Here is a 72,089-nt window from a genome sequence, read left to right as displayed (position 1 = left end):
AAATGTTATTTATGTTTTCTTAACCCTGTTACCCCCCTTTTACAGAAAAATAAAACCGGTGTAGGACGGCAGCCCGCGGACGGTCTGCATTTTGCTAAAGGGGAATGTGTCGCCCTGGGCAAGCCAGGGGACACGGGTCACACCACCACTACACCCCACACTCCAGGTAGGCACATCAAAGCTAACCAGAAATCCTTGTTGCCTTCCTCCAGGAGTCTGATGATGCACACCAGGGGGTGGGCCAGGCGGTTGGCTCCGCCCACCAAGGAGCTCACAGCTCTGGAGGCAGGAAGAAACCAGGCAGTTGAGTCCAGGAGGAGGAAGTGGAGGGAGTAACAACGGAGAGTTGAGCCCAGGCAGGGCAAGAGTGAAGTTGAGTTAAGTAGAGGAGTTAAGAAAGTGAAAGTGAAAGTAGAGAAGTGGAAAAAGGAGAAAAGCAAATAAAGTGAAAGAAAGCCTGAAGGGTCCAGCTTTGTGGAGGGCCTGATCAGCAAGGTCAGCGACGGCGGTGACTGTCTGGAGGGGGACCGTTTGGAAGTTCCTGGAAGGACCCCGTTGGCTGTGTGCCCGGTGGTCTGGAGCAGTGTTCCGAAGGACAGTCAGCACCAGGGCAGGGGCCTCTCGGATCCCGGCAAGGCTAGGAGTCGCCAGATTTGCCAAATCCGTCAGTGACGGGGACGCAGATCCCCAAACAACCAAGTCCCGATTGAAGGCAACAGCCCAACCCGTATTGGAGAGACACCGCCACCGCCACGGCACCAGTTTCTCAGGGCCAGCGCCTGCGGGCAAAGTGTAGAGCTCCTCCGGCCCAGATTGCAGCCGGGGAGCGGGTAACCGGAGGGAATCCACCGCTACCACAAGTCAAACAAAGGTGCAAGGAAGAGGGACATCACCGTCACCTACCGGGAGTGCAGGTGCAGCCGTCTGTGGGACCGTCCTACCAGCCGTTTGGTTTACCGTACAAACTGTGTCCGTGTCTCAGGCTGAGTGAGTACCACAGTGCCGCAAGGCACAGCGCTGCCCCCGCGTCCCTGCGCCCACCGGGCCCTACACTTTACATCTCATCACCGGGCCCCGGGATCACCAACCCCTACCCACGGAGGGGCAACACAATACCTGGCTGCTCCGCATCACCATCCCCAGGACCCCCATACTGAGCAGCGGTGGTGCAATCACCACAACCGTGGGTGGCGTCACGAACTATAACAATCCCCACACCCAACAAACACCCCCTTTCACTCACGGGCGAGGAGTGTCGCTCGAGAAACCCCGGGATCCGGCCCACAGCTCGAGCCACCACTGAGCAGCTGCCGGACCCGAGCAGAAGGGGTGAGCGTGGTGTGCTGACACCCTCCTCCCCGCCCGCGACATGTGTATGTATGTGTACGCGTGTGTGTGTATATGTGTACATGCCGCGGGCAGGAGGGGGCGGAGTGAGCTGAGCGGGGAAGTGTGGGCTTCCTGCACGTAACTAAGATAAACATCGGGTTACTAACCAAAGCGCTTTGCTTGGATTCCCGATGTTTATCTTGGTTACCAGCTTGTGGCAGGCTGCCAGCGATGGCTCCTGCACACTGTAGCTGTAAAAAGCCCTGCTTTTTGCTGCTAGAACCGTTCTCGAACGTATCTAGAACTATCGAGCTTTTGCAAAAAGCTCGAGTTCTAGTTCGATCTCGAACAGCCCCAAAAATCACTCGAGCTTAGAACTGGAGAACCTCGAACCACGAACCGCGCTCAACTCTAGTCACTACGGTCGCTGTATCGTTGCTGCATCGTTGGGAAGATCTGACTGTTTGACATCTCACCAGGGACCACGTAGTGATTTACCAGTGATCCTTATCAGGTCGTATAATTGTGGGGATTGCTGGAAATCCGTTAAATGTGACGGGGGGGGGGGGGGGGGATCGGGGGGCTTTACTGTACATTCACCTTGAAAAGATAAGAACTAAAACAAATCTGCCAATACTTCAAAACACTGGTCTTGTTTCTGGCAAATGCCCCCTTGGAAATGTGCGTATGCACATTTAAAACACAGTTTTGGCTAACAAAGCACTGGCCCAAGTAAATGATGTAATTTTGTGCTGGCAAGACACTCTTTAATGATGCGATTCCAGCTCCCTAAACATAGCTCTAAACAGCCATTCCTACAATGACAAGGCTGAAGTAGGGTACACTCTGCCTCGAATGTGATCGATCTACTGGGACCAATTTGTAATCCATTTCATATATTGAGTGTGAGAAATAAAAGATATCCTTGGATTTTTTATATTAAATTAACATCTTTCTTTTTCTTTGTTCCCATAAGAGAATGGATTAAGCCGGTATTTAGAGTTGAACCAAAACATTTGTGGGATCCTGGTTCACTGGCCATGTCAATAGTCTGTGGCAGCCGGACCGGAGCACTGTGAGCCTACTACTATATTCAACATAACTTGTGCCTCTTCTGATTAGTAGTCCCCACAACATCATTGCGTTACATGCTGAACATGGAGGAGGCCTATTAATCACTAAAGGGGGCTTTACACGCTGCGACATCGCTAATGCGGAGTCGTTGGGGTCACGGAATTTGTGACACACATCCGGCCGCATTAGCGATGTTGCTGCGTGTGACACCGATGAGCGATTTTGCTTCGTTGCAAAAACGTGCAAAAACGCTCATCGGTGACATGGGTGTCCATTCTCAATTATCGTTACTGCAGCAGTAACGATGTAGTTCGTCGCTCCTGCGGCAGCACACATCGCTATGTGTGACGCCGCAGGAACGAGGAACCTCTCCTTACCTGCGTCCCGGCTGCTATGAGGAAGGAAGGAGGTGGGCGGAATGTTCCGGCCACTCATCTCTGCCCCTCCGCTTCTATTGGGCGGCCGCTCAGTGACGTTGCTGTGACGCTGAACGAACCGCCGCCTTAGAAAGGAGGCGGTTTGCCGGTCACAGCAACGTCGCCGGGCAGGTAAGTATGTGTGACGGGTCTGCGCGATGTTGTGCGGCACGGGCAGCAATTTGCCCGTGTCGCACAACAGATGGGGGCGGGTACCCACGCTAGCGATATCGGGACCGATATCGCAGCGTGTAAAGTAGCCTTTAGGGCACCAGGGACACTGCAGAAAGTAGAAGGTTTGCAGTTATCTGGTCCAGCAGCCATGGACTAACCAAATCTCACTTAAGACTTGACTTTACGTTCACACATAAAAGTATTAAAAATAAGACTCGGCTACTTAATAGAGAGTTTAAAAAATGTGAAGTTTATTAAATGTTTTCTATTTGATGGTTACCTCCCATCACTCACGAAGAGCGTATAGCAACACTCAGGACAGGACAAACCCCCAGTGGAGGAAACCTGTAGGGAAACCATGGCCGCTGTGTTGCCCTTCCTCCGGGCATACTAATGGAGGCTACCTCTATAAAATATGACAACAGTGAAAAAATAACAAGTATGTGTGTGTACAGTACTGTATATAGTGTGTGTGTGTGTGTGTGTACAGCATTTACTGTGCAGTATATATTGTGTATAGTATATAGTGTGTGTGCAGTATATATAATTTGTATGTATGTGTACAGTATATAGTGTGTGTGTACAATATGTATTGTGTGTACAGTATATAGTGTGTACAGTATATATAATTTGTATGTACAATATATGTGTACAGTATATAGTGTGTTTGTGTACAGTATATATTGTGTGTACAGTATAAAGTGTGTACAATATATATAATTTGTATGTATGTGTGTATAGTATATAGTGATGAGCGAGCATGCTTGTAACTACTCGGTACTCGCACGAGTATCGCTGTACTCGGGCTGCTCGGCGGGGACCGAGTAATCTCGCGATACTCGTGCTGTACTCGTGGTCTTCATTTCTGCATGTTGGCGCTCTTTTGAGAGCCAGCCCTCATGCAGGGATTGGCTGGCAGACCACTGCAATGCCACAGCCCTGTTAGTTGTGGAATTGCAGTGATTGGCCGGCCTGCACAGCGTGACCGAGCCTTTATACCGGCCGGCGCGCTGTGCTCTGCTCACAGCTATCCAGACAGTCAGTGCAGGGAGAGTGTCGCTGATTCAGGGAAAGCTTTGCGGCCCTTTATAGCTTTTTCAGTTGCAGGGCTGAAAACAGTGTGACCAAAAGTCCTTCTCAGGACTATTCTAGTTGTATACAGGCAGGCAGGGTATAGCCAGGTCGGAGTACAGTAGCAGAGTCCTTCTCAGGACTATTGTTGCTATATACAGGCAGGGTATAGCCAGGTCGGAATACAGGCTAGTGACCAGAAGAGTCCTTGTCAGGACTATTGTAGCAGTATACAGGCAGGCAGGCAGGCAGGCAGGGTATATAGCCATTCCTAGTGGTGACCGTATACCAGCCTTCATCATATCTGGGGCTGGTGTACACAGTCTAAAACAGTCCAGATAGTGTCAGACTTCTCAGTAATTGTCGCTCCTAAAAACCAGTTAGGTTCTTATTGCGTCCGTGCTTGCATTTAAAAACAGCACGTGTGTGGCAGTCGGTGGCAGGGTACAGGTGCGCGTTTTGCACAAACTATTATATAACGCACAAGTCTAGTGTATAATACACGTCAGTCAGCAGTGTCTGATAGTGTCAGACTTCTCAGTAATTGTCGCTCCTAAAAACCAGTTAGGTTCTTATTGCGTCCGTGCTTGCATTTAAAAACAGCACGTGTGTGTCTGTCGGTGGCAGCGTACAGGTGCGCGTTTTGCACAAACTATTATATAACGCACAAGTCTAGTGTATAATACACGTCAGTCAGCAGTGTCTGATAGTGTCAGACTTCTCAGTAATTGTCGCTCCTAAAAACCAGTTAGGTTCTTATTGCGTCCGTGCTTGCATTTAAAAACAGCACGTGTGTGTCTGTCGGTGGCAGCGTACAGGTGCGCGTTTTGCACAAACTATTATATAACGCACAAGTCTAGTGTATAATACACGTCAGTCAGCAGTGTCTGATAGTGTCAGACTTCTCAGTAATTGTCGCTCCTAAAAACCAGTTAGGTTCTTATTGCGTCCGTGCTTGCATTTAAAAACAGCACGTGTGTGGCAGTCGGTGGCAGCGTACAGGTGCGCGTTTTGCACAAACTATTATATAACGCACAAGTCTAGTGTATAATACACGTCAGTCAGCAGTGTCTGATAGTGTCAGACTTCTCAGTAATTGTCGCTCCTAAAAACCAGTTAGGTTCTTATTGCGTCCGTGCTTGCATTTAAAAACAGCACGTGTGTGTCTGTCGGTGGCAGCGTACAGGTGCGCGTTTTGCACAAACTATTATATAACGCACAAGTCTAGTGTATAATACACGTCAGTCAGCAGTGTCTGATAGTCTCAGACTTCTCAGTAATTGTCGCTCCTAAAAACCAGTTAGGTTCTTATTGCGTCCGTGCTTGCATTTAAAAACAGCACGTGTGTGTCTGTCAGTGGCAACGTACAGGTGCGCGTTTTGCACAAACTATTATATAACGCACAAGTCTAGTGTATAATACACGTCAGTCAGCAGTGTCTGATAGTGTCAGACTTCTCAGTAATTGTCGCTCCTAAAAACCAGTTAGGTTCTTATTGCGTCCGTGCTTGCATTTAAAAACAGCACGTGTGTGTCTGTCGGTGGCAGCGTACAGGTGCGCGTTTTGCACAAACTATTATATAACGCACAAGTCTAGTGTATAATACACGTCAGTCAGCAGTGTCTGATAGTGTCAGACTTCTCAGTAATTGTCGCTCCTAAAAACCAGTTAGGTTCTTATTGCGTCCGTGCTTGCATTTAAAAACAGCACGTGTGTGTCTGTCGGTGGCAGCGTACAGGTGCGCGTTTTGCACAAACTATTATATAACGCACAAGTCTAGTGTATAATACACGTCAGTCAGCAGTGTCTGATAGTGTCAGACTTCTCAGTAATTGTCGCTCCTAAAAACCAGTTAGGTTCTTATTGCGTCCGTGCTTGCATTTAAAAACAGCACGTGTGTGTCTGTCGGTGGCAGCGTACAGGTGCGCGTTTTGCACAAACTATTATATAACGCACAAGCCTAGTGTATAATACACGTCAGTCAGCAGTGTCTGATAGTGTCAGACTTCTCAGTAATTGTCGCTCCTAAAAACCAGTTAGGTTCTTATTGCGTCCGTGCTTGCATTTAAAAACAGCACGTGTGTGTCTGTCGGTGGCAGCGTACAGGTGCGCGTTTTGCACAAACTATTATATAATGCACAAGTCTAGTGTATAATACACGTCAGTCAGCAGTGTCTGATAGTGTCAGACTTCTCAGTAATTGTCGCTCCTAAAAACCAGTTAGGTTCTTATTGCGTCCGTGCTTGCATTTAAAAACAGCACGTGTGTGTCTGTCGGTGGCAGCGTACAGGTGCGCGTTTTGCACAAACTATTATATAACGCACAAGTCTAGTGTATAATACACGTCAGTCAGCAGTGTCTGATAGTGTCAGACTTCTCAGTAATTGTCGCTCCTAAAAACCAGTTAGGTTCTTATTGCGTCCGTGCTTGCATTTAAAAACAGCATGTGTGTGGCAGTCGGTGGCAGCGTCAGGCTCCATATTGTCCCTGGATAGAGACGTGCATGATGGCCTGTAAACATGAAGTGCCCATTGTAAGGAAGTGGGTCTATTGTAGTATAGCCCTTAGGCAGGGCAGCCAAAAATTTGGAGGCTCCACATTGTCCCTGGATAGAGATGTGCATGAGGGCCTCAAAAGATTGTTCCCATTGCAAAGGAGCGGGTCTCCTGTCGTTGTAATGCCCATTCAGAAAGAATGGGCGAAAAAATTTACCACTGGGGGTATACCTGAAACAACGGCTTAACTATTGTAACGGTCACCATGATGGCGCATGAGGAGAAGGAGGAGCAGTCCAGCGATTAGCCAAAGTCCAGAAGTGTGTTACCATGGGTGAGTGGAGGTACATGGCAAATTCCCGTTACAAACTTTAAATTCCGCTGTAATTTGCTGTTGGTGTGTGTGGTGAAGTCTGGCCAAATCCAACCCTTGTTCATCTTGATCAGAGTCAGCCTGTCAGCATTTACAGTTGACAGGCGGGTGCGTTTATCTGTAATGATTCCACCTGCGGCACTAAAAACACGCTCTGACAAAACGCTAGCGGCAGGGCAGGCCAGGACTTCCAAGGCGTAGAGAGCCAATTCATGCCACGTGTCCAGCTTGGATACACATTAATTGTAAGGCACAGAGGAATGTCGGAGTACAGTTGTTTGATCTGCAAGGTACTCCTTGAGCATCTGGCCAAACTTAGGATTTCTTGTGGCACTACCCCTCACCTCAGGGGCTGTGGTATGTGAGGGGCTGAGAAAACTGTCCCACATCTTAAAGACTGTTCCCCTACCTCTGGCGGATTGGACTTGTGCCCCTCTCGGCTGTACGCCTTGGTTGTCCACTGATTCCTGACCTATGCCGCTAGCGTTTTGTGAGGGGAATGCTTTGCCTACTTCCGTGACTATGGCCTTCTGGAACTGCTGCATTTTGCCTGACCTCTCCGCCTCGGGAATAAGAGACATAAAGTTCTCCTTTTAGCGTGGGTCTAACAGTGTTACCAACCAGTAATGATTGTCGGCCAAGATGTTCTTAACGCGAGGGTCACGAGACAGGCAGCTTACCATAAAATCAGCCATGTGTGCCAGACTCTTAACAGCCATCACTTCAGTATCCTGACCAACACGATGACTGAACATGCTGTCCTCCTCCTCTCCTCCTCATCATCTACCCTGTCCTCTGGCCAGCCACGCTGAACCGAGGATATGACTGCATGTCATATCCTCAATTTGGCCAGAGAGTTGCTCCATGTCTTCATCCTCCTCCTCGTCATAGTCCTCCACTGCACGTTGTGATGAGACGAGGCTGGGCTGTGTGTTATCATCACCCACACCCACTACTGTTTCTTGCTCAAACTCATCGCGCTCCGCCTGCAATGCATCATGGTTGTTTTTTGAGCAGAGACCATTTTAGAAGGCAGAGAAGCGGTATGGTGACGCTAATAATGTCGTCATCGCCGCTCACCATCTTGGTGGAGTCCTCAAAGTTTTGGCGGATGGTGCATAGGTCGGACATCCATCTCCACTCCTCAGGTGTTATGTGTGGAGTTTGACCCATTTCCCGACGGCTTAGGTGATGCAGGTACTCAACAACTGCCCTCTTCTGCTCACATATCCTGACCAACTTGTGCAGAGTTGAATTCCAACGCGTGGGGACATCACACACCAGTCTGTGTGGCGGAAGATGCAAACGGCGTCTTAAGCCGGCAAGGCCGGCTGAAGCAGTAGGTGACTTTCGAAAATGTGCAGACAGGCGGCGAACTTTTACCAGCAGATCAGACAGCTCTGAGTATGACTTTAGAAAACGCTGAACCACGAGGTTGAGCACATGGGCCACGCATGGAACATGTGTCAGCTGGCCTCGCCTCAAAGCCGCCACCAGGTTCCGGCCATTGTCACACACGACCTTTCCTGGCTTTAGGTTCAGAGTTGTGAGCCAGTGATCTGCCTGCTGTTTCAGAGCTGTCCACACCTCTTCTGCATTGTGGGGTTTGTCACCTATGCAGATTAGCTTCAGCACTGCCTGTTGCCGCTTCGCCGAGGCAGTGCTGCAGTGCTTCTGTGTCGCCCTGGACAAGCCAGGGGCCACAGAGCACAACACTTAAACACCCCACACTCCCTGCAGGCATATCATAGTCAAAACACAAAATCCTTGTTGCCTTCCCCAGGGGCTGTTGTCCACACCAGGGTGTGGAGCCAGGCGGTTGGTCTCCACCCACCGAGGAGGAGGGAAAACACAGGCAGTGAGAGTTAAGCTAAGGAAGTGGAAGGAGGAAAGTAGTAGAGAGGAGAAAAGTGACAGCAAAGAGCCTGAAGTTGGTCCGGGTGTGTGGCCCGGACAGGACAGCAAGGTTGGCAGGATGTGGTGACCGTCTGCAGTGGAGGCCGATTGGAGTCTGCCGTAAGGACCGTGGACGGGTGGTGACCCGGCCGTACCGGACCGGTATACAAAGAGAAGCCAGCACCATTGGCAGAGGACTTTCGGATCCCGGCAAGGCTTGGTGTCGCCGTGAATTTGCCAAATCCGTTAGTGAAGGGAACCTCAGGGTTTCCAAACAGCCAAGTCCAGATAGAAGGCAACCGTACAACCGTGAAGGGGAGACACCGCCACCGCCAAGGGCAACCGTCTCCCAGGGCCAGCGCCTGTGGGCAAAAGGGGCTCCTCCGGCCCATATCCAGGTCGGGGAGCGGGTTACCGTTGGGAAACCATCACTACCAACACTTAACTTAGGTGCAGGGAGAGACACTCATCACTAACCTGCAGGGAGGAACAACCGCAGCCGACGGAGTGACCCGTCCATCCAGCCACTTGTTTTACCGTGAACTGTGTCATCATCATTGGGCTGAGTGAGTACCTCCGTGCCGTGCGGCACAGCGCTGCCCCTGCGACCCTGCACCTCATCAGGCCCCGCAACCCGCCTGTCATCCATCTCTACCCCATCACCAGGCCCCGGGACAACCAACCCCCCTACCCACGGAGGGGAGAAATAACAACAAAGCTGCTCCCTGTCACAGGCTCCCGGGATCCCCGTCCAGAGCAGCGGTGGTGTCCACACAATCACCACAACCGTGGGTGGCGTCACGGACAATATCCCCAAAACCCAAACCACCCCTTTTCACTCACGGGCGAGTAGCGCCGCTCGAGTCCCCGGGATCCGGCCATCGCTCGAGCCAACGAGCAGCAGCAGCCGTAGAGCAGCGTCAGCCGGACCCGAGCAGTGGGAGAGCGCACCGTCCCCTCCTCCGCCCGCGACACTTCCAGCTTGGGACTGGTGTGGAGGGTAAAGTGGATCAGGATGCGCAGGAGGAGGAGGAGGCTGAAGAGCATGACATTCCGGAGCTGTAGAGTGTGTGTGAAACCCTGACTGAGGTAGGGCCTGCAAAACTTGGTGTGTGAAGGACGTGTTCCGTCCCTCGCTCAGACTGGGTCCCAGCTTGCACAATATTAACCCAGTGTGACGTCAACGAGATGTAGCGGCCTTGCCCACATGCACTTGTCCACGTGTCTGTGGTTAGGTGGACTTTGGCTGAAACAGCGTTGTTCAGGGCACGTGTGATGTTTTGTGACACGTGGTTATGCAATGCGGGGACGGCACACCGGGAGAAATAGTGGCGGCTGTGGACCGAGTAACGTGGGACAGCTGCCACCATCAGGTCGCGGAATGCTTCTGTCTCAACCAGCCTAAAAGGCAACATTTCCAGCGCAAGCAGTCGCGAAATGTTAGCATTTAGAACTGTGGCATGTGGGGTGTTGGCAGTGTATTTGCGCCTGCGTTCAAAGGTTTGCTGAATGGATAACTGAACGCTGCGCTGGGACAAGGACGTGCTTGATGATGGTGTTCTTTCTGCGTAGGCAACTGCAGGTGCAGGAGTGGAGGAGGCTTGTTCGCAGGCAGCATGGACAGGGGATTGGCTCGCATGCACAACCAGCGAAGACGTAGCAGTGACATCAGCAAGCACTGCTCCTCGACTCTGTTGTACTTCCCACAAAGTCGGGTGCTTGGCTGACATGTGCCTGATCATGCTGGTGGTGGTCAGGCTGCTAGTTTTGGTACCCCTGCTGATGCTGGCATGGCAGGTGTTGCAAATGGCCTTTTTAGAATCATCTGGAGCCAACTTAAAAAACTGCCAGTGTCAGAGTTCCGGGTTTTCCAGTTTTCTTTTGAAAGAGCTTGCACTTTGTTAACATGGAGTTTTCTGTTCTGTTGCCCTACTTCCTGTCCATCTGTTTAAAAGCCGCCCCTAAAGCTTAGTCCAGTGCCTGAGTATACTGCTTCCTGTGTGCTCCTGCCCTGCTGCTTTTGGTTCCTGATTGTTATTCGGATCCTCTTGGAAAACAACCGACACCGACTCTGGACTTCATCTGGTATCATCTAGCTGTGCCCGGACTCCGTTTGCCGTCTTTGGTCGGCACTTCTGCCCGGTTCCTTCCGTTTAATACCACTCTGGACTCACATCACGTACGGACATTTTTGGACTTACCTATTGCCCTTTTGTGTCCCGGCTGCTGCGCATTTAGGGCTTCTGGGGTGATTGCCAGACAGTCCCTGTATAGAGGTTCGCTCTTGGTGGTCTCCCTGGGGGAGTCCGGTGCGCGGTCCCGGGAATTCCCTTTCGCTCCGTCCCTGGAAGGTATTTCCTGTATTTATGTTCTACTGTGTTTTTGTTCCGTTTATGTACATATTTGCTGGTTGCATATTATAAATGTCTTGCACCAAGAACTCGTCTCTGGTTGTCATTGCCCTAACGCAATCGAAATCCTCAATACATACAATAGTATTACAGCCAGACTCGGGAAGACCTAACATTTGTACAGGCACCTTGTGTCGTGTTGTTCCGGGGAACAGTTGCCTGACGTCTGCCTGTGGCCACCACTCTGCTTCTTACTGCCTGTTGGGATGCTATGCCTCCCTCCCCCTGTGCACTGCTGTCCTCGCTCTGCATATCCTCCTGCCAGGTTGGGTCAGTTACTGGATCATCCACCACGTCGTCTTCCTCTTCCGCACCCTGCTCCTCCTCCTGACTTCCTGACAATTGTATCTCATCATCGTCCACCCCTTGTTGAGACACGTTGCCAACTTCGTGAGAACGTGGCTGCTCAAATATTTGGGCATCTGTACATACAATCTCGTCATGGCCCACTTCAACAGGAGCTGGCGAGAGGCCAGAATTTGTGAATGGAAACGTGAACGAACAGCTCTTCCGAGTGTCCAAGTGTGGGATCAGTAATGTCCGTGGACGTGTACTCGGCCTGGTGGTAGGAAGGAGGATCAGGTTCTGAAATGTGCGGTGCAGTATCACGGCTACTGACACTTGACCGTGTGGAAGACAGAGTGTTTGTGGTGGTGCCAATCTGACTGGAAGCATTATCCGCTATCCAACTAACAACCTGTTGACACTGGTCTTGGTTCAAGAGTGGTGTACTGCTGCGGTCCCCAAGAATTTGGGACAGGACGTGCGAGCGACTATATGTGGCCCTTTGTTGTGGCGAAATTAGAGCTTGCACACAACCTCGGTCTCTGCCTGCACCACCATCACGTCCACTTCCTTGTTCGTTGACAACGCCCTTGCGCATTTTGCAATGCTGTGCTGATGTGTATTCACTAGACTTGTGCGTTATATCCAAGTTTTTGCAAAACTCACACAAATGCAGCGGAAAGCTGCCACCAACAGGCACACACGTGCGGTTTTTAAATGCAAGCACGGAGGCACTAAGAACCTAACAGGTCTCTATCCAGGGACAACGTGGAGCCTCCCAATTTTTGGCTGCCCTGCCTAAGGGCTATACTACAATAGACCCACTTCCTTCCAATGGGCACTTCAGGTTTACAGGCCCTCATGCACGTCTCTATCCAGGGACAACGTGGAGCCTCCCAATTTTTGGCTGCCCTGCCTAAGGGCTATACTACAATAGACCCACTTCCTTACAATGGGCACTTCAGGTTTACAGGCCATCATGCACGTCTCTATCCAGGGACAATGTGGAGCCTCCCAATTTTTGGCTGCCCTGCCTAAGGGCTATACTATAATACACCCACTTCCTGACAATGGGCACTTCAGGTTTACAGGCCCTCATGCACGTCTCTATCCAGGGACAACGTGGAGCCTCCCAATTTTTGGCTGCCCTGCCTAAGGGCTATACTACAATAGACCCACTTCCTTCCAATGGGCACTTCAGGTTTACAGGCCCTCATGCACGTCTCTATCCAGGGACAACGTGGAGCCTCCCAATTTTTGGCTGCCCTGCCTAAGGGCTATACTACAATAGACCCACTTCCTTCCAATGGGCACTTCAGGTTTACAGGCCATCATGCACGTCTCTATCCAGGGACAATGTGGAGCCTCCCAATTTTTGGCTGCCCTGCCTAAGGGCTATACTATAATACACCCACTTCCTGACAATGGGCACTTCAGGTTTACAGGCCATCATGCACGTCTCTATCCAGGGACAATGTGGAGCCTCCCAATTTTTGGCTGCCCTGCCTAAGGGCTATACTACAATAGACCCACTTCCTTACAATGGGCACTTCAGGTTTACAGGCCCTCATGCACGTCTGTATGCAGGGGCATTGGTGAACCTCACAATTTTGGACTGCCCTGGCAAAGGAAAATACTACAAAGACTCACTTCCTCAAAATGGGCACATTAGACTCAAGAGGCCTTCATGTACGTCTCTTCTCAGGGACATCGGAGTGCCACACAATGTTTTCACGTAAAATCTTTCATGTATTAATCTCAAAAAGTAACATACACCAGCTCTATCTCACTATTGGGTATGTGCCCTTAACATTTCTGCCATGAAAAATCATTTTGGGGTCATTTTGGAAGGTTTTCTGGTGAGTCCGTAAAAATGGCGTGAAACGCGGACAAAATTGTTCACAGCTGTGACTTTTGAGTGATAAATGCTTCAAGGGGTCTTCCCCATGCTGTTGCCATGTCATTTGAGCACTCTTCTGAGACTTTTGTGACATTTTTAGGGTTTCTACATGCTGCCGGGGGGTCATTTCACAAAAATACTCGGGTCTCCCATAGGATAACATTGGGCTCGTTGCTCGGGCCGAGTACACGAGTATCTTGGGAGGCTCGGCCCGAGCTTCGAGCACCCGAGCTTTTTAGTACTCGCTCATCACTAATAGTATATAGTGTGTGTGTGTGTACAGTATATAATGTGTGTGTACAGTATATAGTATGTGTACAGTATATGTGTGTAGTGATGGTGTACTGTCATGCTTATGAAGGATATTTCTTTCTTATCCAGTTCTTCATCCGTCTTCTTGATGTTCTTCTCCTTCTAGGTCCAGCAGCTTTGCTCCCCATCTGGCCAATACGGTATGTTCCCCATCCTGGCAGCAGAACATCTAAATGTCAAATAGAATTATTAGATGAAAATAGAATATCAATCTTATCAAGAACTTCTCATTACTAAGGGTAGGACAGTGCATTTTACTTTACTGATGTACTGATAGATAATTCACCATTTTCACATTTTAGGAAGAATATTCATTTTATCTACATTCTTACAGAGTAAATGATCACTTAGAGATAGGTCTGTTATACAGTCAGGGCCAGAAATATTTGGACAGTGGCACAAGTTTTGTTATTTTAGCTGTTTACAAAAACATGTTCAGAAATACAATTATATATATAATATGGGCTGAAAGTGCACACTCCCAGCTGCAATATGAGAGTTTTCATATCCAAATCGGAGAAAGGGTTTAGGAATCATAGCTCTGTAATGCATAGCCTCCTCTTTTTCAAGGGACCAAAAGTAATTGGACAAGGGACTCTAAGGGCTGCAATTAACTCTGAAGGCATCTCCCTCGTTAACCTGTAATCAATGAAGTAGTTAAAAGGTCTGGGGTTGATTACAGGTGTGTGGTTTTGCATTTGGAAGCTGTTGCTGTGACCAGACAACATGCGGTCTAAGGAACTCTCAATTGAGGTGAAGCAGAACATCCTGAGGCTGAAAAAAAAGAATAAATCCATCAGAGAGATAGCAGACATGCTTGGAGTAGCAAAATCAACAGTCGGGTACATTCTGAGAAAAAAGGAATTGACTGGTGAGCTTGGGAACTCAAAAAGGCCTGGGCGTCCACGGATGACAACAGTGGTGGATGATCGCCGCATACTTTCTTTGGTGAAGAAGAACCCGTTCACAACATCAACTGAAGTCCAGAACACTCTCAGTGAAGTAGGTGTATCTGTCTCTAAGTCAACAGTAAAGAGAAGACTCCATGAAAGTAAATACAAAGGGTTCACATCTAGATGCAAACCATTCATCAATTCCAAAAACAGACAGGCCAGAGTTAAATTTGCTGAAAAACACCTCATGAAGCCAGCTCAGTTCTGGAAAAGTATTCTATGGACAGATGAGACAAAGATCAACCTGTACCAGAATGATGGGAAGAAAAAAGTTTGGAGAAGAAAGGGAACGGCACATGATCCAAGGCACACCACATCCTCTGTAAAACATGGTGGAGGCAACGTGATGGCATGGGCAAGCATGGCTTTCAATGGCACTGGGTCACTTGTGTTTATTGATGACATAACAGCAGACAAGAGTAGCCGGTATGAATTCTGAAGTGTACCGGGATATACTTTCAGCCCAGATTCAGCCAAATACCGCAAAGTTGATCGGACGGCGCTTCATAGTACAGATGGACAATGACCCCAAGCATACAGCCAAAGCTACCCAGGAGTTCATGAGTGCAAAAAAGTGGAACATTCTGCAATGGCCAAGTCAATCACCAGATCTTAACCCAATTGAGCATGCATTTCACTTGCTCAAATCCAGACTTAAGACGGAAAGACCCACAAACAAGCAAGACCTGAAGGCTGCAGCTGTAAAGGCCTGGAAAAGCATTAAGAAGGAGGAAACCCAGCGTTTGGTGATGTCCATGGGTTCCAGACTTAAGGCAGTGATTGCCTCCAAAGGATTCGCAACAAAATATTGAAAATAAAAATATTTTGTTTGGGTTTGGTTTATTTGTCCAATTACTTTTGACCTCCTAAAATGTGGAGTGTTTGTAAAGAAATGTGTACAATTCCTACAATTTCTATCAGATATTTTTGTTCAAACCTTCAAATTAAACGTTACAATCTGCACTTGAATTCTGTTGTAGAGGTTTCATTTCAAATCCAATGTGGTGGCATGCAGATCCCAACTCGCGAAAATTGTGTCACTGTCCAAATATTTCTGGACCTAACTGTACATCTACAGTATACATTTATGTTATGAAACCCTTTTACCACAGAAATATTACACTTACCAGAGATGGTTAGGAATCTGCTGTTTCGGGTTCCTCCTCTGTGTCTGTCCGGCATGAGATGTTCTTGGCCTCTACCCTCTTGGATGGAACAGTCTTAGGCCTGTGTCACACGCCCGTGAAAATCACGCACGTGTTTCACGGACGTGTCAGAGGTGCATATTGCCCTCGGTGTGTGGTGTGTATGGCAAAAGTAATTGGACAAATAAACCAAACCCAAACAAAATATTTTTATTTTCAATATTTTGTTGCGAATCCTTTGGAGGCAATCACTGCCTTAAGTCTGGAACCCATGGACATCACCAAACGCTGGGTTTCCTCCTTCTTAATGCTTTTCCAGGCCTTTACAGCTGCAGCCTTCAGGTCTTGCTTGTTTGTGGGTCTTTCCGTCTTAAGTCTGGATTTGAGCAAGTGAAATGCATGCTCAATTGGGTTAAGATCTGGTGATTGACTTGGCCATTGCAGAATGTTCCACTTTTTTGCACTCATGAACTCCTGGGTAGCTTTGGCTGTATGCTTGGGGTCATTGTCCATCTGTACTATGAAGCGCCGTCCGATCAACTTTGCGGCATTTGGCTGAATCTGGGCTGAAAGTATATCCCGGTACACTTCAGAATTCATACCGGCTACTCTTGTCTGCTGTTATGTCATCAATAAACACAAGTGACCCAGTGCCATTGAAAGCCATGCATGCCCATGCCATCACGTTGCCTCCACCATGTTTTACAGAGGATGTGGTGTGCCTTGGATCATGTGCCGTTCCCTTTCTTCTCCAAACTTTTTTCTTCCCATCATTCTGGTACAGGTTGATCTTTGTCTCATCTGTCCATAGAATACTTTTCCAGAACTGAGCTGGCTTCATGAGGTGTTTTTCAGCAAATTTAACTCTGGCCTGTCTATTTTTGGAATTGATGAATGGTTTGCATCTAGATGTGAACCCTTTGTATTTACTTTCATGGAGTCTTCTCTTTACTGTTGACTTAGAGACAGATACACCTACTTCACTGAGAGTGTTCTGGACTTCAGTTGATGTTGTGAACGGGTTCTTCTTCACCAAAGAAAGTATGCGGCGATCATCCACCACTGTTGTCATCCGTGGACGCCCAGGCCTTTTTGAGTTCCCAAGCTCACCAGTCAATTCCTTTTTTCTCAGAATGTACCCGACTGTTGATTTTGCTACTCCAAGCATGTCTGCTATCTCTCTGATGGATTTATTCTTTTTTTTCAGCCTCAGGATGTTCTGCTTCACCTCAATTGAGAGTTCCTTAGACCGCATGTTGTCTGGTCACAGCAACAGCTTCCAAATGCAAAACCACACACCTGTAATCAACCCCAGACCTTTTAACTACTTCATTGATTACAGGTTAACGAGGGAGACACCTTCAGAGTTAATTGCAGCCCTTAGAGTCCCTTGTCCAATTACTTTTGGTCCCTTGAAAAAGAGGCGGCTATGCATTACAGAGTTATGATTCCTAAACCCTTTCTCCGATTTGGATGTGAAAACTCTCATATTGCAGCTGGGAGTGTGCACTTTCAGCCCATATTATATATATAATTGTATTTCTGAACATGTTTTTGTAAACAGCTAAAATAACAAAACTTGTGTCACTGTCCAAATATTTCTGGACCTAACTGTATTATACATTACATGTACAGATGATCAGTATATTCCTCTGTTCTGTAATATCTGTCTTCTGGTACATAAGAATAAGCTTTCATTTCACTGTGATGGATCTTCTCACATCTGGATGTTTTCCTATCCCTCACTACAATAATACCTTGTCGGAAATCTTAAGGCAGCTGTCCCTGGCTAGAAAACACTTGATGTATTCTTCTTCTACAATAATGATAGAAATAAGATTATTTCATTATTAGCTACTTAATGCAAATAATAATAACAGCCTTAAATTAAAGCTATTGTAGAGCGCTTAATTAACCCCTTCAGCCCCCGGGCACTTTCCGTTTTTGCGTTTTTGTTTTTTTGCTCCCCTTCTTCCGAGAGCCGTAACGTTTTTATTTTTCCGTCAATCTTGCCATATGAGGGCTTGTTTTTTGCAGGATGAGTTGTACTTTTAAATGAAACTATAATTTTTACCATATAATGTACGGTACTGGAAAACAGCAAAAAAACTCCAAGTGTGGAAACATTGCAAAAAAAGTGTGATTGCACAATTGTTTTTGGGATATTTTATTCACCGTGTTCACTATATGGTAAAACTGATGTGTCATTGTGATGCCTGAGGTCAGTGCGAGTTTGTAGACACCAAACATGTATAGATTTACTTGTATCTAAGGGGTTAAAAAAAATCACAGGTTTGTCCAATAAAAGTGGCGCATGTTTTACGCCATTTTCTGAAACCCTTAGCGTTCTCATTTTTTGGGATCTATGGCTCAGTGATGACTTATTTTTTGCGTCTCGATCTGATGTTTCTAATGGTACTATTTTTGCGCAGATGCTACATTTTGATCGCCTGTTACTGCATTTTGCGGCGACCAAAAAACGAAATTTTGGCATTTGGAGTTTTTTTGCCGATACGCCGTTTACTGATCAGATTAATTGATTTATATGTTGATAGATCGGGCGTTTCTGAATGCGGCGATACCAAATATGAGTATATTTTTTATTTTTTTTAACTCTTTAATTTTCAATGGGATGAAAGGGGGGTGATTTGAACTTTTAGGTTTTTTTATTTTTTTTTTAATTTTTTTAAACTTTTTTTAACTTTTTTAATTTTATTTTACTAGTCCCCCTAGGGCAGTCATGGCGGACCTTTTACAGACCGAGTGCCCAAACTGTAGCCCTAAACCCATTTTTTTTTCCGAAGTGCCAACCAATCCTATTATGTAAATAGTTGATTTTAACCTTACCTTTGCCATCTTCTCTTCTCTTCAGCAGGGGGCATCACGCTCATGCTTACCACACATTGAAGCTGAGCCCCTGCCCTTTCCAGACACAGCAGTTGGATTGATGTTTCTGGAAAAAATTGCAGCATATTAGACAGAGATTTTAGCCTGGAATGCAATCATATTTCACCCTGTAATCCACATCTACATTTCAAAGTCTGAACATCCTGAAATCCCATAAAGACGTACGAGTGGCTCCCCTCCCCTTTCATTGTGTAGTTATGTCCCCTTCCTGGCCACTTCCTGGTAAATATGTCCCCCATCCTGATATATATTTCCTACATTCTGGTATATTTGTCCCCATCATGGCCCCATCCTGGTAAATGTACCCCATCCCGGCATATTCCCCATCCTGGTAAATGTTCCCCATTCCTGGTAAATGTTCCCCATCCTGGTAAATGTACCCCATCCTGGTAAATGTACCTCATCCAGGCATGTTCCCTTATCCTGGTAAATGTCCCCTTTCCTGGTAAACGTACCCCATCCTTGTAAATGTACCTCATCCTGATAAATGTCACCCTTCCTGCTAAATGTTCCCCATCCTGGCATTTTTCCTCATCCTGGCATGTTCATGTACCCCATCCTGGCATGTTTCCCCCCATCCTGGTAAATGTATCCCCATCCTGGTAAATGTACCCCATCCTGGCATGTTCCCCCATGCTGTTAAATGACCCCATCCTGGTAAATGTACCCCATCCAGGCATGTTCCCTTATCCTGGTAAATGTCCCCTTTCCTGGTAAATGTACCCCATCCTGGTAAATGTCACCCTTCCTGCTAAATGTTCCCCATCCTGGCATTTTTCCTCATCCTGGCATGTTCATGTACCCCATCCTGGCATGTTTCCCCCCCATCCTGGTAAATGTATCCCCCCATCCTGGTAAGTGTACCCCTTCCTGCTAAATGTACCCCATCCTGGCATGTTTCCCCCATCCTTGCAGCCATGTTTTCCCCCATCCTTGCAGCCATGTTTTCCCCCATCCTTGCAGCCATGTTCCCCTCATCCTTGCGTGTTTCACCCATCCTTGCAGCCATGTTTCCCCATCTTTGCATGTTTCTCTCCCTCTTTGCACGTTTCTCCCAATCTTTGCACATTTCCCCCATCCTTGCAGCCATGTTTGCCCCGTGCTCTGTTTGCCCCCGTGCTCTCCATGTTTGCCCCCGTGCTCTGTTTGCCCCGTGCTCTCCATGGCTGCCGCCGTGCTCTCTTTGCCCCGTGCTCTCCATGTTTGCCCCCGTGCTCTCTTTGCCCCATGCTTTCCATGTTTGCCCCCGTGCTCTGTATGCCCCGTGCTCTGTTTGCCCCGTGCTCTCCATGTTTGCCCCCATGCTCTCCATGTTTGCCCCCATGCTGGCTCTGTCCCCCGTGCTCCAATGTTTGCCCCGTGCTGGCTCTGCCCCCCGTGCTCCAATGTTTGCCCCGTGCTGGCTCTGTCCCCCGTGCTCCAATGTTTGCCCCGTGCTGGCTCTGTCCCCTGTGCTCCCATGTTTGCCCCGTGCTGGCTCTGTCCCCATGCTCCATGTTTGCCCCGTGCTGGCTCTGTCCCCGTGCTCCCATGTTTGTCCCTTGCTGGCTCTGTCCCCGTGCTCCCATGTTTGCCCCTTGCTGGCTCTGTCCCCATGCTCCCATGTTTGCTCCGTGCTGGCTCTGTCCCCGTGCTTCATGTTTGCCCTGTGCTGGCTCTGTCCCCGTGCTCCCATGTTTGCCCCGTGCTGGCTCTGTCCCCCGTGCTCCATGTTTGGCCCGTGCTGGCTCTGTCCCTGTGCTCCTATGTTTGCCCCGTGCTGGCTCTGTCCCCCGTGCTCCATGTTTGCCCCGTGCTGGCTCTGTCCCCTGTGCTCCATGTTTGCCCCGTGCTGGCTCTGTCCCCGTGCTCCATGTTTGCCCCGTGCTGGCTCTGTCCCCCGTGCTCCATGTTTGCCCCGTGCTGGCTCTGTCCCCGTGCTCCATGTTTGCCCCGTGCTGGCTCTGTGCCCGTGCTCCCATGTTTGCCCCGTGCTGGCTCTGTCCCCCGTGCTCCCATGTTTGCCCCGTGCTGGCTCTGTCCCTGTGCTCCCATGTTTGCCCCGTGCTGGCTCTGTCCCCCGTGCTCCATGTTTGCCCCGTGCTGGCTCTGTCCCCCGTGCTCCATGTTTGCCCCGTGCTGGCTCTGTCCCCCGTGCTCCATGTTTGCCCCGTGCTGGCTCTGTCCCCCGTGCTCCATGTTTGCCCCGTGCTGGCTCTGTCCCCCGTGCTCCATGTTTGCCCCGTGCTGGCTCTGTCCCCTGTGCTCCATGTTTGCCCCGTGCTGGCTCTGTCCCCCGTGCTCCATGTTTGCCCCGTGCTGGCTCTGTCCCCCGTGCTCCATGTTTGCCCCGTGCTGGCTCTGTCCCCCGTGCTCCATGTTTGCCCCGTGCTGGCTCTGTCCCCCGTGCTCCATGTTTTCCCCGTGCTGGCTCTGTCCCCCGTGCTCCATGTTTGCCCCGTGTTGGCTCTGTCCCCCCACACCTTGGCCGCACACAGCCTAAAAATAAAATAAAAGAAACCCTCACCTTCCAGCACAGGTTCCCGCGCGGCCACAAGACGCCGGCGCTGCTTTCTGACGCTCCTCCGTCTCCTAGGCAACAGGCCTGCAGCCCAGGAGAGGAGGAGTGAGAGGGAGGAGAAATGTCTCCTCTGCTAAAGACCACTTTGTACTGTCGGCGTGATCACATCGGCAGTACAAAGTGTCTCAGTGTGGCGACAGCACAAAGGGCTCTGCGTCCCCTGTTTGGCACGCGTGCCATAGGTTCGCCATCACTGCCCTAGGGGGCTATAGCGATCAGCAATCCGATCGCTCTGCACTATCTGCAAATCTCAGCTACAGAGCTGAGAACTGCAGATACGGTGCTTTACTTTCAATGCCGGCTGTATTCTGGCATTGAGAGGAAGTGAGTCATGTTAGCTACAGGCGTCATCACATGACCCTGTGCTACCATGGCAACCACCAAAAGTCACGTGATCGCGCACGTGACTTCCGGTGGGGGCGGCGGTAAGTGAAAAATAATGGCCGCGCACATATACATCTCACTGCCAGACTTTGGCAGCAAGATGTAAACGGTTAAATGTTCCGGGTGGAATGCGATTCCACTCGGAACATGCAGGCACACATGTCTGCTGTTAAAAACAGCTGATATGTACACGGATCGCCGCATCCTGCCGGCGGCAGGGGGCGGGGCTTAACCTCACACGCTCCATGAGGGATAGATCCGTCAAAGGTCGTGAAGGGGTTAATTCAGGCATATCCTTGGAAAAGGTCATCATTATTTGATCAGTGGGAATAGACACCCGACACTCACTGATCATATATTGAAGAATTGTCCTATAGACCAACACTATTTAAGTAATGAACAACCCCCTTTAAAATCCAATAAGCGGACACACTATCCAACTGCTATGAGATACCATATTGTAATAAGCCCAGAACAGGAAAGTGACCGGTTCTGAAAAGTGAAGAGGAGATTTCCTGAAGAACATTGACCTCATTATTGGGGCTATGATATTACTGGCATTTATTTCTATGGTTTTAGGTGTCCGCCCCCACTGGCAGCAGAATATCATAGTCTACTGAGCTATAATACTCTACAGGGGAAGGAACCATTAAAGGGGTTATCCGGCTTATTTTGAGTTTTTTTCATTATTACCCTATTGGGCTACATTGGGGCAGGTAAATAGATAGAGACCACTTACCTGCCCTGCTGTCAGTCCCTCTCCCCCGGCTCAGAGTGGTCATGTGACCGCTCCTGCCGCGATTTTGCTGCTTCCGGTCATTTCATGTCAACAAGGGCAGGGCCATGTTGACATGCAAATCTGGAAACAGCATGTCGCCTCCCTGCTGGGTGGGTACAGTGCGATGAGCCCAGCCCCCCTTCCCAGCACCCTCCCACACATTCCCCCGCACCCCATACTATGCCCACAACCTCCCCCTGCACTTCTGTGGGACCCGCGACCTGGGGGAGGGGCCTGCTGGCGGCTGCCGTGGTGTCAGTGCAAACACCGGGCCCCCTGCTCAGGATCGCACATTCAAATGTACCGGCATCACAGATCACAGATGCCGATATATTTGAAAACGCTGATGAGAAGGAGCGCAGCGCTGCTTCTCATCACTGCCCCGCTGTCTGTGCTCTCTTCAGCACAGCGGTGACGTCACTACTGTGCTGATATGGCCAGAGCACAGACAGCGTGCGAACGTGCAGAAGCGGCGGAGACCGAGGACGGGTGAGTATGTACTCCCTATGGGGGGGGCGGTGCACAGCCCGATGTGTGTGTGTGTGTGTGTATATGCGGTGCACAGCCCGATGTGTGTGTGTGTGTGTATGCGGTGCACAGCCCGATGTGTGTGTGTGTGTGTATGCGGTGCACAGCCCGATGTGTGTGTGTGTGTGTGTATGCGGTGCACAGCCCGATGTGTGTGTGTGTGTGTATGCGGTGCACAGCCCGATGTGTGTGTGTGTGTGTGTGTATGCGGTGCACAGCCTGATGTGTGTGTGTGTGTATGTAGTGCACAGCCTGATGTGTGTGTATGCGGTGCACAGCCTGATGTGTGTGTATGCGGTGCACAGCCTGATGTGTGTGTATGCGGTGCACAGCCTGATGTGTGTGTGTGTGTGTATGCGGTGCACAGCCTGGTGTGTGTGTGTGCATGCAGTGCACAGCCTGATGTGTGTGTGTGTGTATGCGGTGCACAGCCTGGTGTGTGTGTGTGTGTGTGTGTGTATGCGGTGCACAGCCTGGTGTATGTGTATGCGGTGCACAGCCTGGTGTGTGTGTATGCGGTGCACAGCCTGATGTGTGTGTATGCGGTGCACAGCCTGATGTGTGTGTATGCGGTGCACAGCCTGATGTGTGTGTATGCGGTGCACAGCCTGATGTGTGTGTATGCGGTGCACAGCCTGATGTGTGTGTATGCGGTGCACAGCCTGATGTGTGTGTATGTGGTGCAGAGCCCGATGTGGGGTTGTTATTTGCAATGCTGTAGTGATGAGAGGTCAGTGCTGGGGCAGAATATACTGACAGGGAATGTGTGTGCAGGGGGCGGGCAGAGGGTGGGGCTGGACACTGGGGTGGGGCTGGACAGTGAGGCCGGGCGGTGCCAGCTGTGACTGGGAGGTTCAGCACAGGAAGTGGTCAGTTTGATTGTGCTGAATGTAAACAAAGAGCTGCAGAAACTAAAGGGATAATTCAAGAGGAAAAAAAGTTAGAAAACAAAAAATAACAATGTAGGGGTGTTTTATATGACAATACAGCACAGATTAGCTTAAACTCAAAAATTTTTGTTATGTCGGACAACCCCTTTAAAAGCCTCATTGTTCCTAATGTAAATCAGTAGGATGTGGTGTAAGCTGCAGGATCCATTATTAACATATCTTTCATGTTTTTCAGAAAACCTAATCCATGATCCTGCTTATCAAATAGAGACAGGTCCTGAATACTGTATGTCTATCCCATCCTAGGAGAGAGAGAACACTATTCCCTACATGCCACATAATCTAATACTTTGTGTCTGGAACCCTTGGAAGGTGCAATGAGTCTTACCAAGGAGTGTGAAGAAAGCTGCCCGCTCTTCAGGCTGCGGGATGTCCTCATCCGTTTTCTTCTTCCTCTTGGCGTCTTCCTGGATGGTAGACTTTGAGCTATGATAGAAGAGATGGATATATTAGTATTAGGTGACGGTCTCTACACACGGCCATAGTTTCCTCCTGATGAGGGTTATCTTCATGGGAAATCTAATATTAGTTTTGTGCTGTACATTGTATATAATATGTGTAGTGGTGATTGTAATGTCCGCCATGGATTACTGGTGTAAGTTTATAGAGTATGATGACTGCAGTGGTGTTAACTCATTTCCTTACCACTCCGCTTCATAGAGGGCGATCAGTTCTCTTTTCGGCTTCCTAATGGCCATTCTTCCTATTTTTCCTGAAAACTAGAGCCGCTGGTAGAGTGCTGTCTCTAAATCCACAAGTAGAGGCTTTTCTCTAAATCCACAAGTAGAGGCTTTTCTATAAATCCACAAGTAGAGGGTCTTCTCTAAATCCACAAGTAGAGGGTTTTCTCTAAATCCACAAGTAGAGGCTTTTCTATAAATCCACAAGTAGAGGGTCTTCTCTAAATCCACAAGTAGAGGCTTTTCTATAAATCCACAAGTAGAGTGCTGTCTCTAAATCCACAAGTAGAGGCTTTTCTCTAAATCCACAAGTAGAGGCTTTTCTATAAATCCACAAGTAGAGGGTCTTCTCTAAATCCACAAGTAGAGGGTTTTCTCTAAATCCACAAGTAGAGGCTTTTCTATAAATCCACAAGTAGAGGGTCTTCTCTAAATCCACAAGTAGAGGCTTTTCTATAAATCCACAAGTAGAGTGCTGTCTCTAAATCCACAAGTAGAGGCTTTTCTCTAAATCCACAAGTAGAGGCTTTTCTATAAATCCACAAGTAGAGGGTCTTCTCTAAATCCACAAGTAGAGGGTTTTCTCTAAATCCACAAGTAGAGGGTCTTCTCTAAATCCACAAGTAGAGGGTTTTCTCTAAATCCACAAGTAGAGGGTTTTCTCTAAATCCACAGGTAACAATCCAATAAAGGTCTCTTCTGCGATCAATAAGGAGCCTGTCCTATCTCTATTAGAGCATTCACAGACTGGCACCAACTGACCTTTTTTTCCTTTCTTTAAGTTTAAATCCTGCGATGCTATTGGTTGATGCTTGCGGCACATGCCATGATGATTTATGCGGCAGTTAATTTAAAGGGAAAGCACATTCTATTAATATAATGAGATACAATGTAGTTATTTTATTTCCATATTTATAGTTATCACCCTTCATGTGTGTAATGAGTGATAAGGGGTGACGTTCCTGACGTCATCACTCACCAGTTTCCCAGGTCTCGCAGAGCGCAGCGTGCCAAGAGCCATCATTTTTTTATTTTTCAGTCAATATTGCCATATGAGGGCCTGTTTTTTGCGGGACCAGTAGCACTTTTGAATGATACCATTCATTCTGCCCCATGTTGTCCTGGAAAACGGGAAAAAAAATTTCCAATTGCTGTGAAACTGCAAAAAAAAAAAAAAGTGCAATTGCACAATAATTTGGGGTGTTTTTATTTGACATGTTTACAATATGGTAATACTGACCTAGGATTATGATTCCCCAGGTCAGTGCGAGTTTGTAGATACTGTACATGTATAGTTTTACTTTTATCTACTGTAAGTGGTAAAAAAAAAATTCTGATGAATGTAAAAAAAAAAAAAAATCGCTTTTGTCGCTATTTTCTGAGACCTGTAACATTCTCCTTTTTATCTAGGGCTGTGTGAGAGCTTGTTTTTTGTGTGAATTTATCGATCAGATTGATTGATTTTATATCTTGATAGATCGGGCATTCCTGAACTCAGCGATACCAAATAGATGTATTTTCTTTATATTATTATTGTTTTGTTTTCAATAGGGCAAAAGGAGGGTGATTTGAACTTTTAGGTTTTTTTGGGGGGTGTTTCATATTTTTTAAAACTTTCACAGGTAGTGAGTCATGGCAGCATTAGGGGTCACAAGCTGACCCCACGCTGTCATGACAACCCATTGATCACGTCACGGGATCGCTGATGGTGCCGTTGAACTGCGCGGTCCCTGCTGCTGCGCATTAGATCGCGCTGTCAGAATCTGACAGTGCGAGTCTAACTAGCTAACAGACGATCAGCAGACATGTACGGGGAATAATGTGTGCTCGCCATGAGAGCCTGCATTAAAGGAATATGTATCGGTACGTCCTAGGTCGTAAACGGGTTAATGACCAGGCCAAAGTTTTGAAATTTAATCAATATCACTTTATGTGGTAATAACTAACTCTGGAATGCTTCAACAAATCCCAGTTATTCTAAGATTGTTTTTCGTGACACAATTACTTTATGTTAATGGTAAACTTAGATCAATATCTTTTTCGCTTTTTTGCAAACATATCGGGATTTCTGTGAAAAGTTTGGAAATTTTGCAATTTTTAAGCTTTCAGTTTTTACATCTTTAAACCAGTTAGTCACAGTGTGCAAAATAATCACTAAATAACATTTCTCATATGTCTACTTTACATTTGCATCATTTTTCAAACATTATTTTATTTTGTTAAAATTTTCGAATGAATAAAAGTTTAGCAGCAATTTCTCATTTAAAAAAAACAAAAAAAAACCCCATAAAAAATAAAATGCTCTACATGCATAAACCCATATAAGCAATGCAAAATACCATGCAGAGTGGGGAGAGCATTCTAAATACACTGTGTGCAGAATTATTAGGCAAATGAATATTTTAATCACATTATACTTTTTATACATGCTGTCCTACTCCAAGCTGTATAGGCTTGAGAGCCAACTACCAATTAAGTAAATCAGATGATGTGCATCTCTGTAATGAGGAGGGGTGTGGTGTAATGACATCAACACCCTATATAAGGTGTGCTTAATTATTAGGCAACTTCCTTTCCTTTGGTAAAATGGGTCAGAAGAGAGATTTGACGGGCTCTGAAAAGTCCTAAATTGTGAGATCATCTTGCAGAGGGATGCAGCAGTCTTGAAATTGCGAAACTTTTGAAGCGTGATCACCGAACAATCAAGCGTTTCATGGCAAATAGCCAACAGGGTCGCAAGAAGCATGTTGGGCAAAAAAGGCGCAAAATAACTGCCCATGAATTGAGGAAAATCGAGCGTAAAGCTGCCAAGATGCCATTTGCCACCAGTTTGGCCATATTTCAGAGCTGCAATGTTACTGGAGTATCAAAAAGGACAAGGTGTGCCATACTCAGGGACATGACCAAGGTAAGGAAGGCTGAAAACGACCACCTCTGAATAAGAAACATAAGATAAAACGTCAAGACTGGGCCAAGAAATATCTTAAGACTGATTTTTCAATGGTTTTATGGACTGATGAAATGAGAGTGACTTTTGATGGGCCAGATGGATGGGCCAGAGGCTGGATCAGTAAAGGGCAGAGAGCTCCACTCCGACTCAGACGCCAGCAAGGTGGAGGTGGGGTACTGGTATGGACTGGTATCATCAAAGATGAACTTGTGGGACCTTTTTGGGTTGAGGATGGAGTGAAGCTCAACTCTCAGACCTACTGCCAGTTTCTGGAAGACAACTTCTTCAAGCAGTGGTACAGGAAGAATTCGGTATCGTTCAAGAAAAACATGATTTTCATGCAGGACAATGCTCCATCACATGCATCCAACTACTCCACAGCATGGCTGGCCAGTAAAGATCTAAAAAATGAAAAAATAATGACATGGCCCCCTTTTTCACCTGATCTGAACCCTATAGAGAACCTGTGGTCCCTCATAAAATGTGAGATCTACAGGGAGGGAAAACAGTACACCTCTCGGAACAGTGTCTGGGAGGCTGTGGTGGCTGCTGCATGCAATGTTGATCGTAAACAGATCAAGCAACTGACAGAATCTATGGATGGTAGGCTGTTGAGTGTCATCATAAAGAAAGGTGGCTATATTGGTCACTCATTTTTTGGGGTTTTGTTTTTGCATGTCAGAAATGTTTATTTCTAAATTTTGTGCAGTTATATTGGTTTGCCTGGTGAAAATAAACAAGTAAGATGGGAATATATTTAATTTTTATTAAGTTGCCTAATAATTCTGCACAGGAATAGTTACCTGCAAAAACAGATATCCTCCTAAGATAGCCAAATCTAAAAAAAACACTCCAACTTCCAAAAATATTAAGCTTTGATATTTATGAGTCTTTTGGGTTGATTGAGAACATAGTTGTTGATCAATAATATAAAAAATCCTTTAAAATACAACTTGCCTAATAATTCTGCACACGGTGTATTGTTTAAAGGCATAGTACTCTTAGGAGTACTTTGCACACTACAACATCGCAGGTGCGATGTCGGTGGGGTCAAATCGAAAGTGACGCACATCCGGCCTCGCTGTCGACATCGGAGTATGTGAATCCTTTTTACTACGATTAACGAGCGCAAAAGCGTCGAAAACGTATGATCGGTGTAGCGTCGGTCATTTCCATAATTTCGGAAGGACCGATGTTACGATGTTGTTCCTCGTTCCTGCGGCTGCACACATCGCTGTGTGTGAAGCCGCAGGAGCGAGGAACATCGCCTTACCTGCGTCCCAGCTGCAATGAGGAAGGAAGGAGGTGGGCGGGATGTTTACGTCCCGCTAATCTCCGCCCCCCTGCTTCTATTGGCCACCTGCCGTGTGATGTCGCTGTGACGCCACACGACCCGCCCCCTTAGGAAGGAGGCGGTTCGCCGGCCAGAGCGACGTCGCAGGGCAGTTAAGTGCATGTGAAGCTGCCGTAGCGATAATTTTCGCTACGGCAGCTATCACAAGATATCGCAGCTGCGACGGGGGCGGGGACTATCGCGCTCGGCATCGCTACCATTGGCTTGCGATGTCGTAGTGTGCAAAGTACCCCTTAGTGTGTGTAAACTTTTGACTTTGCAGAAAGTAATAACAATGCCTTAGAACAATCTCTCTCTCTCTCTCTCTCTGTGTCATTATTCTGGCATTTGGCAAATATAAATAATTCTGGTAATCTTAATTGACCTAAAACAGGAAAGGTTTATTCTGATTTCATATCAGATAGTGAGAAAAACATTCATATGTGTCTTTTTAGATAGTGTACGTAAACTTCTGGTTTCAACTGTATGTCCCCCATCCTGGTATATATGTTCCCCATCTTGGTATATATGCCTCCCATCCTGGTATGTCCCCCATCCCAGTAAATATGTTTCCCATCCTGGTATATACACAGTATGTCCTCCATTCTGATATAAACTGTTCCCCTCCTGTTATATATGTTCCTTTCCTGGTCCCCTCCCGGTATATACTGCCCCCTCCTAGTATAGTCTGTCTCCTTCCTGGTATATATGTTCCTCTCCTGAGCACCTCTTGATATATACTGTCCCTCTCCTGGTATATATTCCACTCCTGGGCCCCTCCTGGTATATACTGTCCCCCTCCTGGTATATACTGTCCCCTTCCTGGTATATATGTTCCTTTCCTGAGCCTCTCCTGATATATAATGTCCCCCTCCTGCTATATATGTTCTTCTCCTGGGCCCCTCCTGGTACATACTGTCCCCCTCCTGGTATATACTGTCCCCCTCCTATGTATGTTCCTTTCCTGGGCCCCTCCTGGTATATACTGTTTCCCTCCTGCCATATATGTTCCTTTCCTGGGCCCCTCCTGATATTTACTGTTCCCCTCCTGGTATATACAGTACTCACCACCTCCCCGGCTCCGACGCCACGTGGCGTCCTCCTCTATAACTGGCCCACAGTGACTGGCAGCTTTCATCAGCGTCTGTGCTATGGCAATGCCTCATGTCATTGTCATGTGCCACTTCAGCCACGGGATCGCCGATGAACGCTGCCGGCTTCTATTTGGCTGGCAGCGTGAATCACTGCCTTGGGCACACATCCAGCTGAAGTAGGGGCTGAGTACCTCTGGGCCCAGTCACGGTTGCGATCCCTGCGATCTCGATTGTTCTGCCCTGCATTGATATCTTTCTGACTGGCAGATACTAATGTTTTTCTTTTTGAGAAACACTAAAGTCACTGAATTGCATGACACGCAGCTCCCGCTCTGCTGGAGTGTAAAGGGGGCTTTACACGCTACGACATCCCTAATGCGAACTCGTTGGGATCACGGAATTGGTGACGCACATCCGGCTGCATTAGCGATGCCGTTGCGTGTGACACCTATGAGCGATTTTGCAACGTTGCAAAAACGTGCAAAATCGCTCATCGGTGACATGGGGGGTCCATTCTCAAAAATCGTTACTGCAGCAGTAACGAGGTTGTTCCTCATTCCTGCGGCAGCACACATCGCTCCGTGTGACACCGCAGGAACGAGGAAGCTCTCCTTACCTGCCTCCCGGCCGCTATGCGGAAGGAAGGAGGTGGGCGGGATGTTACGTCCCGCTCATCTCCGCCCCTCCGCTTCTATTGGGCGGCGGTTCAGTGACGCAGCTGTGACGCTGAACGAACCGGCCCCTTAGAAAGGAGGCGGTTCAGCGGTCACAGCGACGTTGACGGACAGGTAAGTAGTGTGACGGGTCTGGGCGATGTTGTGCGGCACGGGCAGCGATTTGCCCGTGTCGCACAACAAATGGGGGCGGGTACCCACGCTAGCGATATCGGTACCGATATCGCAGCGTGTAAAGCGGCCTTTAGCTGAGTGTCATGCGACTGTCATGCCACTGTGATGCGATCCTAATCTCCCTATCTCCTCCATTATCAGCTGATGCGATTCTCGCACTGCACTCGCATTACACCGGTGTAATGCGAGTGCAATGCGATGTTTCTCTCGCACTCATAGACTTGTATGGGTGCGAGTGAAAACAAATCGGATTCCACCCGCAGCATGCTGCGATTGTTTCCTTGGTCCGATTAGAGCTGAGAAAAAAAATCGCTCATGGGAGCAGCCCCATAGAGTAACATGAGTGCTGGTGGAATGTGATTTTTTTATCGCATTCCACTCGCTCCGTTTTACTCACTTTGTGTGCTCAGCCTTAGGCCACCTTCACATATCCGTGAAAAACACGCACGTGTGTTACGGGCCATTTTTCGGGTCCGTGTCCCGTTTTTGTGTCCGTTTTTATGGTCCGTGTGGCATCTGTGAATTGCGTATGCTAGCCGTGTTTGTGTGTAGAACGTCCGTGTGTGCGTGTGGAATTAACGTGTATGTGTACGTGGAATGTCCGTGTGTGTGATGCACAATGTCTTTTATTAATGTCGGCTGACAGCCGACAGAGTTGCGCGATGAGAATGAACTCGGGTGAACTTCACCCGACTTCATCCTCATACCGCGGCTCTGTCTGTGTTGAGTACTGATTTGCGTTCACCTGTGAAGGATTCACCGGTGACTGCTAATCCCCCGAGAAGTTTCCCCCCCTCTCTCATACTCACCGTTCCCCGATCCCCGGCGCGGCGCTGCACGGCATTCACACTGCTGCGGCGGCTTTTACTATTTTGAAAAAGCCGGCCGCTCATTAAGCAATCTCGTATTCCCTGCTTTCCCCGCCCACTGGCGCCTATGATTGGTTGCAGTGAGACACGCCCCCATGCTGACTGACAGGTGTCTGACTGCACCCAATCACAGCAGCCGGTGGGCGTGTCTATACTGTGCAGTAAAATAAATAATTAAAAAATCCGGCGTGCGGTCCCCCCCAATTTTAATGCCAGCCAGATAAAGACATACGGCTGAAGGCTGGTATTCCCAGGATGGGGAGCTCCACGTTATGGGGAGCCCCCCACCCTAACAATATCAGTCAGCAGCCGCCCAGAATTGCTGCATACATTAGATGCGACAGTTCTGGAACTGTACCCAGCTCTTCCCGATTTGCCCTGGTGCTTTGGCAAATCGGGGTAATAAGGAGTTAATGGCAGCCCATAGCTGCCACTAAATCCTAGATTAATCATGTCAGGCGTCTCCCCGAGATACCTTCCATGATTAATCTGTAAGTGACAGAAAATAAACACACACACCCGAAAAAATCCTTTATTAGAAATAAAAAACACAAACATATACCCTGGTTCAACAATTTAATCAGCCCAAAAAAGCCCTCCATGTCCGGCGGAATCCAGGATGGTCCAGCGTCGCTTCCAGCTCTGCTGCATGGAGGTGACAGGAGCTGCAGAAGACACCGCCGCTCCTGACAGCTCCACGCGGTAAATGAAGACAGCCGCGAGATCAGCTGAGCTGTCACTGAGGTTAACCGCTGTCAACGCTGGATCCAGTGACAGCGGGTAACCTCAGTGACAGCTCAGCTGATCGCGCGGCTGTCTTCAGTTGCTGCGTGGAGGTGACAGGAGCAGCGGTGTCTGCTGCAGCTCCGGTCACCTCCATGCAGCAGAGCTGGAAGCGACGCTGGACCATCCTGGATGATGCCGGACATGGAGGGCTTTTTCAGGCTGATTAAAGTGGTGAACGAGGGTATATGTTTGTGTTTTTTATTTCTAATAAAGGATTTTTTCTGGTGTGTGTGTTTATTTACTGTCACTTACAGATTAATCATGAAAGGTATCTCAGGGAGACGCCTGACATGATTAATCTAGACTTATTGGCAGCTATGGGCTGCCAATAACTCCTTATTACCCCGATTTGCCAAAGCATCAGGGCAAATCGGGAAGAGCCGGGTACAGTTCCAGAACTGTCGCATCTAATATATGCGGCAATTCTGGGCGGCTGCTGACTGATATTGTTAGGGTGGGGGGCTCCCCATAACGTGGGGCTCCCCATCCTGAGAATACCAGCCTTCAGCCGTATGGCTTTATCTGGCTGGTATTAAAATTGGGGGGGGGCCGCACGCCGTTTTTTTTAATTATTTATTTATTTATTTTACTGCACAGTATAGACACGCCCACCGGCTGCTGTGATTGGGTGCAGTGAGACACCCGTCACTCAGCGTGGGGGCGTGTCTCACTGCAACCAATCATAGGCGCCGGTGGGCGGGGAAAGCAGGGAATACGAGATTGTTTAATGAGCGGCCGGCTTTTTCAAAATAGTAAAAGCCGCCGCAACAGTGTGAATGCCGTGCAGCGCCGCGCCGGTGATCGGGGAACGGTAAGTATGAGAGAGGGGGGGAAACTGACCGACAGACTGTGAGAGAGGGACAGACAGACAGAGAGACCGACAGAGAGACCGACCGACGGACTCAGGGAGATTGACTGACATACACAGAAATAGAAAGAATGGCCGACATCAGTAGAAATAAAAACACCAAACGGACACGGACTATAGGTAGATGCATATGTATTTACTACCCATAGACTTTCATTGTGTCCACGTGTGCGTGCTCCGTGCAGATAACGGACATGCATCCGTGCAAAACGCAAACACATACGGATCACGGACACGCACACACGGACATAATGAAATAACGCACGTGTAACCACAATCATAGATTAACATTGGTGCATGTTTGTCCGTGTCTCCGGTATATATGGAAACGGAACAAACACGCACGTGTTTCACGGACGTATGAAGGGGGCCTTAGAGACATTTCTATATGAGACTTCAGTTACATTAATCCAGAATAGATAAAAACACTGCAGCCTGTAACATGAAAGTCAAATATTCTTTGTTCTATTGAATACAGGCATACAGTTAGGTCCAGAAATATTTGGACAGTGACACAATTTTCGCGAGTTGGGCTCTGCATGCCACCACATTGGATTTGAAATGAAACCTCTACAACAGAATTCAAGTGCAGATTGTAACGTTTAATTTGAAGGTTTGAACAAAAATATCTGATAGAAATTGTAGGAATTGTACACATTTCTTTACAAACACTCCACATTTTAGGAGGTCAAAAGTAATTGGACAAATAAACCAAACCCAAACAAAATATTTTTATTTTCAATATTTTGTTGCGAATCCTTTGGAGGCAATCACTGCCTTAAGTCTGGAACCCATGGACATCACCAAACGCTGGGTTTCCTCCTTCTTAATGCTTTGCCAGGCCTTTACAGCCGCAGCCTTCAGGTCTTGCTTGTTTGTGGGTCTTTCCGTCTTAAGTCTGGATTTGAGCAAGTGAAATGCATGCTCAATTGGGTTAAGATCTGGTGATTGACTTGGCCATTGCAGAATGTTCCACTTTTTTGCACTCATGAACTCCTGGGTAGCTTTGGCTGTATGCTTGGGGTCATTGTCCATCTGTACTATGAAGCGCCGTCCGATCAACTTTGCGGCATTTGGCTGAATCTGGGCTGAAAGTATATCCCGGTACACTTCAGAATTCATTCGGCTACTCTTGTCTGCTGTTATGTCATCAATAAACACAAGTGACCCAGTGCCATTGAAAGCCATGCATGCCCATGCCATCACGTTGCCTCCACCATGTTTTACAGAGGATGTGGTGTGCCTTGGATCATGTGCCGTTCCCTTTCTTCTCCAAACTTTTTTCTTCCCATCATTCTGGTACAGGTTGATCTTTGTCTCATCTGTCCATAGAATACTTTTCCAGAACTGAGCTGGCTTCATGAGGTGTTTTTCAGCAAATTTAACTCTGGCCTGTCTATTTTTGGAATTGATGAATGGTTTGCATCTAGATGTGAACCCTTTGTATTTACTTTCATGGAGTCTTCTCTTTACTGTTGACTTAGAGACAGATACACCTACTTCACTGAGAGTGTTCTGGACTTCAGTTGATGTTGTGAACGGGTTCTTCTTCACCAAAGAAAGTATGCGGCGATCATCCACCACTGTTGTCATCCGTGGACGCCCAGGCCTTTTTGAGTTCCCAAGCTCACCAGTCAATTCCTTTTTTCTCAGAATGTACCCGACTGTTGATTTTGCTACTCCAAGCATGTCTGCTATCTCTCTGATGGATTTTTTCTTTTTTTTCAGCCTCAGGATGTTCTGCTTCACCTCAATTGAGAGTCCCTTAGACCGCATGTTGTGTGGTCACAGCAACAGCTTCCAAATGCAAAACCACACACCTGTAATCAACCCCAGACCTTTTAACTACTTCATTGATTACAGGTTAACGAGGGAGACGCCTTCAGAGTTAATTGCAGCCCTTAGAGTCCCTTGTCCAATTACTTTTGGTCCCTTGAAAAAGAGGCGGCTATGCATTACAGAGCTATGATTCCTAAACCCTTTCTCCGATTTGGATGTGAAAACTCTCATATTGCAGCTGGGAGTGTGCACTTTCAGCCCATATTATATATATAATTGTATTTCTGAACATGTTTTTGTAAACAGCTAAAATAACAAAACTTATGTCACTGTCCAAATATTTCTGGCCCTGGTATTGGTATTGGTATTTCAATTAGTTTCCCAGTTCCATGCACAAATGATAAATTCTGCGCTTGCTCAGAGGGGCCTTTAGGCCCAAAAACAGTAGGATATCCAAAATCTTTATGCACCAGAGTATCATTTTTAAAATGTTAAGTCCATGGTATTAAAAAAATCACAATAGTAAGACAAGGCAATATTTTGACGATATCTGGCCTTTCTCTAGCCTGTATTCTGTCGCTGGAGAATGGCCAGATATGGCAGAAACGTGCCTCAGGATTCTTGGATATTGTACAGTAATATTTCAACTGCAAATCTTTTTTAATAAAAGTGAAAAATTCAATGTATTCACTATATTAAAATGCCACTAATTCCCACCAGACATATTCCTAAACTACAGCTGAGAGGATGAACACAAACGCAACCTTTCTAATGTGGTGAATGTGTCAAATTGGAGTTTCCTATTGAATGTTGGGTAATATTTGCATGTAGCTGTGGAGTGGACTCCCAGATTTAATTTTACCTGTGGGCTCTTGTCACCCCAATCTGAGACTGGATACTGACTCATGGAGGTGCAGGGAAGATCCATACAAACTGACTGGAGCAACATGATGAGAGAGCTGAGGTAAACTATTGTAGGGAGTTGGTTTCCAGTGGCTCATTGTGACATGGCTGGACGGGCAAAAGCTCATAGTGGAGATGGAATCCCACCTTTGGTGTACCTTCTGAAGCACATCAGTCACTAACCTATGTAGAGAACGATCAGACCAGATTTTGCCCCCAATTTTGTTTCTGTAACCATCAAGCATCCTGTGTATTAATTCATCACAATTAGATTGCCAAAAATGTGGGGGGGTTTTAAGTGTAAAATTTCTCAAAAATTATGGCCATTAGGTGTTTCCCTTATGTGCAAATTGCTGAACACTGCCTGTTATCAAGACTTATCTGTCTAAACTGTAGTTACAGATAATATGGCCAGATCATGGGAAGTGGAGTGTCATCCTTACAAGCAGGGCCGGCGTCAGCACCCGGCATACCCGGGCAAATGCCGGGGCTCTGGAGAGCTGGGGGGGCCCACTCGGCCTCGTGAGTTCTGCTGCCCCCGGGCCAAGTTCCGGGGACCGCAGTCCTCGGCAGGAATCTGTGGCTGCCGTCCCTTTAAGGCGCGCAGACCACAGCGTTCGCTGTGTCCTCCTGGATTGAGCTTCATCTGTGGGCGAAGCTACTGCTCTGCGTCCTGCTCGGTCCCACAGATGAAGGAGGCGCAGTGCCAGCCAGCGACCCCCCAGCACAGCGCTGCTCCCGGCGCTGTGTGGGCCCCATCTCCACAGTGACCTGAGCGGTATGTGGGACACTCCTCCCCCTCCCCACTCGATCTGTATGTGCCCTCCCCGCCCCCCGATTTATGGGCCCCGGTGAACTGTCTGGGCTTCTCCCCCATGCGATGTATGCCCTGCCCCCCTTCCCTCCCCAAAGCCATATGTGCTGGCCCCCGGAGCTGTGTGTGGGCCCCACAGAGCCGCATGTGTGGGCCCCGCAGAGCAAGGTGTGTGGGCCCCGCAGAGCAAGGTGTATGGGCCCCGCAGAGCTGCGTGTGTGGGCCCCGCAGAGCAAGGTGTGTGGGCCCCGCAGAGCAAGGTGTGTGGGCCCCGCAAAGCAAGGTGTGTGGGCCCTGCAGAGCAAGGTGTGTGGACCCCGCAAAGCAAGGTGTGTGTCTGTCTGTATGTATGTATGCAGCAGAGCAGTATGTGTGTGTCTGTCTGTATGTATGTATGTATGTATGCAGCAGAGCAGTATGTATGTGTCTGTATGTATGCATGCAGCAGAGCAGTATGTGTGTATGTATGTATGCATGCAGCAGAGCAGTATGTGTGTGTCTGTATGTATGTATGTATGCATGCATGCAGCAGAGCAGTATGTGTGTGTCTGTATATATGTATGCAGCAGAGCAGTATGTGTGCGTCTGTATGTATGCAGCAGAGCAGTATGTGTGTCTGTCTGTATGTATGCATGCAGCAGAGCAGTCTGTATGTATGCATACAGCAGAGCAGTATGTGTGTGTCTCTATGTATGCATGCAGCAGAGCAGTATGTGTGTGTCTGTATGTATTTATGCATGCATGCAGCAGAGCAGTATGTGTGTGTCTGTTTGTATGTATGTATGCAGCAGAGCAGTATGTGTGTGTCTGTTTGTATGTATGTATGCAGCAGAGCAGTATGTGGGTGCCTGTCTGTATGTATGTATGCATGCAGCAGCGCAGTATGTGTTTGTCTGTATGTATGTATGCAGCAGAGAAGTATGTGTGTCTGTATGTAGCAGTGTGTGTCTGTCTGTATGTATGTATGCAGCAAGCAGTGTGTGTTTGTCTGTATGTATGTATGCAGCAGAGAAGTATGTGTGTGTCTGTCTGTAACAGTGTGTGTCTGTATGTATGCAGCAGAGCAGTGTGTGTCTGTATGTATGTATGTATGCAGCAAGCAGCAGTGTGTGTGTCTGCCTGTAGCAGTATGTGTATGTATGTATGCAGCAGAGCAGTATGTGTGTGTCAGTCTGTATGTATGCATGCAGCAGAGCAGTCTGTATGTATGCATACAGCAGAGCAGTATGTGTGTGTCTCTATGTATGCATGCAGCAGAGCAGTATGTGTGTGTGTGTGTGTCTGTATATATGTATGCATGCATGCAGCAGAGCAGTATGTGTATGTCTGTTTGTATGTATGTATGCAGCAGAGCAGTATGTGTGTGTCTGTTTGTATGTATGCAGCATAGCAGTATGTGGGTGTCTGTCTGTATGTATGTATGCATGCAGCAGCGCAGTATGTGTGTGTCTGTCTGTATGTATGTATGCAGCAGAGAAGTATGTGTGTCTGTCTGTAGCAGTGTGTGTCTGTCTGTATGTATGTATGCAGCAAGCGGTGTGTGTGTCTGTCTGTAACAGTGTGTGTCTGTATGTATGTATGCAGCAGAGCAGTGTGTGTCTGTATGTATGCAGCAGAGCAGTGTATGTGTGTGTGTCTGTATGTATGGAACAGAGCAGTGTGTGTGTCTGTATGTATGCAGCAGAGCAGTGTGTGTGTCTGTCTGTATGTATGTATGCAGCAAGCAGCAGAGTGTGTGTCTGTCTGTAGCAGTGTGTGTCTGTATGTATGTATCTATGCAGCAGAGCAGTGTCTGTCTGTATGTCTGCAGCAGAGCAGTGTGTCTGTATGTATGCAACAGAGCAGTATGTGTGTCTGTCTGTATGTATGTATGCAGCAGCAGTGTGTGTCTGTATGTATGCAGCAGAGCAGTGTCTGTCTGTCTGCAGCAGAGCAGTGTGTCTGTATGTATGCAGCAGCAGTGTGTGTCTGTATGTATGCAGCAGAGCAGTGTGTGTGTGTGTGTGTCTGTATGCATGCAGCAGAGCAGTGTGTGTATGTATGTATGCATGCAGCAGAGCAGTGTGTGTCTCTGTATGTATGCAGCAGAGCTGTGTGTCTGTCTGTATGCATGTATGATGTGTATCTATGTATGTCAGTGTATATGACTGTATAGATTTGTCTGTTTATATGTATTTTTGTGAGTTTGTCTTTAAATATGTATATGTACGTGTACGTATCTGTGTATGTGTGTGTCTGCATGTTTATAGGGCCCACTGGGACTCTTCCGCCCGAGGCCCACAAAAACCTGGAGCCGGTCCTGCTTACAAGCCTGAAGCTACTCCTTGCTCATACACAGCTCATACATGGCCTCTTTCAGCACCCAGCCTCAGCACAGCGCACAGTAGGAAAAAAGCAAGACTCGCATCATGCCTATAACGTTGGTTACGGCTATGCTCTCTCTGAAACAGCCACTGTAGCTCAGCTTTCCTACTGCTTTATGTCCTGAATATCGTGTCAGTCATTGGGTCCTCATTTGGTGCTTCTGCAGAGGTACAGAAAAATTGGGTTAAAGTGATGTTTTCACAGTGAGCAAAACAGTAGCCCAGCTTTTATCTATTATTGCTGTACAGTAGAGTTATGGGAAAGTTGTTAGAGTTGTGTTCACTCTGAACCAGCCACTGTAACCCAGCTTACCCGCTGTTTTCCATTCCATTTATCATGTATACAAAAGTACAGATAGCTAGCTAGATAACATGCATTTTTAGATTCCATTGCATTGTGGAAAACAACGAAAAGGAAGTCAGGAGTGCATGTTGCTGAAAAGCTTAGCAAGCATAGAAGATTCTCCTGCTCTTCAGAAAAAGAAAAAAGGAATCCGGAGTATGTGTTGGTCGGAAGAGGCATAATGTCTTCTGTACATTGGTGTGCATCGGGGTGGGACTTGGGGTTAGGGTCTTCTTCGGCCTCTCCGGCCCTCCACCTGGCTCCTTTGTTTCTTTTATAGGTCACTGATTGTTCAGTCACCTGCCTTTTTGAAATTCCATTCTGCCGCTCTCATTGGGGTGGATGGCACATGCACAGATTCCTCAGCTGGTCTGCAGGTCTTCAATAAAATGGCGCTTGAGGTGACACATGTGCAGATTGAGATTTCTGCTCAATGACTTACTTCTTTAAGCTGAAATCTCGATCTGTGCATGCGCTGCCTCTGGCGTCATTTTATTGAAGACCGTCTGTGGAATCACACTGCACATGTCACTCCCACCCTAATGATGGTGGCGGCATTGTGGAATTTAAAAAAGGAGGTAGGTCACTGAATAATTAGTGACCTATAAAAGAAACAGAGGAGGCAGGTGGATAGGCAGAGAAGCAAAAGAAGACCCTACCCCTAAGTCCTGCCTTGATGCACAGAAGACATCACTAGATGAAAATTTTGGACGATGATGATTATTCAACAACCACAAATCAGATTCCTTCACCACAGTTATCAGTTTAATCAGCATTACAGTGCCATTATGGCTATGGCTTTACTTTATAGTGACTAGAAGTTCTCCTTAAACGGCATGTTGAAGAAGTCCTTTGTATAGTATTTACATTTGGCATTGAGGAGCAAAGAGATAATCAGTGTGGGTGCTGGTTGTTGGAACCCCACAATTTCATATTGTTGATCTACCCTGTGGACAGGTCATCAATATGCTGTGACTGGACAACCCCAAAGGGGTACTCAACTTACAGAATGTCCTCATCTTTCCATCATTAGTGCTGTAATTGGCTTTCTCAAGTATTCCCATGGAGAATGAATGGAGCAGTGGTCAAGCTTGTGCCTTTTCGGTCTATTCAGATATGGGACAAAAGAGTTTCATTTGGTGGAGATCTCAGCTGATCTCACTGATCTAAAAGTTATATCACCTGTCTTATGGATAAAGCTGGTGTCACACACAGCGACAACGACAACGACGTCGCTGCTACGTCACCATTTTCTGTGACGTTGCAGCGACGTCCCGTCGCTGTCGCTGTGTGTGACATCCAGCAACGACCTGGCCCCTGCTGTGAGGTCGCCGGTCGTTGCTGAATGTCCAGCTTCATTTTTTGATCGTCACTCTCCCGCTGTGACACACACATCGCTGTGTGTGACAGCGAGAGAGCGACGAAATGAAGCAAGCAGGGAGCAGAAGCCGGTGTCTGGCAGCTGCGGTAAGCTGTAACCAGCGTAAACATCGGGTAACCAAGGGAAGACCTTTCCCTGGTTACCCGATATTTACCTTCGTTACCAGCCTCCGCTCTTGCTGCCAGTGCCGGCTCCTGCTCTGTGCACATGTGGCTGCAGTACCCATCGGGTAATTAACCCGATGTATACTGTAGCAAGGAGAGCAAGGAGCCAGCGCTAAGCAGAGTGCGCGGCTCCCTGCTCTCTGCACTGTGACATGTAGCTGCAGTACACATCGGGTTAATTAACCCAATGTGTACTGTACCTAGGAGAGCAAGGAGCCAGCGCTAAGTGCGGCTCCCTGCTCTCTGCACATGTAGCACAGCGACGTTATGATCGCTGCTGCGTCGCTGTGTTTGACAGCTAAGCAGCGATCATAACAGCGACTTACAAGGTCGCTGTTACGTCACAGAAAATGGTGACGTAACAGCGATGTCGTTGTCGCTGTCGCTTAGTGTGAACCCAGCTTAAGTGTTAACCTATTGTTACTGGATTACCCCATTAAATTCCATTGTTCTGTGATTGTCTTAACCATCTAACTGGTAGCTGGGGGGAGTGGAGGTGGTAATGTATGTTTCTAAAGTGGGTGGGTGGGTGTAAGGATGGGCATACCAACCATCAACTTCATCTTGGCCAGGCAAGTTAAATACATGGAAAGAACAATAAAATATTTTTTTCCCTCAAGTGTAAATGTAACGCTTAGCAACAAATTCAATTAATTCATCTGATCTGTACAGTTACAGTCCGTAGCACAGTAAGGAAAAATGAACCTGTAATAACTCAGTCCAAGAAATTCCAGGGCCACTGATACATTTATTTATAAGTCAAGTGCTTCTATGTCTTCCCCGAAGAGCTTTCTCGTCGTATACACAATATAACTGATGGATGCTCATTAAACTGCATATCTTTAATATGACATGAAAAGCAGAAAGGTATTACAGTGCAGTCTAATTACTAGACGTGAAATTATATCAGTCATGGAAAAATTTTAATAAGCTGTGCATAATTAAATATGATTGAGCTGTGGAGAGTAGATTACTATGGGGAGGAAGTGAAATTCATCAATTTATTTTGGAAAGATTCAAAGTTAGATAGCCCTTCCATCAATTTATGACTTATCCTTGTTACAATCCGCTCTGTTTCTTACTATTGCTTTTCTATAATGTATTTTTGGTTTAAAGGGAACCTGTCCTTAGATTCACAGTGCCCAAACCACAGGCAGAAAGACTCAGCCACTTGATTGCAGTAGGGTATATATTACTTTTAAATGCGATGGAGTTTTGGCGTAATCAATTTAACAAACTGGCCAGGGATTAAGACTTTTGGCATTTTAACACCAGTGCTAGCCAGATCCGCCATTTTGAGTAGAGCATTGCCAGGACAAGGAGTAGTGATGCTCGTTTCACAAATTCTTAAAAGTTATGCCACTAATGGCACTTCTTATACTAGAAATTTACTTAGATGCCCAAGTGGAGTAATATTTTAGGTGAAGCGCACGGAGGCGCTTGCGAGTGATAACATATACCTAATTCATTAAGTGGCACAGACAGTGAAGTCCACGGAGCGGTTCCCCACACACATATGTCCACTTTGTAACTTAATCGTGAGGGCTTTCCTCTTTTGTTCAGTATTGTCCAATCCAACCTCATTTAAGATATCCAATTTATAGGACGATATTCTGAATATATGCTATTGAATGGTCCTATAGGCAGCTGATTTTTACATCTGTTTTCATACCGTAATGATGAACTGATCGGCCTAAACACGTGGTAAGGTCATTTCCCCGTGAAACTATTAAGACGTCAGATAGAAATATTAAAAAAACCCTTATTCAAAGAACGCTTTTTCATTATAACAGGTCTGTTCTGAATCGGTGGATCCATAAAGGAGGATCTTACAAAGGAAGATCATAATTTTACCCTGCATCTCCATAGATAAGTCCTTTCTGAGGAAGACCGAATTAGGTCGAAAACGTTTATTTATGGACTTTTTCTCTGAATAAAAAATTCTATTTGAACATCACTACTGCTTAAGTCTCTTATTGGGGTTACTAAGAGTGCCGGAGTTCTTTCCTACATATATATATTTTTCTCCAGAGCACCTAATTGGTGAAGCAGGGTCCTAACCTACTGCACTATTGCACCAAGCCGTAGCCAAAGTGAACAAAATACTCAGGCTGCCAGGCACAGTATCTATGAAGGTAATATATTTGTATTGCACCAATTACAGAGACTGAATATGTGGCGCCCTGGACTAGCCAGGTCGTCACAGGTACTACAACATGACACCCCGACCCCGAGATAGGCACATCAGCCAGACACAAAATCATTGTTGCCTCCCTCCAGGGGCTGATGTCCACACCAGGTGGGGTGGAGCCAGGCGGTTGGCCCCACCCACTGAAAAGTTCACAGTCCTGGAGGCGGGAAAAGGAAGTCAGTGAAGTTATGGAAGTGGAAGAGTGAGGAGTAAAGTAGGAGTAGAGGAGCAAACTGACTGTGTCCGGGTACCTGGCCCGGGCACCGAGAGCAAGGTTGGCAGACGGTGGTAGCCGTCTGCAGGAGAGACAGATCAACGCGGAACCGTAGGACCGGGGACGGGCGGTGGCCCGCCAGTACCGAACCGGGCAGCGAAGTGAAGCCAGCACAAACCGGCAGGGCCTGCGGACCCCGACCAGGCTTGTAGTCGCCGTTAAATAGGTCAAATCCGTCAATGACCGGAACCCCAGGGGTTTCCTAACAGCCAAGACCCGATTGAAGGCAACCGTCCAACCAGCAAAAGGAAATACAGCTACCGCCACAGCTAGAGTTCCAAGGGCCAGAGCCTGCGGGCAAAAGGGCTCCTCTGGCACATATACACGCTGGGGAGCGGGTTACCGGTGGGAAGCCATCGGGACCGAACATACACAAAGATGCAGGGAAAGGCAGCCACCACCAACCGTCCGGGAGAAACCACAGCAGCCGGCTGCGGGACCCATCCATCCAGCCGTTTGGTTTACCAGAGACTATGCATCCATTTGTGGCTGAGTGAGTACTACCATGCCATCCGGCACCGCGCTGCGCAGTCCAAGTGACCCTGCACCTTGCCAACCCTGCCTCCCTGTCACCTCACCGGGCCCCGGGACCACCAGCCCCCTACCCACGGAGGGGAGAGAAACATCCCAGCTGCTCCCTGCCATCGCTCCCGGGATCCCCGTCAATAGCAGCGGTGGTGCCCAACCTCACCACAACCCGTGGGTGGCATCACGGACCAAATCCCCAAACCGAACTACCCCCTTTCACTCACGGGCGAGGAGCGCCGCTCGAGTCCCCGGATCCGGCCCACCGCTCGAACCACCAAGCAGCAGCAGCAGCGCCGGACCCGAGCGTGGTGAGCGCATCGCCCCGCCGCCCGCGACAACTATATGTTACACTATTGCATTATCCCTTGACCATAGTAAACAGGGTGCTCAGGCTGCCAATCACAATATCTCCAAAGGTAATATATAGGTATAACCAACAAGGGTAATATGACTTGCAAAAATTGTGACTGACAGACCAGACTACCCAGTGCATAAAGCAAATGTATGCAGCTCTAGAAAGGTTACATCATGATTAACTGTGCCTGGCAATGCTAAGGGACCCCCGCTCTCCCGACGCACGTTTCAGCGTCTGCCGCCTTTCTCAAGGGAGGAAGTGTGATATACTGTAGTAGACTGTGTCTGGATGTCTGCCTGCAGAAAGTGTATACATCCAAAAATGGTGCAAGACAGAGCACACGTTGACTTTGTCTGCTCCATTATAGTTAATGGCCCTGTTGGCGCATGTGTACGAAACGCATTTTGTAGGGGTGTTCGGACTGAAGCTCCGATGGGACTACTGGACGTGTGAAGGAGCCCTTAGAGACATATGTCAAAATGAACACTTGCACATAAAAAATACAACAGTAAGAAGGCTCTATTGTATCAGTAGATCCAGAGCCAGAGCCTGAAATACAGACAAAGGCTTTCTCTAAGAGAAAAAATAAAACATTACGGTCACCTGAATTTGGTCAGAGAGATTAATCGTCGGCTCAATTAACAAATCAAGGTTAAAACAGGAAAAAAACAATACTACTTAGGGGGAACAAATGCTAACATATATGTGGCAGCTTCCAGCTGTAAGTTGGAAGCTTTAGTAGGGTGTGGTGTTTTCCCATTGGCTAAAGCAAGGAGCTGATAACTTGAACTGAACAGTGCACACACCCATACTGTCAGACTGGACAGCACTGCAGGTTCTAACTTCAGTAGCTGGACAGAGCCTATGTCTTCAAAATATTCTGGTTCCGACATTTCTTCCATCACCAGTGCCGCACACAGAGTGAATATGGTGACACCTGGTGACGGAAGAAAACGTTATAGGAGCTGGCACTGGTGAAGATGTGACAGTAAGTGACACATCCCTGGAAGCAGGGTCTCTACATCATGCTGCTGTCAGATGGGGTGGCAAAAATATGGTGACAGATTACCTTTGATAAGTTTTACGATTATATTTTTCAAAAAAAAACCCAGAAATATAACATATATTATATCAGCCACTTTATGTACCTAAAATGATTTGTGAATTTAAAGTACGTACTTTATGTAAGGGCTTTGTGATCAAGAAGGAACTTTGCTGCCATCTTGAACTTGCAATTGCCCTACTTCTAAGTAACAAATGAAACTTATGAATTAGATTTTAATACCTTTTTTTCCACCGATTTCTCCTCTCCTTTGAAGTAAGTTACACTGGCTTTGATTATTCCTTTTGTACTTGTTTTCAGCAGGCGTAAATTGGTTAGTGTATTTACTTAAATTGCTTTACAAGTCATCAATTTTAGTACTGTGCCTTTTTTAAGAAGCCTTCATTCCAGTCTACATGTTATATTGATGACATGAGCTAAATTGCTTTCTGTTCTGTACAACTTTATTATTGTTATATAAGTAAGACAACTGTAATATGATCACTACTAGCCGGGTGAATTGAAAAATATGCTATAGATGTTGCATTGTTCCATATCACAAGATCAGTTTTACTTCCACTGATTGACCCATAAACACACATTCAGGACCTAGCAGCCTGTTATAACACATTTTTCCAAAAAATAAGCCCTCTCCTACAAATAAGCACTAGCAGGAATTTTCAGCTTTTTCGGTGTAAGGCTTAAATATAAGCCCTACCCTGGAGGTCCGTGGCTGGTCCGTGCATTTCAGTCCGAGATGGAACCGATATGCACTGATGTCTAAGTGTGCCTTACGCAGCACATAAGCCTTTGGTAGGGTGCAAGTTTGAAGTCTGCATTCAAAATTGTGTCCTACCATTCATATTCATAGTATGGATTATAAGAAATTAACAATCCTTGCCATTTACATGCTGCTAAAATATGCAGTGAAAAGTTTTAAAATTATTTTACCTAGTATGGCACTATTTGGTGTGTAACCTCTTCACAACATGTGATGGACATGTACATCCTAGGTCAGGTGCTAGTGTATGTAGCAGTGTCAGGAGCTGCTGCTCACATTATTTTTAATCCTTTAGTCAAGGAATTCCAGTAATGTTTTTATCGTTTTATACAATTGCATATATTTAACCCCATCACAACATATGACGTATATTTACGTCATATGTTGCATCCCTGCCTTTGATGCGGATTCGCTCACTTAACCCGCATCTCTAATTTAATCAGCTTTCATGTGCCTCTAACAGCTGGCTGTTAACCAGTTAAATACCACTGTCAATCCCTGTCAGGGTTTAATCCGTGCTGATAGGGGGGTACATCATCCCCTGCTTCCATCGTTGTGTCTGTGACGTGATTGCAGGGCGCCAATGCATTGTCATGGTAGCCGGGGGTCAGCTAATGACCCCTTTGTCTATCATTACAATCCTCCTGTGAATGCTGGCTGCTAGCTGGCATTCATAGGAGATTGTAATTTCAGCTATACAAAGCAGGTGGGCACAAGGAACGCGAGTTCCGATATCACTAGAACTGCGCACTGCGCCAGCACTGAAGGGAGTGCAGGTGTTATTTTCATGGTGGGGGACATGTGAAATGAGAAGGGGTTGTCCTAGTAGTGGCCAACCTGTTTAAAAACAGTATTTCCTCTCTATGCAATGAGAAGATACACAACTGCAGAGAAGCCCCTGTGCAACAACAATATAGGGTCCCTTTGTAGTCCGTTAGCTCATCATAATGCATAATTTCACTAAATTCAAGTTCACTTTGTATGACTGCAGACTGCTGAATCCTTACATCATGCACAATGTGTTCTGAGGATTCACTGATGCCTGGAGGGGACGGTCATGTGACCACAATTGTGCAATATACAGCGTATAGTTATTGCAACCTTGCACCCTAAGGCTGCTTTCACACTTACGTTGAATGGCATCCGTTGCTATCCGCCGCCTTGAGGAATTACAGTAACCGTTGCAGGAAACCGTTTATTCCTCATAGGCTTCTATTAAGGGCAGATTGCAATGGATGGTCTTGCGTTGCATCCGCCCCGCGGCGCATCAGTTGTTTTGTCAGTGACCGTCAGTGATCGTCGGGCGGAAGGAATGCTGAATGTGGCGGTTTTTGTTGCTGTATAAAAAGCACTCCGCAGGATTCCGTTGGGATCCGTTACGAGGATGAATGTCTATGGTGCTGGATTCCGTCGACATGTGTTTGGCGACAGATTCCAGTGCAGGATTCCGTCACATTCTACTGAGCATGCTCAGCATGTCCAGCAGAACGTTCTAAATCGTTTAAAAGTACTCCTGGTCTGTCGGTCTCTCTCTCTGTCAGTCTCTCTCTCTCTCTCTCTCAATGTCGGTCTCTCCCTCTCTCCCCCTCTCTCATACTCACCGATCACCGTCGCGGCACTGCACGGCTGTCACACTTCACTTCTCTGAATGGTTCTCCTCTTTTGAAAATGCCAGCCGCTCATTATTCCATCTAGTATTCACTGCTTCCCCCGCCCACTGGTGCCTATGATTGGTTGCAGTCAGACACGCCCCCACGCTGAATGACAGCTGTCTCACTGCAACCAATCACAGCCGCTGGTGGCCGGATCTATATCATGCAGTACAATAAATAAATAAATAATTTTAAAAAACGGCGTGCGGTCCCCCCAATTTTGATATCAGCCAAGGTATAGCCACATGGCTGGCTGGTATTCTCAGGATGGGGAGCCCCATGTTATGTGGAGCCCCCCAGCCTAAAAATATCAGCCAGCAGCCGCTCGGAATTACCGCATCCATTAGATGCAACAGTCCCGGGACTCTACCTGGCTCATCCCAAATTGCCCTGGTGCAGTGGCAATCGAGGTAATAATGAGTTAAGGGCAGCAGCCCATAGCTGCCACTAAGTCCTAGGTTAATCATGGCAGGTGTCTATGAGACACCCACAATGATTAACCTGTAAGTGAAAGTAAATAAACACATACACCAGAAAAAATACTTTATTTGGAATAACAGATAAAAAAACACCCTCTTTCACCACTTTATTAATCCCCAAATACCCCTCCAGGTCCTGCGTAATCCACATGAGGTCCCGCTCTACTACATGAAGCTGACGGGAGCAGCCATAGAACACCGCCGCTCTCTGTCAGCTCCAGGCAGCAACTGAAGTGAGTCGTGCTATCAGCGGGAACGCAACTGAGGTAGTGTGTGCGGTGATGATGGGTGCGGTAGTGCCGGTGTGTGCGGTGATGATGAGTGCAGTAGTGTCGGGGTGTGTGCGGTGATGATGGGAGCGGTAGTGTCGGGGTGTGTGCGGTGATGATGGGGGCTCGCTCGATCGGCTTAACACAACGCGTTATTTCACAGGAATCCGTTGCCTTTATATCACACTATTTACAACGCATCCGTCACATGCGTCACACAACGCATTGTGACGGATGCTGTTCAACGCAAGTGTGAAAGTAGCCTAAGGCTGGACAACCCCTTTAACACTAGAACTACTGGACTCGTGACACCTATATAGAAATACATGGTGCAAAGTAGTCAAAATGACTACCTCAGTAGTTCTAGTGTTAAAGACAAACAGTGAGGGGAATCTCATAACAGGACTATCAGGGCTGATGGGGTTGGGACATCTACGTTTGGGTACCTGTAGGGTTCAGTTAAAGAATTTCTACCAATATTTAAGTGGCTGCCGTGTAAATCTATATTTTTGCAACCACTGCCAGTGAGGAAACCCAGCTCTGCTTGTCCTGGATCAGCTGTTAGAAAACCCGCACCAAAGTAATCACCTAAATCAGGAGTGGGGAACGACCAACCCGCAATGACCTTTTCTGTGGACCCAGGGCAAATTTCCAGAGACTGTAGTGCTTGAATGCTGCGATGCATACATTGGAGGATTACATCCTCACGCTGGCCAATGCCAAAGTAAGGATGTGTGCCGCCCCCGTGCCAGCAGCCGTGCTGCTTGGATCCGGATCTGCGGTATGGCTCGAGGGACTCTACCGGACCCGGGGGTCACGCGGACACTTCGAATAAAAAAGGGGGACGTATTTGTACGGGGGTTGTTAAAAACTGTCTGTGACGCCACCCACAGTGTGTGCTGAGATGTAGCACCACCGCTGCTGTTGTGGGGCTCCCAGGGGCGATGGGCTGGCAGATGGATGTTAACCCCTTTGTGGGAAGGGATGGATGCCCCGGAGCCCAGTGTATCTGTGCAGGGGATGATAACGGCAGGGGCCGGCGCACCCGGTCATGCCGGGAAAGTTACTCACTGTTGAATCAATCACACAAGTCTTTTGGTAAACCAAGGTGATGGTGGCCGGCTGCCGCAGACTGGTGTATCTGGTCCCACACTCGGGCTGATGGTCACTGACCCTTTCCTTTGCACTTTGTGTTTTCTCATGCAGACTTCCCGGTGTGTAACGCAGGAGTCCACTCCTGGTCCTCTGGTTGGGAGCCGTGCCCGTCAGACGCTGACCCGTGGCATCTACCGGGCCCTGGCGGATGCCATATCCCTCTCTGTGGGTGGTTGTCTACTTTTCGGGACTTAGGTTGGGACAGGACCTGGAATCCTGCCCTAAATTGGTTAATTAGCTAGGCCGTCGGTGCCGATCCAGGCTTCAGGGTCCGAGTACCCACTTGTGTGCACGGTTTCCGGGTTGGTACTCCGGTGTCGGTACCGGCGGGCTGCAACCCTACCCCAGTCCACCTCGGATCTGCCGAGCAGTCTTCCCGTCTCCTGCTGGTGGTGACCACCATCTGCCACCTAGCCAATGTGTCAGGGCTCCGACCCTGACACCTGTCAGCTTCTCCTCCTAACTCCTCTCCAAACTTCAACTCCAAACTTCAACTGTCTGTTTTCCCGCCCCGGGTTCTCCAGACCCCTAGGTGGGCGTTTCCTTTCCGCCTGGTCCTGCCCACTGGTGTGTCTGTCCTTCCCTGAGGGGGTGACTAGGGTTTTGTCGGCTGCTTTAACCCTGTGTGGGAGCGGTGTTGTGCGGGGGCCTAACCTGTGTGACTACCTGGTTTTGCCAGGGCGTCACAGATGTACTTTGTGGGCAGGGTAGGTGTGCAATGCTTTCCTGTTCCACAGAAGAGGAGGGGCTGTCTCAGCTCCCCAGCGTTACCTGTACTGTTTGTGCTCCCAGTGCCACCTTTACTGTCTGTGAACCCCAGCATTCCCAGATCTGTCTGTGCCACCAGCGCCACCTGTACTGTCTGTGCCCCCAGATATGTCTGTACCCCCCAGCACCACCAGTACTGTTTGTGCCCCCAGTTTCCCCAGATTTGTCTGTGCTCCCAGCGCCACATGTACTTTCTGTGCCCCCCAGTGTCCCAAGATCTGTCTGTGCCCCCCAGTGCCACCAGTACTGTTTGTGCCCTTCAGCATTCCCAGGTCTGTCTATGCCCCCCAGTGCCAATAGTACTGTTTGTGCCCTTCAGTACTGTTTGTGCCCTTCAGCATCCCCAGGTGCCCCCCAGTGTCCCAAATCATGTCTATGCTCCCAACCCTCCCCTGTAATGTATATGCCCCCAGCCCCCTGTGATGTATATGCGCCATCCCCTCTGTCATGTATCTGCCCACAGCATCACCTTTGATGCATATGCCCCCAGCATCTCCCGTGATGTATGTGCCACCAGCCCTTCCTATGATGTATATGTCCCCAGTGTCTCTTGTGATGTATATGCCCCAGTGCCTCCTGTGATATACAGTGGGGAAAAAAAGTATTTAGTCAGCCACCAATTGTGCAAGTTCTTCCACTTAAAAAGATGAGAGAGGCCTGTAATTGACATCAAAGGTAGACCACATCTATGAGAGGCAAAATGAGAAAACAAATCCAGAAAATCACCTCTTTTTTTTTTTTTTTAAATTAAGGTGGAAAATAAGTATTTGGTCAATAACAGATCATCTCAATATTTTGTTATATATCCTTTGTTGACAATGGCAAAGGACAAACGCTTTCTGTAAGTCTTCACAAGGTTGGTACACACTGTTGGTGATATGTTGGCCCATTCCTACATGCAGATCTCCTCTAGAGCAGTGATGTTTTGGGCCTGTCACTGGGCAACACACTTTCTACTCCATCCAAAGGTTTTCTATGGGGTCGAAACCTGGAGACTGGCTAGGCCACTCCAGGACCTTCATATGCTTCTTACAAAGTCACTCCTTCATTGCTCTGGTGGTGTGCTTGGGATCATTATTAGTGATGAGCGAGCATGCTTGTCACTACTCGGTACTCGCACGAGTATCACTGTACTCGGGCTGCTCGGCGGGGACCGAGTAATCTCGCGATACTCGTGCTTTACTCGTGGTCTTCATTTCTGCATGTTGGCGCTCTTTTGAGAGCCAGCCCTCATGCAGGGATTGGCTGGCAGACCACTGCAATGCCACAGCCCTGTTAGTTGTGGAATTGCAGTGATTGGCCGGCCTGCACAGCGTCACCGAGCCTTTATATAGGCCGGCGCGCTGTGCTCTGCTCACAGCTATTCTGACAGTGAGTGTAGGGAGAGTGTCGCTGATTCAGGGAAAGCTTTGCGGCCCTTTATAGCTTTTTCAGTTGCAGGGCTGCAAACAGTGTGACCAAAAGTCCTTCTCAGGACTATTCTAGTTGTATACAGGCAGGCAGGGTATAGCCAGGTCGGCGTACAGTAGCAGAGTCCTTCTCAGGACTATTGTTGCTATATACAGGCAGGGTATAGCCAGGTCTGAATACAGGCTAGTGACCAAAAGAGTCCTTGTCAGGACTATTGTAGCAGTATACAGGCAGGCAGGCAGGCAGGGTAGTGGTGACCGTATACCAGCCTTCATATCTGGGGCTGGTGTACACAGTGTAAAACAGTCCAGATAGTGTCTGACTTGTCTGTACTGTAATTGTCGCTCCCCAAAAAAACCTGTTAGGTTATTATTGCGTCCGTGCTTGGTTTTTAAAACCGCACGTGTGTGCCTGTTGGTGGCAGCGTACAGGTGCACTGGTGTGCGTTTTTACCAAACTATTATATAACGCACAAGTGTAGTGTATAATACACGTCAGTCAGCAGTGGCTGATAGTGTCAGAGTTCTTAATTTTTGCTCCTAAAACCTGTGTTAGGTTATTATTGCGTCCGTGCTTGGTTTTTAAAACCGCACGTGTGTGCCTGTTGGTGGCAGCGTACAGGTGCACTGGTGTGCGTTTTTACCAAACTATTATATAACGCACAAGTGTAGTGTATAATACACGTCAGTCAGCAGTGGCTGATAGTGTCAGAGTTCTTAATTTTTGCTCCTAAAACCTGTGTTAGGTTATTATTGCGTCCGTGCTTGGTTTTTAAAACCGCACGTGTGTGCCTGTTGGTGGCAGCGTACAGGTGCACTGGTGTGCGTTTTTACCAAACTATTATATAACGCACAAGTGTAGTGTATAATACACGTCAGTCAGCAGTGGCTGATAGTGTCAGAGTTCTTAATTTTTGCTCCTAAAACCTGTGTTAGGTTATTATTGCGTCCGTGCTTGGTTTTTAAAACCGCACGTGTGTGCCTGTTGGTGGCAGCGTACAGGTGCACTGGTGTGCGTTTTTACCAAACTATTATATAACGCACAAGTGTAGTGTATAATACACGTCAGTCAGCAGTGGCTGATAGTGTCAGAGTTCTTAATTTTTGCTCCTAAAACCTGTGTTAGGTTATTATTGCGTCCGTGCTTGGTTTTTAAAACCGCACGTGTGTGCCTGTTGGTGGCAGCGTACAGGTGCACTTGTGTGCGTTTTTACCAAACTATTATATAACGCACAAGTGTAGTGTATAATACACGTCAGTCAGCAGTGGCTGATAGTGTCAGAGTTCTTAATTTTTGCTCCTAAAACCTGTGTTAGGTTATTATTGCGTCCGTGCTTGGTTTTTAAAACCGCACGTGTGTGCCTGTTGGTGGCAGCGTACAGGTGCACTGGTGTGCGTTTTTACCAAACTATTATATAACGCACAAGTGTAGTGTATAATACACGTCAGTCAGCAGTGGCTGATAGTGTCAGAGTTCTTAATTTTTGCTCCTAAAACCTGTGTTAGGTTATTATTGCGTCCGTGCTTGGTTTTTAAAACCGCACGTGTGTGCCTGTTGGTGGCAGCGTACAGGTGCACTGGTGTGCGTTTTTACCAAACTATTATATAACGCACAAGTGTAGTGTATAATACACGTCAGTCAGCAGTGGCTGATAGTGTCAGAGTTCTTAATTTTTGCTCCTAAAACCTGTGTTAGGTTATTATTGCGTCCGTGCTTGGTTTTTAAAACCGCACGTGTGTGCCTGTTGGTGGCAGCGTACAGGTGCACTGGTGTGCGTTTTTACCAAACTATTATATAACGCACAAGTGTAGTGTATAATACACGTCAGTCAGCAGTGGCTGATAGTGTCAGAGTTCTTAATTTTTGCTCCTAAAACCTGTGTTAGGTTATTATTGCGTCCGTGCTTGGTTTTTAAAACCGCACGTGTGTGCCTGTTGGTGGCAGCGTACAGGTGCACTGGTGTGCGTTTTTACCAAACTATTATATAACGCACAAGTGTAGTGTATAATACACGTCAGTCAGCAGTGGCTGATAGTGTCAGAGTTCTTAATTTTTGCTCCTAAAACCTGTGTTAGGTTATTATTGCGTCCGTGCTTGGTTTTTAAAACCGCACGTGTGTGCCTGTTGGTGGCAGCGTACAGGTGCACTGGTGTGCGTTTTTACCAAACTATTATATAACGCACAAGTGTAGTGTATAATACACGTCAGTCAGCAGTGGCTGATAGTGTCAGAGTTCTTAATTTTTGCTCCTAAAACCTGTGTTAGGTTATTATTGCGTCCGTGCTTGGTTTTTAAAACCGCACGTGTGTGCCTGTTGGTGGCAGCGTACAGGTGCACTGGTGTGCGTTTTTACCAAACTATTATATAACGCACAAGTGTAGTGTATAATACACGTCAGTCAGCAGTGGCTGATAGTGTCAGAGTTCTTAATTTTTGCTCCTAAAACCTGTGTTAGGTTATTATTGCGTCCGTGCTTGGTTTTTAAAACCGCACGTGTGTGCCTGTTGGTGGCAGCGTACAGGTGCACTGGTGTGCGTTTTTACCAAACTATTATATAACGCACAAGTGTAGTGTATAATACACGTCAGTCAGCAGTGGCTGATAGTGTCAGAGTTCTTAATTTTTGCTCCTAAAACCTGTGTTAGGTTCTTAGTGCGTCCGTGCTTGCATTTAAAAACCGCACGTGTGTGCCTGTCGGTGGCAGCGTACAGGTGCACTTGTGTGCAATTTCCAGAAACTTTGATATAACGCACAAGTAGTGAATATACACGTCAGCAGTGCACAGCATTGCAAAATGCGCAAGGGCATTGGCAAGGAACAAGGAAGTGGACGTGATGGTGGTGCAGGCAGAGGCCGAGGTCGTGGGCAAGCTCTAATTTCGCCACAACAAAGGGCCACATCTAGTCGCTCGCACGTCCTGTCCCAAATTCTTGGGGACCGCAGCAGTACACCGCTCTTGAACCAAGACCAGTGTCAACAGGTTGTTAGTTGGATAGCGGATAATGCTTCCAGTCAGATTGGCACCACCACAAACACTCTGTCTTCCACACGGTCAAGTGTCAGTAGCCGTGATACTGCACCGCACATTTCTGAACCTGATCCTCCTTCCTACCACCAGGCTGAGTACACGTCCTCCTCGGACATTAATGATCCCACACTTGGACACTCGGAAGAGCTGTTCACGTTTCCATTCACACATTCTGGCCTCTCGCCAGCTCATATTGAAGTGGGTCATGAGGAGATCGTCTGTACAGATGGCCAAATATTTGAGCAGCCACGTTCTCACGAAGTTGGCAACGTGTCTCAACAAGTGGTGGACGATGATGAGACACAATTGTCAGCAAGTCAGGAGGAGGAGCAGGGTGCGGAAGAGGAAGACGACGTGGTGGATGATCCAGTAACTGACCCAACCTGGCAGGAGGATATGCAGAGCGAGGACAGCAGTGCACAGGGGGAGGGAGGCGTAGCATCACAACAGGCAGTAAGAAGCAGGGTGGTGGCCCCAGGCAGAAGTCAGGCAACCGTTCCCCGGAACAACACGACGACACAAGGTGCCTGTACAAATGTTAGGTCTTCACGAGTCTGGCAGTTTTTTAAGTTGGATCCAGATGATTCAAAAAAGGCCATTTGCAACACCTGCCGTGCCAGCATCAGCAGGGGTACCAAAACTAGCAGCCTGACCACCACCAGCATGATCAGGCACATGTCAGCCAAGCACCCGACTTTGTGGGAAGTACAACAGAGTCGAGGAGCAGTGCTTGCTGATGTCACTGCTACGTCTTCGCTGGTTGTGCATGCGAGCCAATCCTCTGTCCATGCTGCCTGCGAACAAGCCTCCTCCACTCCTGCACCTGCAGTTGCCTACGCAGAAAGAACACCATCATCAAGCACGTCCTTGTCCCAGCGCAGCGTTCAGTTATCCATTCAGCAAACCTTTGAACGCAGGCGCAAATACACTGCCAACACCCCACATGCCACAGTTCTAAATGCTAACATTTCGCGACTGCTTGCGCTGGAAATGTTGCCTTTTAGGCTGGTGGAGACAGAAGCATTCCGTGACCTGATGGCGGCAGCTGTCCCACGTTACTCGGTCCCCAGCCGCCACTATTTCTCCCGGTGTGCCGTCCCCGCGTTGCATAACCACGTGTCACAAAACATCACACGTGCCCTGAACAACGCTGTTTCACCCAAGGTCCACCTAACCACAGACACGTGGACAAGTGCTTGTGGGCAAGGCCGCTACATCTCGTTGACGGCACACTGGGTTAATATTGTGGAAGCTGGGACCCAGTCTGAGCGAGGGACGGAACACGTCCTTCCCACACCAAGGTTTGCAGGCCCTACCTCAGTCAGTGTTTCACCCACACTCTACAGCTCCGGAATGTCATGCTCTTCAGCCTCCTCCTCCTCCTGCGCATCCTCATCCACTGTGCCCTCCACACCAGTCACAAGCTGGAAGCACTGCAGCACTGCCTCGGCGAAGCGGCAACAGGCTGTGCTGAAGCTAATCTGCATAGGTGACAAACCCCACAATGCAGAAGAGCTGTGGACAGCTCTGAAACAGCAGGCAGATCACTGGCTCACACCTCTGAACCTAAAGCCAGGAAAGGTCGTTTGTGACAATGGCCGGAACCTGGTGGCGGCTTTGAGGCGAGGCCAGCTGACACATGTTCCATGCGTGGCCCATGTGCTCAACCTCGTGGTTCAGCGGTTTATAAAGTCATACCCAGAGCTGTCTGATCTGCTGGTAAAAGTTCGCCGCCTGTCTGCACATTTTCGAAAGTCACCTACTGCTTCAGCCGGCCTTGCCGGCTTTCAGCGCCGTTTGCATCTTCCGGCTCACAGACTGGTGTGTGATGTCCCCACGCGTTGGAATTCAACTCTGCACATGTTGGTCAGGATATGTGAGCAGAAGAGGGCAGTTGTTGAGTACCTGCATCACCTAAGCCGTCGGGAAATGGGTCAAACTCCACACATAACACCTGAGGAGTGGAGATGGATGTCAGACCTATGTACCATCCTCCAAAACTTTGAGGACTCCACCAAGATGGTGAGTGGTGATGACGCCATTATTAGCGTCACCATACCGCTACTCTGCCTTCTAAAACGGTCCCTGCTGAAAAACAAACATGATGCATTGCAGGCGGAGCGCGATGAGTTGCAGCAAGAAACAGTAGTGGGTGTGGGTGATAACACACAGCCCAGCCTCGTCTCATCACAACGTGCAGTGGAGGACTATGACGAGGAGGAGGATGAAGACATGGAGCAACTCTCCGGCCAAATTGAGGATATGACATGCACACCAGTCATATCCTCGATTCAGCGTGGCTGGCCAGAGGACAGGGTAGATGAGGAGGAGGAGGAGGAGGAGGAGGAGGACAGCATGTTCAGTCATCTTGTTGGTCAGGCTACTGAAGTCCTGGCTGTTAAGAGTCTGGCGCACATGGCTGACTTTATGGTAAGCTGCCTGTCTCGTGACCCTCGCGTTAAGAACATCTTGGCCGACAATCATTACTGGTTGGTAACACTGTTAGACCCACGCTACAAGGAGAACTTTTTGTCTCTTATTCCCGTGGAGGAGAGGTCAACCAAAATGCAGCAGTTTCGGAAGGCCATACTCACGGAAGTAGGCAAAGCATTCCCCTCACAAAACGCTAGCGGCATAGGTCAGGAATCAGTGGACAACCGAGGCGTACAGCCGAGAGAGGCACAAGTCCAATCCGCCAGAGGTAGGGGAACAGTCTTTAAGATGTGGGACAGTTTTCTCAGCCCCTCACGTACCACAGCCCCTGAGGTGCGGGGTAGTGCCACAAGAAATCCTAAGTTTGCCCAGATGCTGAAGGAGTACCTTGCAGATCGAACAACTGTACTCCGACATTCCTCTGTGCCTTACAATTATTGGGTATCCAAGCTGGACACGTGGCATGAATTGGCTCTCTACGCCTTGGAAGTCCTGGCCTGCCCTGCTGCTAGCGTTTTGTCAGAGCGTGTTTTTAGTGCCGCAGGTGGAATCATTACAGATAAACGCACCCGCCTGTCAACTGAAAATGCTGACAGGCTGACTCTGATAAAGATGAACAAGGGTTGGATTGGGCCAGACTTCACCACACCACCAGCAAATGAGAGCGGAATTTAAAGTTTGCCATGTACCTCCACTCACCCATGGGTACACTTCTCGACTTTGGATAATCGCTGGACTGCTCCTCCTTCTCCTCATGCGCCATCATGATGACCGTTACAATAGTTAGGTCTTTGTTTCAGGTATACCCCCAGTGGTAAATTTTTTCGCCCATTCTTTGCAGAATGGACATTACAACGACAGGAGACCCGCTCCTTTGCAATGGGAACAATGTTTTGAGGCCCTCATGCACGTCTCTACCCAGGGACAACGTGGAGCCTCCCAATTTTTGGCTGCCCTGCCTAAGGGCTATACTGAAATACACCCACTTCCTTAAAATGGACACTTAATGTTTTGAGGCCCTCATGCACGTCTCTACCCAGGGACAATGTGGAGCCTCCCAATTTTTGGCTGCCCTGCCTAAGGGCTATACTGAAATACACCCACTTCCTTAAAATGGACACTTAATGTTTTGAGGCCATCATGCACGTCTCTACCCAGGGACAATGTGGAGCCTCCCAATTTTTGGCTGCCCTGGCAAAGGGCTATACTGAAATACACCCACTTCCTTAAAATGGACACTTAATGTTTTGAGGCCCTCATGCACGTCTCTACCCAGGGACAATGTGGAGCCTCCCAATTTTTGGCTGCCCTGGCAAAGGGCTATACTGAAATAGACCCACTTCCTTACAATGGGCACTTCAGGTTTACAGGCCATAATGCACGGCTCTATCCAGGGACAATGTGGAGCCTCCCAATTTTTGGCTGCCCTGGCAAAGGGCTATACTGAAATAGACCCACTTCCTTAAAATGGACACTTAATGTTTTGAGGCCCTCATGCACGTCTCTACCCAGGGACAATGTGGAGCCTCCCAATTTTTGGCTGCCCTGCCTAAGGGCTATACTGAAATACACCCACTTCCTTAAAATGGACACTTAATGTTTTGAGGCCATCATGCACGTCTCTACCCAGGGACAACGTGGAGCCTCCCAATTTTTGGCTGCCCTGGCAAAGGGCTATACTGAAATAGACCCACTTCCTTCCAATGGGCACTTCAGGTTTACAGGCCATAATGCACGGCTCTATCCAGGGACAATGTGGAGCCTCCCAATTTTTGGCTGCCCTGGCAAAGGGCTATACTGAAATAGACCCACTTCCTTACAATGGGCACTTCAGGTTTACAGGCCATAATGCACGGCTCTATCCAGGGACAATGTGGAGCCTCCCAATTTTTGGCTGCCCTGGCAAAGGGCTATACTGAAATAGACCCACTTCCTTACAATGGGCACTTCAGGTTTAAAGGCCATCATGCACGTCTCTATCCAGGGACAATGTGGAGCCTCCCAATTTTTGGCTGCCCTGCCTAAGGGCTATACTATAATACACCCACTTCCTGACAATGGACACTTAATGTTTTGAGGCCCTCATGCACGTCTGTATGCAGGGGCATTGGTGAACCTCACAATTTTGGACTGCCCTGGCAAAGGAAAATACTACAAAGACTCACTTCCTCAAAATGGGCACATTAGACTCAAGAGGCCTTCATGTACGTCTCTTCTCAGGGACATCGGAGTGCCACACAATGTTTTCACGTAAAATCTTTCATGTATTAATCTCAAAAAGTAACATACACCAGATCTATCTCACTATTGGGTATGTGCCCTTAACATTTCCGCCATGAAAAATCATTTTGGGGTCATTTTGGAAGGTTTTCTGGTGAGTCCGTAAAAATGGCGTAAAACGCGGACAAAATTGTTCACAGCTGTGACTTTTGAGTGATAAATGCTTCAAGGGGTCTTCCCCATGCTGTTGCCATGTCATTTGAGCACTCTTCTGAGACTTTTGTGCCATTTTTAGGGTTTCTCCATGCTGCCGGGAGGTCATTTCACAAAAATACTCGGGTCTCCCATAGGATAACATTGGGCTCGTTGCTCGGGCCGAGTACACGAGTATCTTGGGAGGCTCGGCCCGAGCTTCGAGCACCCGAGCTTTTTAGTACTCGCTCATCACTAATCATTATCATGCTGAAAGACCTAGCCAAGTTTCATCTTCAATGCCCTTGCTGATGGAATGAGGTTTGCACTCAAAATCTCACGATACATGGCCCCATTCATTCTTTCATGTACATGGATCAGTCGTCCTGGTCCTTTTGCAGAGAAACAGATGTAAAGCATGATGTTGCCACCCTCATGCTTCACTGTAGTTTTTGTTTTTTTGTGGTTTTCTTTGGATGCAACTCAGCATTCTGTCTCCTCCAAACACGACGAGTTGTGTTTCTACCAAACAGTTCTACTTTGGTTTCATCAGACCATATGACATTCTCCCAATACTCTTCTGGATAATCCAAACGCTCTCTAGCAAACGTCAGACGGCCTGGACATGTACTGGCTTAAGCAAGGGAACACGTCTGGCACTGCAGGATCTGAGTCGCTGGCGGCATAGTGTGTTACTGATGGTAGCCTTTGTTATGGTGATCCCAGCTCTATGCAGGTCATTCACTAGGTCCCTCCGTATGGTTCTGAGATTTTTGCTCACCATTTTTGGGATCATTTTGACCCCATGGGGTGAGATCTTGCGTGGAGCCCCAGATCTAGGGAGATTATCAGTAGTCTTGTATGTCTTCCATTTTCTTATTATTGCTCCCACAGTTGATTTCATCACACTAAGCTGCTTGCCTATTGCAGATTCAGTCTTCCCAGCCTGCTGCAGGGCTACAATTTTGTTTCTGTTGTCCTTCAACAGCTCTTTGGTCTTCACCATAATGGAGTTTGGAGTGTGACTGTTTGAGGTTGTGTACGGGTGTCTTTTATACTAATAACAAGTTCAAACAGGTGACATTACTACAGGTAATGAGTGGAGGACAGGGGAGCCTCTTAAAGAAGAAGTTACAGGTCTGTGAGAGCCAGAAATCTTGCATGTTTTTAGGAGACTAAATATGTATTTTCCACCATAATTTAAAAAAAAAAAAAATAAAAAAATCTTGCCAAGTCAGACAAGGTGATTTTCTGGATTTGTTTTCTCTTTTTGTCTCTCATAGTTGTGGTCTACATATGATATCAATTACAGGCTTATCTTATCTGTTTAAGTGGGAGAACTTGCACAATTGGTGGCTGACTAAATACGTTTTTCCCCAATGTATACAGTATGTCCCCAGAGTCACCTAAGGGGTGCTTCACACACAGCGAGCTCGCTGCCGAGATCGCTGCTGAGTCACGCTTTTTGTGACGCAGCAGTGACCTCATTAGCGATCTCGCTGTGTGTGACACTGAGCAGCGATCTGGCCCCTGCTGCGAGATCGCTGCTCGTTACACACAGCCCTGGTTCGTTTTCTTCAAAGCCGCTCTCCCGCTGTGACACACAGATCGCTGTGTGTGACAGCGAGAGAGCGACAAATGAAGCGAGCAGGGAGCAGGAGCCGGCGTCTGACAGCTGAGGTAAGCTTGTAACCAAGATAAACATCGGGTAACCAAGGTGGTTACCCGATATTTACCTTAGTTACCAGCCTCCGCAGCTCTCACGCTGCCTGTGCTGCCGGCTCCGGCTCTCTGCACATGTAGCTGCTGTACACATCGGGTTAATTAACCCGATGTGTATAGCAGCTAGGAGAGCAAGGAGCCAGCGCTAAGCAGTGTGCGCGGCTCCTTGCTCTCTGCACATGTAGCTGCATTACACATCGGGTTAATTAACCCGATGTGTACTGTAGCTAGGAGAGCAAGGAGCCAGCGCTCAGTGTGCGCGGCTCCCTGCTCTCTGCACACAGCGCTGGTAACTAATGTAAACATCGGGTAACCATACCCGATGTTTACCTTAGTTACCAGTCTCCGCAGCTTCCAGTCGGCGGCTCCGTGCAAGCGCAGCGTCGCTTGCACGTCGCTGCTGGCTGGGGGCTGTTCAGTGGTCGCTGGTGAGATCTGCCTGTTTGACAGCTCACCAGCGACCATGTAGCGATGCAGCAGCGATCCTGACCAGGTCAGATCGCTGGTCGGATCGCTGCTGCATCGCTAAGTGTGAAGGTACCCTAAGTTGTGTATATACAGAAGTCCCAGCGTCTCCTATGTGATGTATATACAGCAGTCCCAGCTGACACAATCCTGGAAAAGCAGTTGGGAGAAGCAACAAGATACACATCACAGTGGCACCAAAGAGAAGCAGCTCCAGCCACCACAGTATAAGTGAGTTCATTAACTGTTCAACCAAACATAGCAGGGTAATTTTCAAGTTGATAATTTTGTGTGGCCCCCAAATGATGATAAAAATTTCCAAATGGCCCCCGGCAGAAAAAAGGTTCCCAACCCCTGACCTAAATGCTAGCTCATCTTCTAATTACCGTATAAAGGGGTTATCAATATGGAACAGCCTGTTTAAGGTAAGATTCGGTACCGACTGTAAAGATGGATGTTGTGCAATATGAATGCACGTAGTACTTCTATAAAAATTGTATCCTCTGAACTAATAAATATCAGGAAGCTGAAGCAATTTATTTGGGAGGACCCATGACTGATGAGGATATACAGTATATCAAGCATACTGGTATGGGGTGCCAATGATTTGCCAGATTTTCCCATTCCGAAATGGAAAGTGATTTATTGTAATTGGGGTTTTATCCTTTTTGTCACTACCTCAATTTTGAGATTATAGAAGCTGTCACTGGACAAGAAACGTCAAATATTACAAATTTCTCATAACGTACAGTATGTTCCTGATATAACCAGCAGAGGTCATGATCGCTCTGCAGTGCTAGACACTAGCAGAAGTGGAATAAATGACACCCATATGTGTTACCCACCCACAGTTTGCCTCTTCCAGTGCCTTGGTTATTTGCAGAACTAAAGCGTAATGCTTGGAAAAGTGCTATGCTCTATTTAAGAAAACATAGATTGGAACTGCCTTTTAATGCTATTTGTATCTGGATGCCTGGCATCAAAGCTGTAAAATTAAAGACTTGCAATGTAACTGCAAACGTCTAAATCGTCACAGTGTGCGCACCGCAGCGCTGTCAGGATTCTTTGTTGTTGGTGGTGAGAATGAGCGGTGACAAGATGTTATTTGCATATTTTCGGAAGTATGCAAATTGCGCACTTGAGGTTGCATAACTGCCCACCACTAATTCTCTTGCTGCCGGCATCAGAAATCCTGACAGTGTTCGGAGTGCACACTCTGAAGATTCAGAGTTCTGCAATCACATAGAGGGACTTCAGACTTTCATCCCAAACATGGACTACCCTTTAATAATATGCTGACAATCCAGGCCTATAGCATAGATGGTGAAAATGTTTTCATGCACGTAACAATATATAAATATACTTTGTGTTTGTGTATATATATATATATATATATATATATATATATATATATGCATATGTATGCAAGTTTAGGGCAACTACTTGTAGAATTACTATCCTCATTGTTAAAGTATTCACATGGAATGAGCAGATTAACACCAATGCTTGGCAGATGAAGCAGACATAGCAATACGATGATGACATGCTGACTATAAAAGAGATAAACTAGCAATACACATGGGATAAAAAGACTGCCAATGCCAAATGTGCAGGTGATATGTCTGACATTAATGCGGTATGTGTTTCCAGTGGCTAAGGGTGGGATATTTTTGCTGTAAAATATATGGTACTACCATCTACTCATACTGAAGAGAATCATTTAAAGGGGTAGCGTTGATTTTGGCACATTTTAAACTGCCGATGAGAGACATATCATCAAAATTAATGTAAAACGTTAAAATGGAGAAGTGAAGATGAGCTTTTCAGCAAAGGGTTAAAATCCTGGACTAGGACAAATGCCAGGCTGCATTCTGTCAATGAATATAACAGGCTGCTATATGACATTCACAGGGTACTTATCACTTTGCCCCTGTGCCCTTGTCTGCTGCTGATCTCCTGTTACACAGTGATAATGCCTTTAAATGAAGGAGATTTATCACTGAGCACAGAAAGCAGAAGGAGATAAATAGGAGCAGACGGGCAAGCGAAAGGCTTGGATGAAGGCGATGCAACAGGTGGGAAGTGGAAGAATAGAAAAACATGGACAAGTTATAAGGAAGGACAGAATAGAATAGACAGAGGAGTTGTAAGAGCTCCAGTGCCCACCAGCTAAAGTAAAGGCCCTGTCACACACAGAGATAAATCTGTGGCAGATCTGTGGTTGCAGTGAAATTGTGGACAATCAGTGCCAGGTTTGTGGCTGTGTACAAATGGAACAATATGTCCATGATTTCACTGCAACCACAGATCTGCTAAAGATTTATCTCTGTGTGTGACGGGGCCTTAACGGGTATATGATGCCACCATGCCGTATTCATCTATACACAGTAGAAAAATGGAGCATCTGTTCTATAGTGAAAAATGAGGCATCAATACCAGAAGGACAACTATAGGTTACTTGTAGGAGAGTAACTACAATAGGTGCAGGAGTTGCAATTGGACCCGGGCCCTGGAGCCTAGGGGACCCAAAAAGTTCCTTTGACCCAATGATATTAAAGACTTGCAATAATAGGGGGCCCCATTTGAACTTTTACATTGGGGCCCATGAGCTTCAAGTAACGGAACTGGTTACTTTCATTCAAACCCTGTAACCTGAGTGGGTGCCTAAGCTCCCTCTGGCCCATAAGAGCAGACCTGTGCTATCAGTGATACATAGGACTCTGTTATACATTTTGCATTGTAACCCAGGATGGAGCTTTAAATTGTGTCTCAGCACAGTGCAAATAGGATATGCTGTTGTGTCAGTGCCCACTTACAGTGCCAAGGAGTTGTGCCCGCTGAGCACATTCCAATCCTAGAAACTGGACAGAGATACCGGCATAGGAAGCCAATTTATAATTGGAGACAATGAGAAAAATGGAATTGTTCTTTTCCCTGCTGCTGGGATGCAAAGACACTTACTGAAAATAACTATTCATTATATGTAATATACCGTAAGTTATGAAAATTCTTGTTAGCCCACCATAACGAAATGGCAGCCCATGTCTATGTGACGAGCAGTGGACAAATGAGACGCAGTCATGCCTAAATGCTACCAATCCTCCAATATGCTATAGAATAGAGAGTGGCACAGACATGTGCAGCAGAGACCAGATGATGCCCTGACAGCAGCGGGCTCAGGGGCTGGGTTCCCTCCTGGCCCAAGGGTGACAGTGACAGATGGGCCAAGCAAGCAGAGCAGGGCGGGTGACTTATTGCAGCTGCCAGCCAGTGACACAAACCCATTTGGAGCAGGAAGTGATAAATGTCCCACTCGGTTTAAACACAGGGAAGTAAATTCCTCCCGACAGCCACAGCTTGGTGAATTTAACCCTGCTGTACCAGCCTTTCTCCGAATACTGATGCCCAAGGACTCTGAATGACAAAGAGTGTCAGCTCTTGTGTCGAATTCGGGTTCTGAGCATATTGGAAAAAGATAAAGAGGATGAGCTAATTGGAGAACCAATGATGAGTGAGAGAAGAAAAGGTTGGCGAGTGTAGAGAGAAGGAAGGGTGAATGAAAGGAAGGAAAAAGCAATGACATTATAGAAATCTGAGAGGCGATAAAAGCTCAAGGCGCAAAACAGGAGAGATTCGAAGCACGGAGAGAAGAGGGAGGAGAGATACAGCAATGACACCTTCAATATAAGAAACTCACATCCTGGACCTCAATTAACCCCTGGCCCACACATAGCAATTACTTGGCAATCATGTTGGAGAGAGATATCCCCATTACCATTATAGAAAGATGGTGAACTATACAGAGACATCCTGCTGCAATCAACCACCTTCAAGAGACTGCTGTAAGCTTAGAGAATCCAAGAGGTGGGAGAGGGACGAGAGTGAGACGTAGAGGGAGGAAGAGGGGGCAACGTCACAACTTTATTTCTGTAGGAATTAAAAAATGTCTCATTGACACGTCTACTCTAGTCTTCATATAAACCTGAGGAACAGATAAGTGGTCCTTTATACACAAGCAGGCAAACTGCTTGAAAGAAGTCACTGATAATTCGTATCTGGCAGTAAGATCAACTCCCCCCACCCCCAAAGTAAAAGACCTTATAGGGGCATGGAGGTCTCTGAAATGGAAATCCATCAACATCTCTATATTTTATAACAATTCAAGGGACATTAGTGTTTTAATTCACATGCAAATGAGGCGTTAAGAGTTTTGGGCATGACACAACACTTAATGATCGTTTGCCTCCCAAGGATGTTTCCCTGCCAACCAAAATATTATTTAGCTTGATTGACAGGTTATTGTCTATGCGACGTCAGACTCCAGGAAAGCTATCGTGTTTTTCCAAAAATAAGACACTGTCTTATACTTTGTTTTTGCACCGAAAAAGCGCTAGGGCTTATTTTCAGGTAGGTGTTATTTTTGGGGAAACACGGTTGGGGGTAAGTCTACCCCCAAGAAAAGCATTCCCCCCCGGAGACTCATACCATACCCCGGACGTCTGCATGGCTCATGGTTCCCCCTGCGATCGTCAGCGGGCGCTCCCAGCAGGTATGCTGCATGCCATCCTCCTCTACTTCTGGCCTACACACCCACACACATCAGATTGGAAACACACACACACACACACATACACACACAAACACACGAACACACATCAGATCGCACACACACACACACTCACAACATCCAGTGATACCGATTGTTTCCAGCCAGCAGGGGAAGATGGGACACCAATGGAGGACACGGTGGGGGAACGCATCGATGCGTTCCAGTCTATGTCCACTATGCATTCCACCGCACTGCTTCCCAGGATTCTCTGCTAGCCAGAAGCAATTGGTATCGCTGGATGTACTGTGTGTGTGTGCGATCTGATGTGTGATTGTGTGAGTGATCTGATGTGTGATCTGATGTGTGTGTGCGCAATCTGATGTTTGTATGTGTATGTGCGTGTATGCGATCTGATGTGTGTGGGTCTGCGTTCTGCTGCAGGTCCTCCCATGTGGCGTCTGGTGAGTCTGATCGCAATGTCTTCTTTCTTCTCTCTTTTGGGGGTGTCTGCTTTCTATAATGAAGAGTCCAGCAGTATCTTTAACTTTTTTAGCTGCATGAACACTTCATTATTGAACGGTGAACAAGGTTTATTTTCGGGGTAGGACTTATATTTAAGCCTTGCTCCGAAAATGCAGAAAATTCCTGCTAGGGCTTATTTTGGGGGAGCACTTATTTTTGGAAAAACACACAGTATCTATCAATCTAAAGATGTTGCTGCTGGGCGGGGAAACAGCTTTGGGAGGCTAAGGCTATGTGCGCACGTGTGCGCTCTGGCCCGCACAGAAAAGGGGCGCTTCAGAGCGCAGCTGAACAGCTGCGTTCTGAAGCGCATGGTGCCGGCAGATTCGTGCGCTCTGCATGCTGCCTCTCCCTATAGACAGCATGCAAACCGCACGAAAGAAGTGACATGTCACTTCTTAGAACGCAGCGATTCGGGCAGCAGCCGAATCGCTGCGTTCTAATATGCCACATGCGCACGGCAATCTCCATAGATTGTGCAGGGGACGCAGGACGCATGCAGTTACGCTGCGGTGCAGAACGCAGCGTAACTGCATGCAATACGCACACATGCGCACATACCCTTAGGCTACTTAAGTGCTCTATCATTGTTTATAAAATAATTAAAATTTCTTGGGAATGCAGCACAAATATAAGATATAAAAGAGTCATTGGATTTACTGTACATTTCATAGACCTGCAAGGCCATATATGCAGGGCTTTTTTTTCCTTTTTTGGGGGAGGAGGTTAAAGGTCTTACTAAAAGATTCCCTTGAAAGATAATTTTTAATTGACCATTTTAGAAAGGAATTGATTTATTTATTATGCATGCATTGCTTATTTTACTCAAACACATTCCAGACTGCTTTACAGACATTTCAGAATTTATATTCTCTATCAGTACATCTTTGGAGTGTGGGAAGAAAATAGACTGGAGAAAACCCACGCAACAATGGGTAGAACATAAAATCTTGCAGATGTTGTCCTTGGTAGAATTTGAACCCAGGACCTCAGTGCTGCAAAGATACAATGCTAAAATCTGAACCACCTCCTTACATTATGGTCAGCAGTACATCTGTTTGCCCCATGAGACGTGCTGGCAAACAATAATATACACCGTGTGCAGAATTATTAGGCAAATGAGTATTTTGATCACATGATAGTTTTTATACATGTTGCCCCACTAAAAGCTGTATAGGCTTGAGAGCCAACTACCAATTAAGTAAATCAGGTGATGTGCATCTCTGTAATGAGGAGGGGTGTGGTGTAATGACATCAACACCCTATATAAGGTGTGCTTAATTATTAGGCAACTTCCTTTCCTTTGGCAAAATGGGTCAAAAGAGAGGTTTGACGGGCTCTGAAAAGTCCAAAATTGTGAGATGTCTTGCAGAAGGATGATGCAGTCTTGAAATTGACAAACGTTTGAAGCATGATCACCGAACAATCAAGCGTTTCATGGCAACTAGCCAACAGGGTCGCAAGAAGCGTGTTGGGCAAAAAAGGCGCAAAATAACTGCCCATGAATTGAGGAAAATCAAGCGTGAAGCTGCCAAGATGCCATTTGCCACCAGTTTGGCCATATTTCAGAGCTGCAATGTTACTAGAGTATCAAAAAGCACAAGGTGTGCCATACTCAGGGACATGGCCAAGGTAAGGAAGGCTGAAAAACCACCACCTTTGAACAAGGAACATGAGATAGAACGTCAAGACTGGGCCAAGATATATCTTAAGACTGATTTCTCAAAGGTTTTATGGACTGATGAAATGAGAGTGACTCTTGATGGGCCAGATGGATGGTCCAGAGGCTGGATCAATAAAGGGCAGAGAGCTCCACTCTGACTCAGATGCCAGCAAGATGGAGGTGGGGTACTGGTATGGGCTAGTACCATCAAAGATGAACTTGTGGGACCTTTTCAGGTTGAGGATGGAGTGAAGCTCAACTCCCAAATCTACTGCGAGTTTCTTTAAGACAACGTCTTTAAGCAGTGGTACAGGAAGAAGTCGGTATCGTTCAATAAAAACATGATTTTCATGCAGGACAATGCTCCGTCACATGCATCCAACTACTCCACAGTGTGGCTGGCCAGTAAAGTTCTAAAAGATGAAAAACTAATGACATGGCCCCCTTGTTCACCTGATCTGAACCCCATAGAGAACCTGTGGTCCTTCATAAAATGTGAGATCTACAGGGAGGGAAAACAGTACACCTCTCGGAACAGTGTCTGGGAGGCTGTGGTGGCTGTTGCATGCAATGTTGATTGTATTCAGATCAAGCAACTGACAGAATCTATGGATGGTAGGCTGTTGAGTGTCATCATAGAGAATGGTGACTATATTAATCACTAATTTTTTGGGGTTTTGTTTTTGCATGTCATAAATGTTTATTTCTAAATTATGTGCAGTTATATTGGTTTACCTGGTGAAAATAAACAAGTGAGATGGGAATATGTTTGGTTTTTATTAAGTTGCCTAATAATTCTGCACAGTAATAGCTACCTGCACAAACAGATATTCTCCTAAGATAGCCAAATCTAAAAAAAAAAAACACTCCAACTTCCAAAAATATTAAGCTTTGATATTTATGAGTCTTTTGGGTTGATTGAGAACATAGTTGTTGATCAATAATAAAAAAAAATCTGCTAAAATACAACTTGCCTAAGGCTAAGTTCACACACTGCGTTTTTTTGACGCTGTGTTTTTGTGCGTTTTTTGACGCAAAAAAACGCACCCGCAGCAAAAAAACGCAGCAAAAAGGCATGCGTTTTTACCGCGTTTTGGTGCGTTTTTTGCTGCGTTTTGCTGAATTTTTGCTCACTGCGGTTTTATGCGTTTTTTTTTCAATGAACATTGCCATTAAAGATTGTTGAAAAAGAAGAAAAAAGGTCTGATGTCATTTCCTTCTTCAATATGTTCTTCATTTTCCACTACTGTATGCAGGAGAGCAGACAGCTGCAGAACTACAAGGCTCAGCATGCTCCATCCAGGACTGCATGCTGGAGGGAGAGTCAGGAGGAACAGACCTACAAGGCTCAGTATACTCCATCCACTAGTGGATGCAGGAGAGCAGACAGCAGCTGCAGAACTACAAGGCTCAGCATCCTCTATCCAATAGTGTATGCAGAGAGCAGCTGCCGAACTACAAGGCTCAGCATCCTCCTTCCAGGACTGTATGCAGGATTTCTTTGCCCCCCAAAAAAGTGACGTGGGCTTTGCCATATTTTTGTATGCTAGCCGGGTACAGCAGGCCGGTACGGGCTGCCCCCAACCGCCAGATGCCTATTTGTACCCGGCTGGGAACCAAAAAAACATTGGTAAGCCCTTTTCTTTAATTATTTTATGAATTTCATGAAATAATTAAAAAAAAATGACGTGGGCTTCGCCCAATTTTTGTAACCACCCAGGTACAACTAGGCAGCTGGGGATTGGAATCCGCAATGCAGGGTGCCCAAGCTTTCTGGGCACCCCCGCTGTGAATTGCAGTCTGCAGCCACCCCAGAAAATGGCGCTTTCATAGAAGCGCCATCTTCTGGCGCTGTATCCAACTCTTCCAGCTGCCCTGATGCCGGGTGGCTCGCTGGGTAATAATGGGGTTAGGGCTAGCTGTATATTATAAGCTGGCCCTAAGCCTGAAATTCATGGTGTCACACCAATATTAGACATGGCCACCATGAATTTCTAGTAAAGATAAAAAAAAAAAACACAACACACAGAAAAATATTTTTATTAGAAATAAAACACAACACAATTAGTGACTCCATCTTTATTGAAATAAAGAAACCCCTCCGCAGTAATCCTGGGTCAAGGGTTCCGCGCCGTCCAATCTGGATCCAATATCATCTGATTGGTTTGCTGGAAGGAAAAGGGATCAGATGATGTGTCAGGTTAAAGGATGTGAATCACATGACACAGCAGCTGATTGTATAAATGGCTTTTATACAATCAGCTGATGCATCAGTGCAAAAAGCAAAAAAAAACAAAAACTACACACATCTGTGCAGCGTCGGACTGGCTACCGGAGGAATCTCCAGAAATGCCAGGCTTGGATTCAGGTACCTGCACTGCACGCCGGAGTTCTCACCTGAGCTCTGGCGAGCAGCAGAGACTATACCGCGAGTGAGCGCCGAGTGACTGATTCCCCGGCACTTGCAGTCAGTTAATGACAGCTACAGACATCCCGGGCTAATCTCCGGTGCTCTCACCTGAACTCCGGAGATCACCCCGGCCTGTCTGCAGCTGTCATGAACTGACTGCAAGCGTCGGGGAATCTGTCACCGCGAGACTTACGATCAGCTGATGCGTCAGGTGACCGCATCAGGTGATCACCGCCAGGTCCTGCAGCTATCGGACGTGCCTGGTAGCCGGCACACAGCCAGAGCGGGGGTGGCGGTACCGGGAAGAGGAACTGGGAGCGGACATTGCACCGGGAGTCTGCAGACAGGTATGACATTTTTCTACTGTTCACTTTTGATTTAGCAGCCGCTTCCACCTCCTGCACTGGAGCGGACATGGCACCGGGCGGGAAATGGAAGCAGCGGTAGCGGTACCAGGAGGATTCACGCTTCTGTGTTTATTGACAGAAGGAACCTTCTTCCTGTACATGACACTTTACTATCCACCCCTTGCGTTTATAGCTGCCTTTTTAGTCATAAAAACGCACTAAAACGCAGCTATATTTGCAATTTGCGGCTTTCATTGCGTTTTTAAACATGTCCTTGAACTCAATGGGTGGAAAACGCAGTGAAAAATGCAAAAATAATTGACATGCTGCGTTTTTGTGGTGCCCACAAAAACGCAGCTAAAAAAAATGCTGTGTGCAGACAGCAAAAATGAAAACTCATAGACTTTGCTGGGGAAGCAAATTCATGCAGTTTTCTGAGCAAATACGCACCCGAAAAACGCGCAAAAACACCCCGAAAAACGCACTGTGTGAACTTACAATAATAAGTCTGCACCCAG

Source organism: Anomaloglossus baeobatrachus, chromosome 5 (assembly GCF_048569485.1).
Source record: "Anomaloglossus baeobatrachus isolate aAnoBae1 chromosome 5, aAnoBae1.hap1, whole genome shotgun sequence".
NCBI lineage: Eukaryota > Metazoa > Chordata > Amphibia > Anura > Aromobatidae > Anomaloglossus > Anomaloglossus baeobatrachus.
This window is presented reverse-complemented; position numbering follows the sequence as displayed.